This window comes from Phaseolus vulgaris, chromosome 9 (assembly GCF_051622355.1).
Source record: "Phaseolus vulgaris cultivar YP4 chromosome 9, ASM5162235v1, whole genome shotgun sequence".
NCBI classification, from domain to species: domain Eukaryota; kingdom Viridiplantae; phylum Streptophyta; class Magnoliopsida; order Fabales; family Fabaceae; genus Phaseolus; species Phaseolus vulgaris.
This window is the reverse complement of record NC_143506.1, coordinates 33,243,655-33,315,743: the sequence shown is the minus strand read 5'-3', so window position 1 is coordinate 33,315,743 and position 72,089 is coordinate 33,243,655. Positions and strand designations below refer to the sequence as shown.

The 72,089-nt window shown below is 32.9% G+C and overlaps 5 protein-coding genes across 6 annotated transcripts; 3 read left to right on the top strand and 2 right to left on the bottom strand.

The window, feature by feature from the left end:
• Window positions 1-9,903: 9,903 nt before the first annotated feature.
• LOC137820426 (uncharacterized) lies at window positions 9,904-15,340 on the bottom strand. Its single transcript, XM_068624513.1, has 9 exons — window positions 13,541-15,340; window positions 13,404-13,463; window positions 13,214-13,316; window positions 13,032-13,106; window positions 12,802-12,946; window positions 12,633-12,702; window positions 12,444-12,509; window positions 10,481-10,603; window positions 9,904-10,359 (listed from the first exon to the last, which is right to left on the bottom strand). Exons 1-9 carry the CDS (start codon window positions 14,727-14,729, stop codon window positions 10,184-10,186), a joined length of 2,007 nt encoding a protein of 668 aa, XP_068480614.1. The 5' UTR covers window positions 14,730-15,340; the 3' UTR covers window positions 9,904-10,183.
• A 17,704-nt stretch (window positions 15,341-33,044) lies between these two features.
• Window positions 33,045-36,813, top strand: SCY1 (SECY homolog 1). 2 transcript variants are annotated; one of them, XM_068625180.1, is made up of 8 exons: window positions 33,045-33,333; window positions 33,858-34,015; window positions 34,115-34,500; window positions 34,728-35,027; window positions 35,108-35,197; window positions 35,339-35,462; window positions 35,926-36,089; window positions 36,343-36,813. In XM_068625180.1, exons 1-8 carry the CDS (start codon window positions 33,167-33,169, stop codon window positions 36,565-36,567), a joined length of 1,614 nt encoding a protein of 537 aa, XP_068481281.1. In that variant the 5' UTR covers window positions 33,045-33,166; the 3' UTR covers window positions 36,568-36,813. The 2 variants fall into 2 exon arrangements, with proteins under 2 accessions (XP_068481281.1, XP_068481282.1); XM_068625181.1 differs by having other exon boundaries at window positions 33,115-33,333; window positions 33,861-34,015.
• A 2,678-nt stretch (window positions 36,814-39,491) lies between these two features.
• On the bottom strand, window positions 39,492-48,703 carry LOC137820294 (cyclic nucleotide-gated ion channel 17). The gene is made up of 7 exons (XM_068624284.2): window positions 48,336-48,703; window positions 47,577-48,102; window positions 46,751-46,963; window positions 46,277-46,578; window positions 41,405-41,516; window positions 40,848-41,084; window positions 39,492-40,466 (listed from the first exon to the last, which is right to left on the bottom strand). The coding sequence occupies exons 1-7, from the start codon at window positions 48,362-48,364 to the stop codon at window positions 39,750-39,752; spliced, it is 2,136 nt and encodes a 711-aa protein (XP_068480385.1). The 5' UTR covers window positions 48,365-48,703; the 3' UTR covers window positions 39,492-39,749.
• A 3,966-nt stretch (window positions 48,704-52,669) lies between these two features.
• On the top strand, window positions 52,670-57,133 carry LOC137821661 (AP2-like ethylene-responsive transcription factor At1g16060). Its single transcript, XM_068626361.2, has 8 exons — window positions 52,670-52,854; window positions 52,997-53,079; window positions 53,243-53,251; window positions 53,363-53,451; window positions 54,035-54,108; window positions 54,191-54,241; window positions 55,470-55,546; window positions 56,300-57,133. The coding sequence occupies exons 1-8, from the start codon at window positions 52,700-52,702 to the stop codon at window positions 56,809-56,811; spliced, it is 1,050 nt and encodes a 349-aa protein (XP_068482462.1). The 5' UTR covers window positions 52,670-52,699; the 3' UTR covers window positions 56,812-57,133.
• Window positions 57,134-61,993: 4,860 nt separating this feature from the next.
• Window positions 61,994-64,140, top strand: LOC137822391 (uncharacterized). Its single transcript, XM_068627278.2, has one exon. It carries the CDS (start codon window positions 62,110-62,112, stop codon window positions 64,012-64,014), a length of 1,905 nt encoding a protein of 634 aa, XP_068483379.1. The 5' UTR covers window positions 61,994-62,109; the 3' UTR covers window positions 64,015-64,140.
• Window positions 64,141-72,089: the final 7,949 nt, after the last annotated feature.

Sequence of the window (72,089 nt, the reverse complement as noted above, 5' to 3'; positions counted from 1 at the left end):
AGAAAAAATAAAAAAAATAATGTAAAAAGTTAAAGAAAAATTTACAAAAATTACTTATGGAATAAGTTAGTGAGTATTACCTACGAATCCTAGTGGGTAGGTAATATCTACACATTGAAATTGGTGGTATTACTACGGACTAGAGTTAGTGGATATTATCTACAAATTAAAGTTGATGAATATTATCTACGAACTAAAGTTGGTAGGTATGCATACTATTAGCATTATAAAATTAATATTATGAATAATATTATTATAATAATTAATAATGTTATTAGTTTGAATAATAATATTAATAAAATTAATAATATGAATGATATTAAATATATGAATAATGTTTATATTATTAATAATATTAATATTTATAATTATACTAATAAGTGTAATTATAATCATACCATGACAACAAAACTTGTCTGATATAGTGGTTAAAGCTTATTTGATCATTTAACTTGATTTTGAGTCTCAGTTACTACAATTTATTTCTAACATTAATAATAATTATAATAACATATGTAATGATTGTAGATAATAAACATAAAAATAGATATAAATGATATTTGTAAATAATAAAAATAAAATATGTTGAATTATCTATAACTTTCACCCAACTACATGTCTACTTACCTCTTTCTATATTCTTAAAATCAAAACCAAAATAATTGTTTGTTATGATAACTCTTATCAAGATTATTGTTGGAGATCCCATTTATGGGGTTGAGTTAGGCTTAAAGTCCACTTCGTAATATGGTATCAGAGCCATTTCGAGTCTATCCTATCGTGTCACCCGCTATCGGACCACCCAAAATATATAATCCCACGCACAAGTTGGCAGTCTCGGCGTGAGGGGGGTGTGTTGGAGATCTCACATCGACTAGAGATTAGAGCCTTTCATTTTTTTCATTGTATATAAGTGGGTGCAAACCTCAACCCTATGAGCCAGTTTTATGGGGTTGAGTTAGACTTAAAGTCCACTTCGTAATAATTGTAGTCATTAAAGCTTATATGAATATGATTCACCTGATAAACTTTTCAAGACTTTCTAAAATTAATTTTTATTTAATGATTTATATATATATTATTTCATTAACAAAATTATTTTTCGTTTAAAGACAAATATGATTATTTGAAGATGGATAGTAGTCATTAACTTTCAATTTGTTCTTTTTACTTCACTTATAACGGCAATTGTTTAAACAACAAACTTCAAAATTTTTATACATTTCATGGTTTAAGTAAATTATATTACTACACTATCATTAACACAAACTACTTTATTGCAATTTAATAATATGAACAATGAACATTTTATTATATTAATATACACTAACATTAACACAAACTACTTTATTGCAATTTAATTCTATGAAAAATGAACATTTTATTATATTAATATCTATTTTTTATTGAGTTTAAAGAATATAATGTAATTGAAAAGAAGTAGGATAACTAATATGTGAGAGTTAAATTATAGTAATTGCTTCATCGAGTAATTGGACTTCAGAATCACACCATCAATTTTGTTTATAATGCTCATAAGTCTTCTCTTAAATTGTCGAACGTCAATGATCTTAACTCTACCAAATGCTTATTTTCTATAATATTCTCTCATTGATATACCATGTTCTTCTCGAAACATATACTACCATTTCAACTATCTCCATCTTTATCATTTACACCTATCTTTTCAACATCATTCCTTGAGTCAATTTATCATATAATAATATCTTAAAAGTGAATTATTACAATTGAAAAATAAATGAGTTAAACAAAATACAAAATGACTCAACAAAATAAGACCAATTACAAATAATTATGTACCATGTTTGGGTTTAGGATATTGGTGAATTATTTTCATTGTATTTTCTTCATCTTCTTTTTATCAGTTTTTTTTTTTGAGAAATTTGTTCTTATATAATAAATTTTATATTTTTAAAATAGGAGATTTTTTTTAAGTCTTTATATTCTCTTGTGTGAAACTTGATCACATACTTTTTAGAATTAAAGGACTTTTATTAATTTAAAAATAAAAATATTTCTAAAGCTTTTTTTTATTGAGAGTATTCTCAAGTGGATTTTAAATTTAATTAAATCTTATATTCCGGTTTATAATGTGAGGTTCACACTCCACTTATATCTAGTGTGCGAGACTATATATTTATGGATGATCCAATAACAGATCCGATAACGAGTGACCTGATAAACCCAACAAATTCTTATTAAAATAAGTTATACATAGTTATATTTTGATACATAATATTATTAAGAAGTGAACATTAACTCAAACTTATAAAAATACATATTAAGAAGTGAACATTAACTCTAACTCAACCTTATAAATCAGTTTACAAAATGAAATTTAGTTTACATTTATATCAAATATCAAATATTTTTATTTTTAATGGATAAAAATTTTGGATCATAAAAGTGTTGAGAAGTGGGAACGAAGGATGAGAGGAAGTTGAGTGATAGTGTACCTTCGTGGAGGGTGCAGCTGAATAATATTTGGGCAGCTCACAGTTCACATCACAGACTCGCTTTCACTCTCTTTCTATCTTCATTCATTCAAAACGATGAGTTGTCTTAAACATAACGGCTCCTAAGAAAACAGGTGTCACATGTGCCAGGTGTCTCCGTTCTACCCGTTACGCTTTCAAACATTCTCGTCATCACGTTTTATGAGAGCGAGGGTGCAATCAATATAACCAAAGTTACGTGGAGAAACATTTTTGGAGTAACAACTATACTTACATTTTATATTATGTCCACACCACAAACTACACCTTATCTCACTCTTTCAAATAAGCTATCGAATTTGGGCCACTCAAATTCAGCTCTTTCTGTTCACAACTTATTCATGCTAATATCACTCCTAATAACCTCTACAACATATATAAACCCGCTTGTACTTATTTTATTATAAATAAAAACCCTCAAAGCCAACTACTCATTATTTCTTACATTCAAATACTTTTTTAAATAAATAATTCATTAAGTATAATAAGTATTCATATATTTTATTTTAAGAATAATAATTGAGAATTAGTAAAATAATAACGTTGAATTACACATCATGATTCATCAAGTACTAATGTAGATTATAATAATAATAAAAATAGTTAATTTTAGAAACCGTTTTCGAAAGGGGTTGGAACCAAAAAAATGATTCGAGTTGCTCTTCTACCTCCTCGGTCGGTCGATCTGTACTTCTATTCCTCTCCAAGCAAGTTCCTTACTCTACTCCTCTCTCAATCTGCCTCTCGATCTCCGCAAAGTCCAGACTCTGATGGTACCTACAAAAGGCACTCCGATGCTCAAGTCATAATTGAGTGTTTGACACTCAGTACTCTGAGCGTATAATGACGTACATGATTCTTGGATTTTGTGCCTATTTATATGGTTATTATGAGCCTTTTTTTGATTGGGCCAGATTATGAAGTTGGGTCATGTTTAAAAATATATTACCTAGTTCTTGATTGCTTACTAGTTTCATTGATTCTGCTTAAGTGTAATGATCTTTGTGGTGTCGGTCGCATAATGACCGGATACCGAGTAATAGTCTCGGTCGTGCGGACCCGACTAGTACAAAAATTAATTTAAATATCAATAATTTTTTTAATTTTTAAAATAATATCTAATTTAGTTAATATATCAACTAATTATTTTTAGTGTCTAAGATTGATTTCTATTTAATAATTTTTCTGTAGTGTTACTTTGAATCAGGTTTCATTTAGTGTAAACTTAGACTTAAAAAATAAAATTAATGTTTTTCATAGTTTATTTTTGTTCATAATCTCTTCATTTTTTTTTAATTTGATCGATTTTGGAATTCCAAATAGAACTAATTATTTTCAAACTCTTTAAATTTTGAAAGTTAATTTTTCTAAACTTTACGAGCATTTGAGCAATTATTGAAAACCAATTGCTAAAATCATTAAAAAAGAATAATTTTCTTACATGTTAAAAAATATCAGTAAAATCATATTCTTTTCAAATTATGATTGTTATAAATAAATTATCACTTTGTATTTTTTTATAATCAGTACATATTTACTTATCTAAATTAATTTTTTTAAGATGATTAATCTAATTAAAAATAGCTTATTATGATTATTTATTTTAAAGTTGGAACAAATTCACATATTTATTTTCACTAAAAACACTCATTAGTTATTATCAATATCAAATTATTATATTCATTAAATAATTAACAAAGAATACTGAATTTGATTTCAGATGCCGTGGGTCCTCACAGAATTCTCATAAGGTGTGAAGAAGATTCCTGCAAGACATTTTTTTTTTTTCTGTGTTTAAGGCACTAAGTGTTTTTGTTTTTTAAGGAATCAAAACATGACACCATTACATCCTTTTTATGCGACGTGACCTACCACGAGGTGGAAACCTATGGCTGCTTACTTAAGAATTGATTGTCACTCGGACCAAACAACAAGTCTTTGGTCACAACTAAAATAGATAGGTATTTCGAGCAATCGACAGCAAAACTATTGTGACAAAAATAAAACCATGAAAAAGGTTTAGGTTAGTGATGTCTACATGACAACTTATATAGCATAATCAGTGCAAGGTCTTTGTCAAATGGCAAAGAGTGCATTTCTTAAAACTGCGAAAAAATAATAATAGATATTCCCTCTGTCTAACCTCTTATTAACTTCACATAATTACACTTACAATGACAAAACGTTCGTACTTATTGAGTTTCATCAATATAGCATAGACAGAGGGAAAACGAAAACGCATTCCAGAGAAAAAAAAACGAGAAAACGTAAAAATATAATAGTTTTTACTTATTTTATTTTTACGTCGCACATGTGCAAATATATATATATATATATATATATATATATATATATATATACACATGCAAGAGGATTAACGTAACGAAAATAAAAGCCCATGAAGGTACATGGCCCAGAAGGCCCATATGAATATAATAATAAAACTTATGACCCTGATATATGCTTAATAATCCAATCTTGAAAATAGGTGCACACGAAATCTCATGATAAAGAGCTTTTGTGAAGACTTTTGGTTGCTATTATGCAAATTGAACGGACAAGAGGTGAAACAGCTCATGTTGAAGTTTTTCCTCAACTGCGTGATAGTTATGTAAGTTAGAATTGAAAGGTCTATGGCTTGCAACTTGATTAATGTAAAAGAGACTCATCGTGGAGCAAGGAATGATGAGAAAATCATTAAGGAGGTATGTGAGTCATTATAGTACATATTATGATGACACCTAACATGGGAGTAGAAGTTTGTTTGGTACAAAGAATATCTAAGGTGTATTTCTCTAAGCCTATCAAGTTTAAGGTATCTAAGGTCCTTGATTTTGAAGGTAACATCGAGAGAAGAGTTTTCAACTTTGATATCATTTAGACATTCTCCTGTTAATATAATGTCATTCATGTATAGAAGCAAAACTATAAGAATTAATTTTATTAGTGAACAAAGAATTATTGATTAATAGTATGTAAGAAAGTGGTGAGTTTTTATATCATTGTTGGCTACCTTGTTTTAAATCGTATAAGAATTTAGTTAAACAATACACATGATTGTGTTTGTTAGAATTAATATCTTGTGACATAGTTATGTAGATTTTTTCACTCGAGTTACTATATAAGATCATCTAATTGTTTAATATACTAATTAACCTTTTTTTTTCTTGTATCTTTTTTATCTCTCTATCTATTAGCTTTTTACTTTATCTTATATACTCAATGAGAGTTTTTTTTTAAGGTAGACTAGTTTTATGACATGTATTATTCTTTTTAGGGTTGAATTCAGTTTTCATGGCTTGATCATTTAAAAAAAATATGACTTTTTGGTAGTTTTTTTTTTTATCAGCAATATGACTTCTTAGTAGATATGTAATTCAATTTGTGATGAGATGGAAAACGTGTATTGAAGCTACTTAATAGACAAGTTTTATATAATAATACAAAATTAAGTGAATAATGTACTTGTTAGATCTTTGTGTTTCAGTAGCATTGTATAGTATAGTTTTATGGATTTCATTATGTTTGATCATAAAAGTGATTGAAAACATTTTCATAATCCACATCAGTTTGTTTAGATGAATGAGTTGTTTAGCAAAAGAACATGTTAATGAAATATTACATTTCCGGATAGGAAAATTTCTTTGATTTGTGTATCTATTACAACATAACCCTTAGTCCCTATTTTAAAACCAGGAAATATACATGTTTTAGCACCAAGATCAAGTTTGTTCCCATTGGTTTATAAAGTAGAGGCAAAAGAAAGACATTCGAAAACTTTGGTTAAAACTGTGACTCAACCCTGTTACCATTAACTTTTTTTTTATCTGCTATTACCATTGACGTTGATATTGGAGAGAATAAATTGGATTTCAAGGTATAAACTTCCTGATAAAATGGCACCCAAAGTAAAATCAAACAAAGTCTAATTTTAATCTTCCCTAAAGAAAGGATAAGAAAGCATGTGAAAGTCACTTTCAGTTACTAGATTGGAATCTGTCATATTGATGTGTTTTGCTTCATTCTTCCACATGTATGGGGAAATAATGTTCATTCATGTTTGGGTGTTATCCATGAAAATATAATTGATGAGGTTTAAAGGATGTGAATGAACATCAATTTTGAAATAGTATGAAAATAAAGGCTAATAATCAAAGGTTAATTAATACATCGAAGAAGTTTTTGAAAAAAAGAAGTTAAAAAGTTATTTTTGTAAAGAATTCTAGCACTGAGAATAGGATAAAAAAACCCAGTTGTTCAATAAAATTATAAATATTTTTAAAGAAGGGATTATCGCAATATAAATATGGATAGTTTTGAAGGGTATTTAAATAGAAATTATAAAAAATGTGACTAATTGATTCGAAGAGCAATCGTTTAGTAAACATATTTACTAAGAATAAGGGAACAATTATAAGGTAATAGAGGTGTGATATATAACATTGTTTTACGTGAAAAATAAATGTCTTAATTTACTTAAAATTTAACTAAATAGTTATTGTCAAATATTTTTATTTATACCAGTAATCTATAAATTTTTAATTTAAATAAATGAAATTATAAAAAAAGAATCTCAGGAAAAATAGTAAACTCTGTTTGATAATCAATTTTATAAGAAAACAATTTTACACTTCTTAAAATATATAGCTTTCAAATTAAACATAGAAAAGTTAAAAATAGTACATTTTCATGATTTTTAGAGTTTTTTTTTTTAAATTCATATGTTAGATATTGTTATGAATTTTTGCATTAAATTGAGACTAACATCCTAAAGTTCAACTATCATATATAATCACATATAAAGTTTTACAAAAGAAAAGAGTAAAACAACTACAAAAACATGAAGGATTAAATCAATCCATGCTAAAATACATACACCCAAATTCCCACAAACGAAACTTATAAATAACGAAAATAAGGGAGTTGATACTTATTATGAAAGAAACCTAGACAAATAAAATAAGGAAAAACATTAAATAACGTAAAGTCCAATCTATTATCAATCCCAAAGTTAGCAAGACTACCCACATAACATTTGTCTTTACGAAAAATGCGAGACACTTAAGGTTTAAAGCTCTTCAACTTTATATGCATTTTATCCATCTTCCTCTAAGAGCCCAAGGAACAGACTCGAACAAGAGAAAACTTGACAAACAATAATAGAATTGTATTTTAGCCACATTTGTTTATAATCATAACATTTTATATAGTCAAGGTTCCACATAAAAAGATTTGTTGAAACCAAGATAAGTAGAGAAACTTCCCATGTACTCCCCATTACTCCCTTTGACAATACCATTACAAGCAACATGCCTAGATCAACCTTTAGCAACACCATAAATGCTGATTTTTAACTCATCCAACAATAAGCATCCTCCAAATGACTTAGATAGACCTAATGTCTTTTTGAGATTTCGTTTTGAAAATAAAATAAACTTCAAAATAGTATAGTCACTAATATCATTATTAATGTTTTTCTTAGAAGAGTTAACTAACATTTTTATGTGGCAATGAATCGTATTTAAAGTTGTATCAAAGTTCAGACTATGTTGAAACCTTGCATGATTTATCACTTTTCATGAAGTCTAAATAATATATGTGATAACTGATATACGAATGTCTTTTCTAAGAGGACTACCTACAACATTAAAAAATGCATAATATCATCAGTGAATACCTTGTGTGAAGACTCAACAATAATATCTTCATCTTTTTTAATGTTGTTCCCCTTCAAACAAATATCATTTGTGACTTCAATGCTAGATGTTGACATCTACGTGAGCATTAGTTGTACCCGTAAACTTGATGGCTCCTTAAACTTTATAAATGACTCCTTAAACTTTTTAACTCTTTATCCCCCCTTAAGGACCATAAAAGAGAAATGTGTTCTCTGGAGCTTTCTTCTTCCGAAGGATTTGAGGAACTTTGATATTTTTCTCCCACTTTGAAGGTTGCTAGTTGTACTTGAAGATATGTGAGAATTATAAGGTGCACATACTTAACACAACAATTAGTACTATCTATGATGATTCTCCTTCCTCTTGTAGGTAGATCTTCAACTACCTAGATCCTTTTGTTTAAGCATCCACTTATACCTTCTTGTCATCCTAGATACTTTCTCATTAGTTGAGTTGTCAAACTCATCTTTGAAAGTATTGTCTTCTTATTCTTAGTCCTTTTGAACTCTAACTCCCTTTTATCTTAGTTGAATCTGCTTTGACGTAGGATTTCCATGAAGACCTTAGTGAGACAATGTAGAGGCTTCCATGTGCTCACAATCTTGGAGATGCACCTCATGCACTCCCAAGATTTCTAGAACATGAGCTTCTTTAGATCACAAACCTCTATAATTATTGTTGTTTTAGGCTGCCACACCTTTTGGTGAGCTATCCAACAACTTTAGGTTGATCTAAGCCTTAGAGAAGGTTCTTTATGAGAGCTTCTAGTTCATTTAAAAGAACTTGCTTTCTTCCAAACATATCATCCATGGTCTCAAAATCCATCATGGTGAACACTCATATTGGTGCATGAGGGTTGCAACTTTTCTCAGTTGAACATCTTCGTTCCCTTCATAGTTGATCATCAAGGACTCTCTAATCTCCTTGGCTGACTTTAACATGAAACATCCTTTATAGTTGGAAGTTCTTATCTCCGTAGTTGAATAACCTTTTATACCAAAACATGATAAAAGTACACATCATACTAGGCAGATGGTTGGACCTGAGTTGACATATGCTTATGTTAGGATCGTTGACGAATACTACAGCTTTAGCTCGATTCCCAAGAGATCTTTAGTGACAAATGGTGAAGACATTTCCTCTAACATAGAATTAAGCTCATAGAATATTCGAGAAGAACATTAGTTTAAAGACCATGTTCGTATCGTTTGATTAAACATTTTGCTTATTAGACAAAATAAAGATAATGAGATGTTATATCGCCTGACAGATGAAACACTTGCGTCTTACATGATTTAATGCTTAACAAGAAACTTGTCTATAATAGACCAAGTATTATCATGTTTTGAATTTTCTTGTTTAAGCACATAATCAAAACATTAAAGGCTGTTAATTTTTATTCTAACAAAAGTATGTGCGACTCTTCTAAATTATTAGAAATAGGTAAACCTAGAGAGTCCTAGTAGACGCACTTGTGCAATAAATCTTATTGTTATCTTTTGTAAGCGAACTCATGAAGTGGTGTCCTTCAAAGACATTGATGATCGTTGGAATGGTTGTAGCAGACATAAGCTTCTTGGGGAAGCAATGGAGGGGATCTTTTTGTGGGTTGAAGTTAAGTGGCAGTAAGCATTAGGTGATACAGTGAGGGTACCACCAAAAGGTTGCTCTATTGCTTATAAACATTGATGGAGGATAATACAACACCATGACGAAGATAAATTATTATAACTGAATGCTAATTACAGAACATAAACACCCTTGCCATTATTCCCTTTCCCTATCGAACCCTGATGGATTTGTTTACTAAATTAAGCTTTATATTGACATAACAAAAATTTACAGCATATTTTTATATATAAGGAATTTCTACTTGAAACTTTTAAACGAAAATATAAAAGAAAATTTAAAGGGAAAATGGGACTATACTAACAACTGAACAAGCCTGTTTAAGATGGTACCACTAGTTGCCACCATCAACACGTTCTTTCAGAACACTTTCTTCACTTTATTGGTATCACTAAAGTTACTTGCAGGTCCTTGTTTGTGTCTAACTCCAACACCTTCTTCCCATGTTTCATCACACCCTCCTTCTTCTTCCCCCCATTCATCTCTCACCAAATAATGCTGTTGATAATATCTAAAAGCCACAAATAGCACGAACACTGCAAAAATAACACAACTTCATCCATTATTATGTCTACATACATTGCAAATCAAACAAAAGAATCGAAATTCAAACCTAAACTTTAAATTAAAAGATGTGATGTGACCAAACATAAGTACCTGCCCAAATGCGAGCAACAACTGAGGATAAATTCCACACGAGCCCAAAGATCCCAAGAGCCACTGCTTTCTTGTGTGAGCATGAATCCCAAGCATCCCGAAATCGTCGTATCCAAAAATTTCCTTCACCACAATAGAAAAAGTGTAATGATATATTGATCCTCACTATTTTCTCCTTTACATTTTTTTTATTCTCTATAATTATAAAAAAATATTTTTTTAATTACCACATTCCCTTTAAAACAGGTTCTCAAGTTATTCTTTGGTGGTGAAACAATTGTTTTCCTTAAAAGAACAAGAAGACCAATTTAAAATAACAAAAGATACTTTTTAGCATGGAGCAATTTTTCTCCTTATTACCAAGATGAGGTTGCTTTTTAAAATATTACCATGTTGGAAAAAAATCATACCAACATAGCAAGATTTTTTCATAAAATCGTGTAAAAGTGACACGATTTTGATCATGTAAGAATAAAGTAATATCAAGATAACATAATTTTAACCATATCAAGTCGTATCAAAATCATATCAAGTCGTATAAAAAATGATACGATTTTAGTATATTTTTTTTTCATAATAAAATTGTATTACCTGGTCACAATTTTCAAACCTCATAAATGCAATCACATTTTAGTAAAAGAAGAAAAATTGTCCCATATTGATAAAAAAGAAGAAGAAAAAAATGAGTTTCTTGGAGAGAAGGCTTGGTTTTTAGTCTTCTTGGAGACTAACACGTGAAGAGAGACTATATTTTTAGGTTTGGTGTTTGGGATTGGGGACCACTGACACCATTATGTTAATACCCTACACTGTGGTTGCGTTCCCTTCATTTCAAACTTGAATCTAATTGTCAGACACAAAGGAGACCCAATGAGCCCAAAAAAGTCAAGAATACAAAATTAAATAAAACCAGAGATGCTTCATCCATGTGATGCACAAAATTATGCTTCCATGATCACATCAAGTACTAAATCTTCAAAGTAATAAAATTAATTATCTTGAAGCAGATTTAGATTTGGAGTTTTTAACTTTATTTACATGGTTGAGATGGTATAATTGCACTATATTAAACTATTACTAGTGTTTGTTTGTTTATGCCCCACCGGATCCACATTATGATGCAGTTAAGACACCACCCATTATATAAGGAAACAAAATAAAATCATAGTTAGCAAACCGATTCTAACCTCTAACTTTTTTTATCATTTACTTTATATGTGTGCAATTATTATTTCGTAATTTATTAAATTATATTTTTTTAATATTAAAGAAAAAAGTTGTGTATTTTTTTTAATCATTGGATTTTTAATATTATATGAAAAACAAGACACAAATTTCACATATACAAATTTTTATATACAAAATAGATATACATAAGGGTTAGATTACAGTGAACACACACTGAAGAGAGTAGAGAGACAATTCAAACATTATAATCTCACTTTAGCATCAAGCTCTTCCCGTTACTCTAACTCTAATATGTTGTTTAAAGCTTATCGAACACAAACATTGACAGAATATATATATATATATATATATATATATATATATATATATATAAAATTTCTAAAATATAGGATACGTGACACAAATCTATATATTATATAATTATAATTATATAAATTAATTATATAAATTTAAGTATGTTTTTCTTAAAAGATATTTCATGACTGATTCAAAAAGATTTATTATTTTTTATAATCATAATAAAAATTTATATAATAAATTTAAATTTTTAAAAAATTAATATATTTATTTTTTGAAAAATTGTCAAAAATTTAATAAATATTTTTTAAATTAGATACTTTATCCATACTTATTCTACTGGTATCACTTGTGTACGACACAAACACTTAACTAAAAGGATGAACTTCTTAATTTACCGTAACTAAAACAAGGTATAGGGTCATAATTGAGGCATTAAATAATGTTAGAAAAAGCAACATCAATTTCAGGAAATTACCATATGCAGTCAACTGTGCAGAATAGGAAGTGCATATCTTTGGTACAGTAAAAACTCCGAAGAAGCCTGAGGCAGCAAAACATAAATTTAGCATTTTCACAGTGTTCAGAGAGTTCTACTAAGGAATGGAAACCCCTTTTAAAGAGAATGTGAAGAGTTAAATTTTTGTATGAACCCTTAAAAACGTACCCAATTTGATCATCTTCCAAATGGTTATGTAGCTGCCACATCTGGCTAAAACAAAGAGCAAAATAGCCAACTGCAATTGATTCCCAATTGCCAAATTAAATTTTGGAGTTCAATCTTCTAGGCTACTATAATTTGTAATTTTGATGAGAAAAGGAAACTATTAAATTACCTTAATGGTGGTACCCGGATCTCCAGAAAACAGGCCTTTGAGTTTTGACAGAAACTCGTTCAAGTAAGGAAGAATCAGTTTTAGCATCCAAATTGCATCTTCTTCTCCCACTACATAATTTGACTCCTCAACTTCTATGAAACCTCTGATTAGTTTGAAACGAAAGAGAATCAGAAAAGATAGTTTCCTTGTAAATTGTAATTGTAATATATTAGTGCTTGGGTTATCACCTGAAAATTAGGGATCTATATAGGAAGATAACAGCCAGATAAACAAGACTTATGTAGGACGTCACTGAAATAAGACTGTAGAAACAGTGAAAGGAAAGCTTCATTTCAGGATTCTGTTCTGAAACAGCAAATTATATACTGATAGTATACAAAAAAAGAACTCTGTATAGCTGATTTCTAACCTCAGTTTGATATCCTTTGCATAAGAAGATGAGACTATGATGAATGTCCCAAGTCCAAAGACAAATGCTGATCTTGAAACGTCTCTCCACATGATTAAATCCACTGAGGAGGAGAGTTATGTAGATAAAGAATCAATGCCATTATGTGAATAAAATTTTGACAATAAATTTCACATGTTGGATGAATCACCTATACTCTGCAATTTGCTTTGGGTTTGTGGAAAGCTACGGTGTTCTTCCGCCTTTGGAACTGGACCATAACAATCAATCATAATAAACATAAAGCCAATTGGAACAAATTGAAAGAACAAACTAAGAAGTCCTTACTTGAATTAGCTTGGGCGAAATTTCGGTGAATTGTGGAATTCCTTCTAATTGTAGGAGATTGCTTCAGAGTAAGAGGAACAGAAACTGGCTTTCTTTCATTTTTGTGATGAAATCGCATGTGGGCACTCACAATCCTCTTAGGTTCTGGTTCATTTGGAATCTTCTTAGGTTCTGGTTCCTTCATAATCTTCTTTGGTTCTGGTTCTGGTTCTGGTTCATTCAGAATCACCTTCTTTTCTGGTTCATTATTCGCAATAACCTTCTTGTCCTGTTCTTTCCCAGCAGCCTCATCTTTTTCTGGCTCCCTGACAACCATTGTTTCTGCAATACTAATTTCCTTCACATCAATTCTCTCCTCCATCTCAATCTCAATTTCTTCCCCCACATCATCTCCTTCATCTGCTTCATCAACTGCAACTTCATCTGAATCACCACCAACCTGAACCGACAATTCGGTTGAACATTGGACCACATTTGCCGAGCTGCTAGATATAACCTTCTCTTGGCACACATCATCCAAATCCATGCAATTCTTTTCGTCAGCGTCATTCTTCTCATTCTCAACCTCAATCTTTTCATCCGTTGGTTCATCAGGAACTAAATCCAACTCGGATTTCGTGTTCCTTAATTGAATTGAGCTAACACCGGGAGAAGCAATCTTCTTTATTGGATCTGACTTGCTCTTTCTCAATTGTGCTGAACTCCTCTCATGCCCCTCATCTGATTCACCACTCTTCTGTGTCTCAGATCTCATCTTTCTGGTGTAAATTGGGCTTCTCTCAAGTTTATTTGCAAAAGCAGCAATCTTTCTGGTTTGTATTGGGCTCTTCTTCATTCCATCAGGGGAAGAAATGCTCAGCTCCTCGGAACTTTTCAGGGTCTCTGTCTTCCCTTTTGCCACCTGAATTGAGATCTTATTATCTGACCCCTCAGAGCTCTCAGATTTCCAAGTTTTCCTCTTTCCACATCCAATTGGGCTTTTTTTCAATCTGGCACCGCCACCATTTTCTTCAGGATTTTCTTCTGCGTTAAACACCTTGATCCCCCCTCTCACTTCATCACTCTTCATCCTGCTCTCCCACACTGACCCTGCAACCACACTCCCTCTGGCCCCTACCCTCCTTTTGCCCACTTCCATCCCCAATTTATCTCCTTTTTCTACCTGGCTATCAGTACTCCAATGGGTCATAGGTGGTTAGTGGATAAGAGGCTTCTAACTCAAGCAATGGCGGTTGGTGGGGTGCAACATTGGGATCCTTTTGCAAAACAATTGAGGGTGAGAGAGAGATCAAAAGTAGGGAGAAAGTAGAGAGTAGTTGGTCACTTTTCTTTTTCCTCTTTATTTTATCTCTTTCTGGATGATAACTGTGTCATCCCATGGTAAGAAAAAGCAAAGGTAAATTAGGGGGGTTGAATGATTAGGGTGTTAGGGAAGAGAAGAACCCTTCTTTTTTTAGCACTGATTTGATTCCCTATGATCTCTTCTCACTCTTACCAAGGTACTCTAAAAGTCATTAATAGTCTCACTCTCACATCACATGAGACTCTATTCCTAAGCTTGCTGCATGTAATATATATTTTGTCCTTCCTCTCAGAGTTCGAAGTGCGTGTGAATTCTGCAGTGTACTTATGGAATTGAGTGTAGCGGTTTTGTCCATAGCCTGCTTACGTGTAATAGTGGAGGCATAAGGAATTGCGATTTGTCATGGTAGCTACAAGTACCGTGGCAGAACACCAGACAAACGCACCCCAAATTTTGGTCACTCATCGTCTTTAATGTTGCCGTGCTTCAAAAATATGAATACCGAATACCAAATGCTGCTCGTGTACATTTATGATATTCAAGAATATATATTATACTTTTCTTTACCAATTAAGAGACTGATTAGAAGAAATAATTTATTTTTTTCAATTAGTTGAAGTTGAACATGTGATTGGATGAATGGGGTATCAATAATCTGATATTGGGTCCACTGGTATGATGATCTTCAAGGTCTTGTTTTTGCTTAGTGGGCGTTTTTACATTTAGACCAATACTGTTTACTTGAATCAATTGATCATTGTGTTTGTGTGCAGATGGATTTCTATTACTGTTATAGCAGAAATTGTAGACAATGAGAATCACAGAAGACCATGGCAAAACCAATGTGACAGAAACGACGAATTGGTTTCATTTACTCCAGTTTTCTGCTATTGCTAAACGAGTTTTGTTACTTTGAAATGTCAAATAGATTTAATTTTGCTAACAAGTTCACAGTAGATGAAGATCAGTTACTTTTAAATTACCATTTATTTTGATGCACTGATCATGGTCCCCTCACAAACTAAGTGCCAAGACTTCAAAAGTTTTGGCGTTATTGAAATGGCGCATTAAGAATCATTTAACAAAATACAAACGAAGGAGGTGAATATGTTATGTTCTTGCGTGTGAGAAAATTATTTACTGCATGTGGGAATGTTTGGTGTGGTAGAATCCAACGAGCCAGGCACAAAAGAAAAGCTTTTAGAGGTACCCCACAGAGCCATTTTTTTCCCTTTCTTCTTTTTCTGTTGAAATGGGGTCTGGTCATGTGAGGCAAAATCATGCAGAGGAATCCATTTTACATGGAACGTTGTCGCATACGACCAACACTCACCGACACTAGTAGTCACTGTATTTTGGTTGTATTGCCTTTTATCCCCTTCCCCTTCTTCAGGATCATGTTGCTATGCTAACATTTAACACTTTGTCGCATTATTCCTTCGTCACCATTTCTTAATCTTTAGGCTTTTCTTTACTTTTAGTTAATATTAGTGGCGCGTGTCCATGCATGTCAAATTAATCATATGCATATAATTAATTAACTTAACTTGTAATTAATGTTTTCAGTATGATAGGTGTTGCGAGTTGAAGTAGATCACCTTAAGACCGAGTTTCAAGTATTGACAATGATCCTTCGATCATTGAGAAGTTTATTTATACTTTTAAAAAAGTTTTTTTTTAATAGAATAAATAAACTTTAATTTTTTTTATAAGTTTGTTTATTTTACAAGTAGTTTTATTTTTTTATGAATAAATAATATATTTTTTGATAAGTGGTTATTTAAAAATTGTTTATTTCATAAAATATGTATTTTAAGTTTAATCGTTCTCATTCATATGAGATGAGAGGTTGATTATCTTAAGAGATAAATATTTTTTTTTATGGAGAAGTCCACTTATAGACGGAGTCTAATAATCCTATCAAAATATCTTTAAGAAAGAATAAGTAAATATGAAATGAGTTTCTTTAATTTATATTTCTCATTTTATAAGCTTGGTTAATAGCAAATAATAATATATGTTAAGAAATTGGAGACATAATGTCAAGTTGTTGAGTCTTATCTCTTACAAGAAAGTAACTAAATTTTAATTACACAAGAATTATCATATCAAATAAGAGGTAGATACTTAATTCCTTTAAGCTCACAAACTAAAGAGAACAACAAGTGGATAATTAGCTAATCGAAGTATGAGGAGGACAAAAAATGATGGGGACTTAAAAAGGACATACAAAGAATGTCAAGGAAAGTCAATTTCAAGCTTCAAGATGCAACAAGATGATCAAACAAGTTAAGCTTCCATGATTGGTGTTCTTGGTTCTTTTTTCTAGGGTTAAGTCTTGACCATGCTATGTGAGGTAGATGTATGTGTATATGCTAACTAAGGAAGGTTCTTAAAAGGATTTGGGTGGTTCCAGCAGCATACACACAAATATCAGATTTGAAAAACAGTGGAACACAAAACATCAAGCTTCAATTTCAAGCAAATGATTAAGGTTCAATTGATATCATGCTAATTAATTGAGTGACCTTTGCAAACAAGCTGTTCCAGTGGCTTTTAACAGACTATGAGTGTTCTTCTTGATGTCAAGAAATTTTCCAGAAATTAAGAGCAATGAATCACAAAACAGCAAGCTTCAACTTTAAGCAATTGTTTAAGGTTCAATTAATAGCATTTACAGTTTCTTGAGCAGCCTATCACAGTCAATCTGTTCCAATGGTTTTTAGCAGATTATATATGTTCTTATCAGATTCAAACACCTTTTTTCAGAAATCAAGAACAGTATGCACAGTGCCCAGAAAGAACAGATTTATTTTCAATTGAACAGATTTATTTCTTTGTTGTTTTATCAATTATGCAGAAACGAAATTGCAGAGAGAGAGAGAATGAACACAAGCAATTATACTGGTTCACTCAACCTGAGCTACATCCAGTCTTCACCAACAACAGGTGGAATTCACTAACACACAGTACAACCAAATACAATTCCCACTGTTCTTGAAACCTACAAGAACTTAGGTACTCTTGCTGAAAAAACCTATTTCAGCATACACACACACCCACTCTTCAAGAACACCTATCAAGAAGAGTGTTCAACCAAACTATTACAAGAAAGAGATGTGAAACGACTACACCTGATTGAGGATACACAGATTTGCCTTAAACCAGTAGGCAAGATTGCTAGAACAGTAGCTGCACCTCACACCAAGCTTTTGGAACCAAACCAAGAACAAGCACTTTGTGATTTTTTGAAATCTTTGAAGAACAAATGCTAATCCTTGAAAACACTTAACTCTCTGCTTTCAAAACTTGTTTTTTGCAAATGTATGAACTGTTTGAATCGTTATTAAACTCAGAAACAAGTTTGCATTTTATAGAAAGCCAGCTTATAACAGAATTTTGAAAAACAGTTAAAGCTGTTATAAAATGAACAGATTGAAAATAAAATGAACTGATTTATTTTCAAAAAGTAGTTAGAGAATCTGTTAAGTGAGGAGACTTAGTCAACCATTCTGGTGCTGAGATAAAACTGAAAAACGTTTAAGTATGATATGGCACCAGAGGCAAAAAAGAATCTATTCATTTACAGATGAATAGATTTATTTTTCAAAACGAAAACAGAGGAAGTTTAACTATTTGAAACTCAGCCGTTTTGAAAAGAAGAAGACTTAGTCAAAATACCTGATGCACAAAATCAAATTTTTGCAAGACTTTAGCCAAGGCATCAGTGAAGAAAATGAATCTGTTTATTTAGAAAAGAACAGATTTATTTTTATGCAGTAAAATGTGTTTTTGTGTAAAACATGTGAAAAACAGTTTTAGAAAACTTATGCTTGTTCTTGACACATGGCCAGTGGTTATGAGGTGAGTTACTCAGCAAAAAGCTACTCTTAGACAACCTCTAAGCACTAACTAAGACACACTTAAAGCAAAGCAAAATACAAGTGAAATGTACATATAAGACTTCATCAAACACTACATATAAGTCTTCATCAAACACAATCTTGAAGGGACAACAACCATCTTCAACAATCTCCCCCTGTTTGATGGAGACAAATCCCCATAGCTAACCTCATAGCTTTGTTGCTTTAAGTACCTGCACTAGATTTTAAACCAGAAAAAAAAACAGCAGCATTGCATAGCATAAGACATGGTTTTTAAAGTGCAGAATTAACTCCCTGTTTCAGCTAGCTTCACCTAGCATGGTGAGCTATTTTTCTCCCCCTTTGGATTCATCAAACAGCATATAAGCATAGGGAATAAAGGGATATAAAGCAGAAATTATAACCATAATAGTTCAGAACCAGAAAACCAAATTGTTCAACATTACATAAACTTGAAAACTGATAAGGAAAGCATTAAAAGCAGAAAAAAAACTACTGATCCTTGTAGTAAAGCTCTGCAAGCTGTGCCTGAACTCCTTCAATATGATGATCAAGGTGTTGGAACCTTGCATGAGTAGTCTCAAAGTGTGCCCTTTGTTCTGCAGACATGACATCAAAACGGTACCGCACTTGCCTCTCAAACATAGACATTGGTTCTCCACGGTATTCTGGACTTTGATAGGAAACTATGGCATTTGTAGCAACTTCCTCATGTTCAGATTGGGTAGCAGGTGAGTCATCATCCATAGGAATAGCTTCATCCTCATCCTCATGTTCTGCTTGAGTGTCCTTCTCCTTGAGAACCACCCACTTGTTTTCAATTTTGTGAAAACCCATTTTGGTGAGAGTTGAAGTGTCAATCTCACTTACAGCTTTGATAGGGTCATTTCTCTCATTTGTAACATCAACACCAAAGTAATCAATTAATTTGGAAACAAGAATAGCATAGGGAAATCTGTAATCAGCCAACCTTTTTGACTTGAGCATGTGCTCATTGACAATGAACACCCAGTTTACCTTAATCTGGTTCATGATGCAATATAGGAGAATGAGATCCTCTTCATGTAGGACAACATGGTTTACCTTAATCTTTAGGGTCACGATGCATACACTCAAATTCTTATTGAGCACCCAAACCATCAAATCGGTTACATAACCATGACCAAAACCGTCAAAGGTACAGAGGTTAATGCCCACTAAGTCAGTCAAGCAGTCAAAGATCAGAATTTCTCTTTCCTAGTCATCAATGCATATCAGTGCAGAAAATAAACACATTTAATTGCGTATAAACAGATTTAATTTTTCACTGCTAGGTACAATTGACATTTATAATACCCAATTCATTAAGCAGAAAATTAAACCTATCTTTGGCTAATGGTTTTGTGAACAAATAAGCAAGTTGTAAATCAGTACCAATGAACTTAATATCACATGTTCCATTAGATATGTGTTCCCTTAGAAAATGATGCCTTATTTCAATGTGTTTGGTTCTTGAATGCATGACAGGATTTTTGGTTAAGTTGATTGCACTTGTATTATCACATAGCAGAGGTATATGGTTAAGTAAGATACCAAAATCATTCAATTGTTGTCTTAGCCATATAGTTTGAGCACAGCAACTCCCTGCTGCAATGTATTCTGCTTCAGCAGTGGAAAGAGCTACACAAGCCTGCTTTTTGCATTGCCATGAGATCAAGCTTGATCCAAGCAAATGACAGGTTCCACTTGTGCTCTTCCTATCAATTTTGCAACCTGCAAAATCTGAATCAGAATAACCAGTTAAGCTTAATGAAATATTACCTGGATACCACAAGCCAACTTCTTTAGTTCCTTGCAAATACTTCAAAATCCTTTTGACAGCATTGTAGTGTGATTCTTTAGGAGCAGATTGAAACCTTGCACACATGCACACTGCAAGCATTATATCTGGCCTGCTAGCAGTAAGATACAACAGTGATCCTATGAGTCCTCTGTATTTGGTTTCATCAACAGAAATTCCAGCTTCATCATGATCCAAATGACAGCTTGTTGAGAAGGGTGTGCTGATTGGTTTACATTTGTCCATTTCAAATTTCTTCAGCAAATCCTTGCAATACTTTGCTTGACTCAAGAAAATGCCATCCTTGAGTTGTTTGACCTGCAAGCCTAGAAAATAGTTCAACTCACCCATCATTGACATTTCAAACTCACTCTTCATGACTTTCACGAAAGCTTCACACAATTCTCCATTGTTTGATCCAAAAATGATGTCATCCACATATACTTGGACTAGAATTGAGTCATCTCCTTTCTTCTTAATGAACAAGGTCTTATCTGATGTGCCTCTGTCATAGCCTTGAGAGGTGAGAAAATCACTTAGCCTCTCATACCATTGCCTAGGAGCTTGCTTGAGTCCATAGAGAGCCTTTTGGAGTTTGAACACATATTCTGGATGTTGATGGTCTTCAAAACCTGGTGGTTGTGAGACAAATACCTCTTCATTTATATAGCCATTTAGAAAGGCACTCTTCACGTCCATTTGAAATAGCTTGAACCCTTTGATGCATGAGAAAGCAAGCAGCAGTCTAACAGCTTCTAACTGAGCCACTGGTGCATATGTCTCATCATAGTCTATTCCTTCTTCTTGATTGTACCCTTTAGCTACAAGCCTAGCCTTGTTTCTGGTGATCACTCCATGCTCATCCATTTTGTTTCTAAATACCCATTTTGTTCCAATAACATTCATCTCAGGTATTCTAGGAACAAGAGTCCAGACCTCATTAAGAGCAAACTGATTCAGTTCCTCTTGCATAGCTAAAATCCAGTTGCTGTCCTTGAGAGCTTCCTTCAAATTCTTGGGTTCAACTTGAGATACAAAGGCCATTGCTTCACAGAAATTGTTCAAGGCTTTTCTAGTTGACACTCCTTTCTCAATGTTCCCAATGACATTATCAAGGGTTAGGTCTCTTGGGGTTTTCCACTCTTTTGGCAAACCTGCAGCTGCAGTAGATTCTTGCATATCATGTGTATCAACAGTATCAAAATGAATCGATTCATTTTGATTTAAAACAGATTTAAATTCATTACTGTCAGGTTCATCAGCAGTTTTAGATATACTATGATTAGTTTCATCAAAAACAACATGCATTGATTCTTCTACTATGAGCAACCTTTTATTGAAGACTCTATATGCATGACCATTCAAAGCATAACCAATGTGCACACCTTCATCAGATTTAGCATCAAACTTACCAAGATTTTCTTTGCCATTATTCAATACAAAGCATTTACACCCAAATACTCTAAGGTGACTCATACTAGGTTTTCTGCCCTTATACAATTCATATGGGGTTTTCTTAAGAATTGGTCTTATTAAGGTCCTATTTAAGACATAACCTGCAGTATAAACAGCATCAGCCCAAAAATACTTAGGAAGCTTAGATTCATTTAACATCGTTTTAGCAAGTTCCTCTAGTGATCTATTTTTCCTTTCAACTACACCATTTTGTTGGGGTGTCCTAGGGGCTGAAAAGGTATGAGCTATCCCATGCTTCTCACAGAACCTCTCAAACTTAGCATTTTGAAACTCTCCCCCATGATCACTTCGAATTGATTTAATGCAGCAACCATTTTCATTTTGCAGAATTTTTGCTAATTTCTTAAAGGCAGTGTAAGCATCATGTTTATGTGCAAGAAATAAAGTCCATGTAAATCTAGAGTAATCATCCACAACAACTAAAGCATACAAATTTCCAGCCAAGCTAGCAACTCTAGATGGACCAAATAAGTCCATATGCAACACATCCAATGGATTTTTTGTAGAGACAATATCCTTTAACTTGAAAGAGGATTTGATTTGTTTACCTTTCACACAAGCATCACAAAGCTTGTTATCCTGAAATTTAATGTTAGGTAAACCAGAAACTAAATCTTTAGATTTCAATTTATTCAAGTGATTTGTGTGTATGTGAGCTAACCTCCTGTGCCACAACCAAGACTCATCACTTCTGGACAGCAAACACTCATTTGAAGAGTTAGTTTCCATGATATTCAATAAGTAAATGTTATTCACTCTCTTACCAGTAAACAGTGCCTTACTAGATGAATTACTTGAGATTGTGCAGCCACTTGACTCAAAATTCACTTTGTATCCTTTGTCACAAAGCTGACTTATGCTGAGAAGACTATGCTTGAGTCCTTCTACATACAGCACATTCTAAATGGTTGTTGAATTCCCTGTTCCAACAGTTCCTCTGCCCAAAATTCTCCCTCGGTTATTATCACCATAGGTCACATGTCCTTCTGCTTTGAGCTTTAAGCTGGTGAACTTTGTAAGATCTCCAGTCATATGCTTGGAACAGCCACTGTCCAAGTACCACTGGTTTTTCTTGCTTCCAATTGATTCAGAGCTTGACTCCTCATCCTTCATCATGAAGCACAAATTATTCTCCTCATCTTCTGTTGAAGAGCTGCTAGTTGAGGATACTTCATTTTCCTCCCATGAGATGTAGGCTCTTCTTCCTTTGTTCCTTTCAAATTTCTTGCTGGCAGATTTGTCCCTTGTTTGATTGTCTGGACAATCTGTTTTGATATGCCCTGTTTTGCCACATCCAAAGCAAGTATATTTAGAGGAATTTGAATCATTGGGTTTAGGATACCTTCTTTTCTGCTGGTTCCTGTTTTTGCTTTTCTTCCTCAGGAATTTGCTGAATCTTTTTGTAAGAAGGTTGATTGTATCATCATCTTCAGCATCTTCTTTTTCTTCCTTGATCTCATCCAATTCAGTTGCTTTCAGTGCAAGCCCTTTGGGTTTTCTCTCTGTTGTTTCCTGCTCTTTAAGTCTTTTAAGCTCTAGCTCATGCTCCATCAGCTTTCCAAACAGTGCAGCAGTTTCCAATTTTGACAGATCACGGCTTTCAGAGATAGCTGTCACCTTTGGTTGCCAGCTTCTGTCGAGGCACTTCAATATCTTTGTGTTGAGCTCCTCTCTGTCAAATTCTTTTCCCAAGCCAGTGAGGTGATTCACAGTGTGGATGAATCTCTTCTGCACATCAGCAATGCTCTCCTCGGGTTGCATTCTGAACAGCTCATATTCTTGGATGAGTGCATGTTTCCTTGACCTTTTCACATCTTCAGTACCTTCATGAGTCACTTCTAAGACTTCCCACATCTCCTTAGCTGACTTACATTGAGATATCCTGAAGAACTCATCCATTGTCAATGCAGAGGTTATGATGTTCTTGGCCACAAGATCATGTTGAGCCTTCCTCCTTTCGGTTTCATTCCATTCTGATCTTGGCTTTTCCACTTGTTCATCCTTGACAACCTGCATTGGCACATAAGGTCCATTGACCACAGCTTCCCAAATTAATGCATCAATGGATTCCATGAAAATTCTCATTCTAACTTTCCAAAATGCATAATTCATTCCATTAAACATAGGTGGTCTATTTACAGCAGAACCTTCAGCAAAAAGCACATTGAACTCAGACATTATTACAAACAAACTTGATTAAAATACAAGTCCTAGCTCTTGATACCAATTGTTGGGTTTAATAGTGTCAAAGTTCAAGAGGGGGGGTGAATTGACCTTTTCAAACTTTCTCGCAGAAACAGTGTTTAACACAGTTTTACAGAAAATAAATCGATTTATGTAAAAATGAACAGATTTATTTCAGCACTGTTTTTGTTTGAAACGCTTTTAATTCAGCAAGGTTAATCACAAGATTATGCAGTGAGAATTTCCAGCAGCATACACACAAATATCAGATTTGAAAAACAGTGGAACACAAAACAGCAAGCTTCAATTTCAAGCAAATGATTAAGGTTCAATTGATATCATGCTAATTAATTGAGTGACCTTTGCAAACAAGCTGTTCCAGTGGCTTTTAACAGACTATGAGTGTTCTTCTTGATGTCAAGAAATTTTCCAGAAATTAAGAGCAATGAATCACAAAACAGCAAGCTTCAACTTTAAGCAATTGTTTAAGGTTCAATTAATAGCATTTACAGTTTCTTGAGCAGCCTATCACAGTCAATCTGTTCCAATGGTTTTTAGCAGATTATATATGTTCTTATCAGATTCAAACACCTTTTTTCAGAAATCAAGAACAGTATGCACAGTGCCCAGAAAGAACAGATTTATTTTCAATTGAACAGATTTATTTCTTTGTTGTTTTATCAATTATGCAGAAACGAAATTGCAGAGAGAGAGAGAGAATGAACACAAGCAATTATACTGGTTCACTCAACCTGAGCTACATCCAGTCTTCACCAACAACAGGTGGAATTCACTAACACACAGTACAACCAAATACAATTCCCACTGTTCTTGAAACCTATAAGAACTTAGGTACTCTTGCTGAAAAAACCTATTTCAGCATACACACACACCCACTCTTCAAGAACACCTATCAAGAAGAGTGTTCAACCAAACTATTACAAGAAAGAGATGTGAAACGACTACACCTGATTGAGGATACACAGATTTGCCTTAAACCAGTAGGCAAGATTGCTAGAACAGTAGCTGCACCTCACACCAAGCTTTTGGAACCAAACCAAGAACAAGCACTTTGTGATTTTTTGAAATCTTTGAAGAACAAATGCTAATCCTTGAAAACACTTAACTCTCTGCTTTCAAAACTTGTTTTTTTGCAAATGTATGAACTGTTTGAATCGTTATTAAACTCAGAAACAAGTTTGCATTTTATAGAAAGCCAGCTTATAACAGAATTTTGAAAAACAGTTAAAGCTGTTATAAAATGAACAGATTGAAAATAAAATGAACTGATTTATTTTCAAAAAGCAGTTAGAGAATCTGTTAAGTGAGGAGACTTAGTCAACCATTCTGGTGCTGAGATAAAACTGAAAAACGTTTAAGTATGATATGGCACCAGAGGCAAAAAAGAATCTATTCATTTACAGATGAATAGATTTATTTTTCAAAACGAAAACAGAGGAAGTTTAACTATTTGAAACTCAGCCGTTTTGAAAAGAAGAAGACTTAGTCAAAATACCTGATGCACAAAATCAAATTTTTGCAAGACTTTAGCCAAGGCATCAGTGAAGAAAATGAATCTGTTTATTTAGAAAAGAACAGATTTATTTTTATGCAGTAAAATGTGTTTTTGTGTAAAACATGTGAAAAACAGTTTTAGAAAACTTATGCTTGTTCTTGACACATGGCCAGTGGTTATGAGGTGAGTTACTCAGCAAAAAGCTACTCTTAGACAACCTCTAAGCACTAACTAAGACACACTTAAAGCAAAGCAAAATACAAGTGAAATGTACATATAAGACTTCATCAAACACTACATATAAGTCTTCATCAAACACAATCTTGAAGGGACAGCAACCATCTTCAACAAAAAACACGATACTTCAAAAGTTTAGTCAGAAAACTCAACTGATGAGGAAATACCTCTATGTTCAGGAAGCTTAAACAAATGCTTAAATAGGAGGTTTCCAAGAAAGAGGAAGGAAAGATTTATTAAGAAGAATGAGGATGAAAGCAATCCTAAGGTCATCTCTTATGAATGAAGAGGACTAAGTCACATAAAGGCAGACTACCATAATCTTAAAGAAAAGTCAAAATTCAAGAAGAAGAGTCTAATGATTACATGGAAGGTTCAGACTCCAAGTTAGACGCGAAACATGAAATCTATATCTAATGGCAAGCATATAGGATGAGGTAATCTCTAACCTTAACTATTCTTTTGAAACTGCATCACTGTTCATATTCATTATTTGATGAAGATTATGAGAATGATCTTTTGGTGAGGATCTTCTCACTTGTTGTAACAAGATCAGTGAGCAATGATAAAAGATTTAAAGTCTTAGTTTTATAAAATGAAAAACTCAAATAAGATCAAGTGAAAAATATGTCATGCTTAGAACAGATCCATGCATTTAGTGTTATAGAAATAAATAAATAAAATAAAATACATAGAAAAAAATCACATGTTACAAGCATGATTTAAAAAAATTTATCAAGAGTTTAAAAGCTCTAAACCTTCTATTTTCCAATGCAAGACTTGCATTCAATAAGTTTGGTCTTGGTTATGATTCAAAAAGTAAAAAGAAGGTTAAGAAAAATGTTAAGGTTGCTTGATATCATTATAATAAGTTTAGACAATCCAGTTTGGATAAGAGACAACCATCAAATACTAATAAAAGAGTACTAAAAAAATATGGGTACCAAAGAATCCTATAATTCCTGTTGCATATATGGTTTATGGGAAAAGGCTAGGGACTAATATCTTTGATGTTTGTGTCACAAAAGAGAGAAAGATCTACGTTTCTAGACCTAAAGCAACATGACAAAGGCAAGGTGTATATAAGCAAAAAATTTATTCTATGGTAAATTTTGTGATGATGATTTTGTGACACACAAAAAGGTCATTGATTGTTGTCCTTCTATTATGTGATGACTTTTGTGGAAATTTAATAGTGATGGAGTGTTGCAATCACATGTTTCCATCACTAACACACTTGAATTCATCCCATAATGACTCCTATATTTGAATTATTACAAATGATTTAATTTTAACATAAAATTCGTCACAACCTTTTATTAATCAAAATTTGTTACAAACTTCATAATTTTATTACAAAATCTATCACATTCATAATAAATTTAATGGTTGTCAAATTTTTTTTTCCACAAAATATACATTGATTAGACAACTTGATGAGTCCTAAAATAACAATTATTAACTTTTTCGATGCATTTGGTTGAAAATACCTATGTTGTAAACTCCTTACATCTCTTGCACCCACTTTTTACTTTTCCCCCTTAATATGTTATAGCAATGTCAATAATGTGAGTTGTTTCTCTTATAATAATTCCTTCTCTTTTAATACAATGTAAAAATTAAAAGAAAGAAGCTAACAATAAAAAAACCCAAAACAATGACTAGTTTTTACAAGTTTTAATTTACAAATAAAATATGATTTGTATTAAACTAACCTCTAAAGTTCTCAATTAAAATGACAATTAAAAATTAATATTTTTATTAAAATAAATAATTTTACTATGTCATGCGTTATTTAGAGGATTAAACTTAACTTTTATAACTGTTAATATATTTTTTCAATAACAAAATGTACAGAATTTAAACTTTATCATTTCTATGGACTTTCAATTATATATTCATAAAAATTACCATTTGACAATATTAAATAAACTTTGAAAAGGAACAAATAATTAATGAAAAAGACTATTTAAAGTACAAGTTTAGGATTACTTATTTAGAGAATGTGTCACTATTCTAGATCATTTATTATATATGTAAGAACGTGGTTTTAAGAGGAGATTTGTGATTTTTTATAACCATATACATCTTCACTGTGTTTCGTAAAATTGTTTTCTCAATTTTCTTCTCTCGTTAATTATTTGATTTCTTTATATCCATTGCCTTAAAGTTTCATTTTCGTTGAATGTACATATTGTAGTACAACTTTTTTAGAACTCCGTAGTTAAACGTGCTTGAGTCAGAGTAGTACTAAGATGAGTGACCTTCTGAAAAGTTCTCATGTTGTTTGGGATGTCAAGTTGCATAATAATGCCTAACGGTGAAAGTTTTGATAAAAAAAAATTATTTGATTTCTTCTTTTTCTACCAAGCTCCCAAGTATAATTTTCTTTTAATTTAGTAAATTTTGTCTAATACCTCCATAAAATATTCTTCATCATTTCTTTCAAAAGACATTATTGACCAACCTTATTTTATATCACCTTAATCACTTTTCCTCTTTCAAATAATCAACCATCATTAATTACTCCTTCTTTCTCAATTATTTCTTGATCTTAACAATTCGTTTCGGACTTTTTTTCTTTTATTCAATCCATTTTCATTTGATAGAAATGTTGATTTTTTAACTTTAACATTATTCAAATGGAAATCCAAACTTATAATTATCCGAACTTATTTAAGAAAATAAAATTTGAATCATGCATGATTTTATCGTAATTTGGATAATGACTACTAAAAAGTACATTAAAAAGATACAATTAGGAAACAATTAAAGTAAGAGAACAAATTTAAGGTAAAAATTAAATTGATGAGATGTGACATCTTTTAAAATCTTCTAAAACTTTGAGTACACAGTGAAAATGTATTAAAAAAATTTAATGATTTTTATTATGATATATTGTTGTGCTAAAATGTTTTAACATATGTGAAAGATGTAATTATATACACAAAAATTGCCATATAATAGAATGTGTTGTCAATATGAACATCACTCTTTTTTTTTTTCTTTTGGTGAATGTAATCGTGAAACATCAAATATTTTTTTATTACTTAAATTGATGGAGAGTGATATATGATACTCAAGAATTAAAATTAACATACATTATAAAAGTGGAAGAATATATGTTGCGGAAATCAAATATGGGAAAAATTTTCAAAGAAAATTATCTTTAAGAACCAATAAAATTGTATATAACTCTTAATGTGATGTGTTTAGAAATAAATATATATACTAAAAATTATATTTATAACTAAATAATATGAAAAAATATTAAAATATTAATATGGTTGCTTGTAAAATGAATGTAGAAAGAAATTGATTGTGAATGTATCAAGATTCTTTTGTCAAAAGTTCTTGAACTATTATATTTGATTCCTCTTGAGTTGTAATAGAAGTAAAACTATAAATATGAAGAAATTTATAACAAAATTCTTATACTATTTAATTAGAGGGCATGTTTTAATATAAAAATATTCATTGTTGTGGTTGGATACAAAGTCAAAGGAGAAACATACGAGAAACCGAACATGTGGTGGTGACAAACATTTTTTTAAGATAAAATCCTAACAATTTATATGCGGAAGAAGGAGCTTCCTCAATCACCATATTGGTTATGCTTTCCTTAGAAGATTCAGAGGTATGAGACGAACAAGGTACATGGTTTATGTCTATCTCATCACATTCTTTTTAATGTCCCAATGCTACCCAACTTCAGCTGATGTGGGGGCTTTCAATACAAAAACAAAAAGATATGTTAGCTGTCAAAATTTTCCACTCATAGAAAATGAGGTATTGGAAGATCATGGCCATTTCCATCACCATAGAAAGCTTGGAGATTCAGACTCAAAGGAGAAGAAAAAAAAGAAAAAGAAAAAGAAAAAGAAAAAGAAATCTTCAGCAAATCAAAGTAGAATATCCATATCCCAAGCCATCTCAGTTTTTTGTACTTCCATTTTATTAGTCAGTTTTCTTCTCATCTAATTAGTACACATGTTATTCTTTTCAATTTAAATTGTTTGTTGACAATTTTCTAGGATTCATATATGTTCATTCTTCTCTTTCAAATCTACATAGCACAGACACACACTCATACGACACAGACACGGATACGGATATAGAGATACGTAAAATTTCTAAAATGTAGAACACGAAGACACAAATTTATATATATTATATAATTATGAATTATATAAATTGACAATAAATATTTATGTGCACAAGTATGTTCCAGATTATTTTTTGGAGTAGAAAGATGTTTTTCATGACTAGTTCACAAATATTTATTTCTTATTTTTATAATCATAATAACAATTTATACAATAAAGTTTGAATTTTGAGAAAATTAATGTATTTTTTCTTTTTAAAATTGTGTTAGAACTGTAGTAGAATTGTCAGAAATCTAACAAATACTTTTTGAATTGGACACTTCACGGATACGTGTCCTACAAGTGTCATACGAGTGTCAGTGTCCGAAACTCGTATCGAACACCGACACGCCATTTAAGAGGAGTGTCCGAGCTTCATAGCTTCCAATCCTTAAAAGTTCAAAACATGTAATGCTCCAAGAATAAAAATCAAACAGAAATATTTGTATATATATTTTGATATTTTATGTTTGTGTACATGGTTGAAGTGAAACAAACATTCTCCTAGAAGATTTATTCGAAATTTGATTCATACGAGTCCTATAAAACCTACAAAATGTTCTTTGAATTTAGTACGAGTCCAACAAGATGTTCTTATGGAAGCGATTAGAAACCTACAAAACCGCTAAATAAAAATAAGTTAATATCTTTATCTTCCTATTTACTACTTCAATCTAATATAATACATACATTTCGTAATTTTTACATTGTGCTTCATTTTCTATTTATTTAATTAATTAACTGTATGTGTTATAAATTCTTATTGAGTATTTTGTGAATCTATGGTGGAGTCTTTCATTGTTGTAAAAAACTTCTTTTTTTTTTTACAAATTCTACAAAATATAGAAAATATTAAAAATTTTAGTAGTGGATGATGATTTAAGATAATTTTTTTTATCAGCAATAAAAAATAAATAAATGGAAACCACTTCAGGGGTGGTCCAACCCTTTTATAAGAACACATAGAATCCAACTCCTAACTTGGCACGCAAAAACTTCGGACAATGATTTAAGATAGTGGACTTTGTCCATTAATTTTGTTTACAATTTCAAATTATAAATATGTAATATTTCTATTTTGAAATTAAATTAAATATTAATATTTAGTGTTTAATTTATAAATAATTGTATATTGTTATTATTATTATCTAAATGACTTTTTTCACTACAATATTCTATTTACTTTCCTAAATTTATTACAAAATATTCATGACAATTAATGCAATTAAGATATTTTCTTTAAAGAGAGAGATGAGAATGAAAGGAACAACAATTTTATATGCAAAAATTATCTCAATAGGAATCAAATTCACAAATTTGGTTTGTTTTCTACTATTTAAAAAACTATAATTAATAATCAAACTATAACTTTTTTTTTTTAACAACATAACACAAATATCTCGATTTGATTATGAATTATGTGACATAAAAAATTGGTGCCCTACAACACTAGATAAATAACAAATTTATAACATATGAAGTTAAGATCGATTCATGGTGCCAATCACACTCCATGCAGATAGGTCAATGTTACAAAAGAAAACTTCTTCAAGTTGTTTCATTATGAAGTGACATGTTGTCTAACTAGTGAATCAACTTGGATGCGGTTTGAGCTTAAGCTATATCATTTTCTCATCAAAACAAGGTTGATTATTTTCAAACTCAAAATTTGGATTCAAATCAATATTATCTCATTGATCTTTAACATCATTTTGTTCTTCCACTATTATAGAATTGTACTTCTATTATTTCTCTAATGTTTGACAACTTTTTCCCCCTTATAGTTGGGATGATAGTAAGTTCTATCATACTTTCTTAAGATTTGACCTTGTTATTTGCTACTATGATTGTTTTCAAAATACATAGTGACACTTTTAGACTTCGAGCATAACATTTTTTGGTTTCTTTTTGGATTTGAGAGAAGATTGTGGTATTTATTGTCAATTGTGAAAATCATGGCCATGTTTGTAGTGATAATAGTCCCAAGTTGATTTAGTATTTGTCATCCTATTAAACATTGTATAAAATGTCAACTTTAAAGTATAAATATTTCACCATAACACATTACTTATCTTCTTCTTTCCAACATTGTTTGCTTATCTAGTTAATTAATTTTACTTTGTTTTTAATGTTTATTTGGATGAACTAACAAAATCATGATTTATAACTTTATTTGTAGTTGGAAAACCTTTTCATAAATCTTCCTAAAAAGTGCGATACTACCTACAAATAGAAAAGCAGGTAGGAACTACCAAGTTAGTTGTATGTCATCATCTTTAATGTTGATTACTTGACATCGCTCACCGAAAAATCAAATGTGTCCTTAAGTAATTTAGATTTTCCTCATCGAGAAATTGAGTTAAATAAATTCGATGGACTATTTAATTAACTAGATAATTGAACTTGTTGACCAGAAAATTACAAGAGAAGTGATACAATGACAAAAATGTTACAATAGAAAATGTTATAGATATTCTGTTAAATTAAAAAAATTATTATATTTTATAATTTCTCTATAACAACCACAAATAACATTTTAAAAAGATACAGAAAAAAATATATCTAATGGACAGACTTATATTTCCCATGATGAGAAATATGGGGTTCCCATCGTAACCTTCACCATTAAAGTAATTGCTTATTAAAACAAAAGTATATTTTTGTTTTTTTAAAGATAAATAATCAATTTAATTCTTGAATGTCTGAAAAATGTTAAGTTAATTATTAACAAAAAAATTAATTTAATCCCTAAATTTGTAAACAATACAAAATTAATCCCTAAATATTATAGCTTAATAGTAAAATAGTTCCTGATTTAGTATCCAACGAATTTTTAAAATTATTTTTAATAACAAACAAGTCCTACCAAATTTAAGAATAAGACATTAAAGACTTTTTAAATATTGAGGGATAAATAAGGTTTTTCATTTTTTGGAGGGGAAAATTGATAGAAGCAAATTCGTTATTCATTTTTATTTAATTTTTTTATAAGGGGGTTGATATTTATTTTTGTTACGAGATTCCGTCTACGTTGGAGAAGTGAAGAGAGTTTGTGGATAATAATGTTGATAACTGTTAGGGAAGCTTCATGTTCTTCTCCCCTCAATTTCTGGCTTAATCGTTTCAAACCAAAACCTTCTAAACCATTCAAAACATCCATTTGCCAAGCCAGTTTCTCTGTCCAAAGAAGACCCACCCATTCATTGAATACTGGGTATCTCTCAACCAGGTATGCAACTTCCTCTACCCACTTTCATTGTTCTTTGTTTTTATGCTCAAGCACTCATTATGTTTGAATCCCTTCACCCAATTTTCATTCCAATTATTTCTACTTCAATGGGAACTCTTCAAAACACGTACTTGAACAATATGTGCTCCTTAATTTGTTTCCTTTTGGATAGGATTCAGTCATTATCTGTGTTTGGTTCAGAAGTACTAATTGCTTTTACCATTAACAACATGCATAAACTTATCCCTTGATCTGTAATGCTTCTTCGTTACTGTAACTTTTGGAGTGGAGAAAGCCAGTGGTGTGGGGGGTCACTAGCATATGTGAACTTTCCACTCCACTCAATGAATTAGACATTTGCTGTTTCTTGGACCAAATACTGTAGTGATTGTGAATGTGATTATTGGTCAGTTCAATTGTGTCTTCTACTCAATTTTAGAGAAATCTACAATCTTTTAATTTTCTTCCGCCTTGTTGTTGGTTGTAATTATTTTGTCACACACACGCTGTTTCAAACTCTGCAGCAGTGATGAAGCACACTTTGATCCCTTGGGTATTAACTCAGATTTACCTTCTACTCTGAATTCTACCTGGGAAAATCTGTTGTGCCTGTTTACACAAACATTTGAGAGTACTTCAAGTACAGAAAAGGGGAAACCTAACTCTTCACAAGGGGTGGCAGGTGACATTTTTCTCTGTATCTTATTGAACCTGAATTATGTGTTTTTTTATCTCCTAGCAATAGAGCATTGTTCATTTGATTATTATTTTGACATTGCAGCTGCAATAGAGGACAGTTCAATAGATTTTGGTGACTTTTTTAAAGGTCCACTTCCAGGGAAGTTTCTCAAACTTTTAGGGTTTCTTGCCTTGTCACGGCTCGGAGTTTACATACCCCTAGGTGGAGTTAATAGGGAGGCTTTTGTTGGAAATTTAGATCAGAACAGTTTATTAAGCACTTTGGACTCGTTCTCTGGTGGTGGTATTGGTAGACTCGGAGTATGTTCCCTTGGTATTGTTCCCTTCATCAATGCACAGATTGTTTTCCAGCTTCTTGCACAAATATATCCCAAATTGCAAGATCTTCAAAAGAAAGAGGGTGAGGCTGGAAGAAAGAAAATTCTACAGTACACTCGATATGCTTCAGTTGGATTTGCCATTGTGCAGGTCAGCAATTTGTGAAGTTTGTTTGGGAAAATTCTACAGTAGACAAAAAATAATATATATGTTGTGCACTAACTTTTTGCAAAAAATTAAAAAGGAATGTAACTATATGTTGGAAGGAGATTGTTTCCCGAAAATCCATGCTGTTTAATAACTTTTCCCTTATCCTAAGCCGTGCATATTACTAATTAGTTTTCTCTGAATTTTTGTGTATGTTCCTTTCACTACAGGCAATTGGCCAAGTTCTTTACCTACGTCCCTATGTCAATGACTTTTCTGTAGAGTGGGTTCTTTCTTCTGTAATCTTATTGACTCTTGGCTCTGTGTTTACAACATACATTGGGGAACGAATTACAGACCTAAAACTTGGGAATGGCACCTCTCTTTTGATATTCACAAACATTATATCCTACTTGCCAGCTTCTTTTGGTAGGACAATTGCACAAGCATTTAATGATGCTAACTACGTTGGACTTGCTACCATTATTGTGTCCTTCGTTTCTTTGGTAGTTGGTATTGTTTATGTTCAGGTAAATCTCATTCTCATTGTTATAATAAAATATCTATTTGAGCCAGCAAAGAGAAGTTGATCTCAAACAATGGCTTTCAGGAAGCAGAGAGAAAAATCCCTATTAACTATGCTTCTAGATACACCAGCAGAAGCACTGGAGTTGAAAAGTCTGCTTACCTACCATTTAAGGTCCTCTCTCCACTTCACCAATTTCTAGTTTTATCTTTTGTTAAAGTTGTCTCTTCCATCTATTTATTTTCATGTATTAACTATTCATGTAATTTATTAAATCAAACTTCAAATTTGAGCATGTAAATCTTCTACTGTCAGGTTAATAGTTCTGGAGTAATGCCTATCATCTTTTCTACGTCGTCATTAGCTCTTCCTGGTACTTTAGCACGCTTCACTGGTTTAACTGCTTTAAAGAAGGCTGCAGTGGCATTAAATCCAGGAGGTAATTCGCCGTTTCTGCATGATAGTTTTCAACAGATAGAATGGAAAGATTTAGAAGAAAAAATAAGGCAATGAGCCTTTGTTAAAGTGTCTATTGCTCAGTGTAACCATGAAATAAATGAGGTATTCGAGAGACCTCTCCTCTCCTAACACCCCTTTTAACTGTCTAAGTACCACCCCTTTTACTCCTACTTACAGCTGTATTTCCCCTCTATAAGCCACCACATATACTCTCTTAATCACTGTTCTCCTGTCACTGCACTAGATTTATATTAAGACTGTTGCCTGAAATGCCTTGCCCTGACATTCCGTGTTGATCTTGTGTATTTGACAAATATATAATGCAAACACTGGCATTGTTGTTGCCATACATTGTTGAAATGAATTTCAATTATGCTTTTTTGTCCTTAAAAGTTGTTTCTTTATAAATTGATGTTTTTTACTTAACTGGATATTTGTTGTAGGTTCCTTCTACCTTCCATTTAACATACTTTTGATAGCCTTCTTCAACTATTATTACACTTTCCTACAACTGGACCCTGATGATGTGAGTGAACAACTGAAACGACAAGGTGCTTCAATTCCACTTGTCAGACCAGGCAGAAGTACAGCTACATTTATCAAAACTGTAATTTCTTCCTTTTCTAGTTTTGCATTCCATGATTTCCTTCTGATTATAACCTGTCTTTGTTCTCTTAAAAATATATTATATACCAATATACGCTAGTATGCCTTTAGGTTTCAAGTTTTGCTGATTTGATGAAAGTTCAAAACTGTCAGGATTGTGATATCTTGTTGTGAATTGAGGTTTTGAAAATTCAATCAACATTCTAGCTTGAACTCAAAATAAGTGACTTCATTGGTTTTCTCCCTTGGTGCAGGTTCTTGGTAGAATTTCAGTTCTGGGTTCAACATTTTTGGCTATCTTGGCTGCTGGTCCAGCAGTTGTAGAACAGATCACTCACTTGACTGCATTTCGGGGATTTGCAGGAACATCTGTTCTTATTCTTGTTGGTTGTGCAACAGACACGGCAAGAAAAGTTCAAGCTGAGATTATATCCCAAAAGTACAAGAACATAGAGTTCTATGATGTTGATAAATATTGACCGTCAAAAAGATTATTTACAAAACTAGACAAATGCTGCTACATAATTCTCCCGAGGAAATGCTGCTAAAAGCCTCCCGCTGTACTGCAGTGTAACTTCACATTTTGTATCGGCCTGTAAATAATGTAGAGCGGCGATTTGCTTTATTTGTAGTTGAAATGATTGCTCGAAAAATCAATCCGCTTTGGTGGTTTTGTGTAGCATGTAACAACTGGTTATAGCAATTAATTAACGTTATTCTTGGCATTCTATTAGCACTTATTCTTGGCATTCTATTAGCACGCAATCAGGTTGTCGTCAAATTAAGGTCTACGAGTAGCATTCAAAATGCAATAAAACAACGTTTTCACCCTGCCCCTTTTTCACCCTTTTAACTATTAGAACCATCAAACAGGGTTTGATCATTACTTTGCACAATCTATATATATAACAATTGAGGGAGCACAAATATGTTTAGACAAGTGTCACAACCTTAAATTTTTGGAAAAAAAAAATTCAAAAACATTTTTTACCACTAAGGGAATTGTTTTCGGGTGTCACTCTCAGGGTACATCATCATGATTCTCTAAATGCACGACACGTGGCGCATAAAAAATTAACCACGTCTCCCATCCCATATTCACCTTTTCACTCTGACCCTCTACATTCCTTCTCTCTCCGACTCTCTGCACACCACTTCTCTCACTCTCTTCATTCCCTCCCCACACTAAACCCTTACTTTCTCTATTCCCTCCAAAACTCTAAGCTTTCTCTCTTCTACTTTCCCCTTCTCTTTCACCGATTTAGCAATTGCACACCTTTTGCTCATTGCCTTACCACCACTACAAATCTCTTCTTTAAGGTATTTTTCACTTGGCGTGATTTTTGAATTTTAAAATTTTGAAATGGTTATCAAGATTGGTTTTTGAGAATATATAGGTGCAAAGACCCATTCATATCTCATTTCCTCTTTTCATTTGTCGAAGAACAGGTGATTCTTTAATCATTTCTTTTCATTTTTGTTGGGTTTTGATGTATTTTTTATTCGCAAATGATGATTTTTATTCTATGTTTCTTATGCTTTTCGTTGTTTTTGGGGTTTCTCATTAAAGTTTCAAACTTTGATCTGCTCCGAACATAAAATGTGAGACTTTTATCATTTCTTTCAATTTTTTGGTGCATTTTCTGCCGTTTTATTTATGTTTCTTATGTTCTTCGCTATTCTTAGGGTTTCTCATTAAAGTTTCGAACTTTGATTTGCTCCGAACACAAAATGTGAGACTTTTATCATTTCTTTCAATTTTTTTGGGCATTTTCTGTCATTTTATTTATGTTCGTGATTCTATGTTTCTTATGCTTTTCGTTGTTCTTGGGGTTTTTCATTAAAGTTTTGAACTTTGAACTGCTCCGAACATAAAAGGTGAGACTTTTATCATTTTCAATTTTTTGGTGCATTTTTTGTCGTTTTATTTATGTTTGTCGTTTTATGTTTCTTATGTTTTTCGCTGTTCTTGGAGTTTCTCATTAAAGTTTCAAACTTTGATATGCTCCGAACATAAAAGGTGATTCTTTTATCATTAATTTTCATTTTGTGGTGCATTTTCTATCGTTTTATTTATGTTTATGGTTCTATGTTTCTTACGTTTTGAGTTGTTCTTAGTTGCTTGCTTTTTTGGGTTTTCTGATCAAAGTTACTTGTTTTTTTTCTTTTCTGATCAATGTTTCTTGTGTTTATTGTTTTTGTCCATTGTTCTTTTCATTTTTTGCATTTTTTTCTATTTTGTTCAGTGTTTCTTGCATTTAGCTTTTTTGTCCATTTTGTTCATCTCATTCTTTTCATTTTTTGCAGTTTGTTTTCTTTTTAGTGTTTCTTGCATTTACCTTTTCTGCCCATTTTGTTCATTTCATTCTTTTCGTTTTCTGCAGTTTGTTTTCTTATCTGTTTAATGTTTCTTACATTTATCTTTTCTGTTCATTAAGTTCATCTCATTAACGGTTTGTTTTTTGCAATCTAATGTTCCTTTTATCTTCATCTAATTTGTTCATTTGATCCAAATTTGAAAGTTTATTTTGTTGGAATCTGTTTATGTTTCCATAACTAATTACGTGTAATAATGGTTTATTGTTTGTCACTCCCTATGTATTCATTATTACATTCATTAAGTCTTACTACTAAGTGTCATTTCACAACATTTTTTCAAAGTTGGATCTTATAATATCACTTCATTTTTCTGACCTTAGTAATTAATAATATATTATATAACTTAGTAAAATATTCTATTTGTAAATAAGCAGAAGTAAACGTGCATGTGTATTTCTTCGATGAAAAAGACAAATTATTAAAATTATTAAAGTGTTGCTTATAGAAATAGGATTAATTACATGTCTTTTAGCAATTTATTATTTAATAAGAAATTTATTATTTAATAGTGTACAATTTAAATTTAATGTAATTTCTATGTAATTTGTATTTGTTTTCTTTGTTATTTTAACTTTAAAATGTGGTGTATCTTATATTTTACAATGTTTACCTTCTTCATTTCTTTGTAAAACTTTTTGAAACTAATTCATAGTATTTTTTTAAATCATAAATTAAATCAAAAAAAAAAATAACAAATTTATTGGCTTTGATTTTCATTCCATATGATTTTATGAACAAAATATAAATTATAGTATTGACAAATTAATGAATAAAATGAAATAATATTGATAATTAAATGGAAACTTAACATGAATTATACAATAAATTATTAATTTGAAAAAGGTATTTATATATTTTTATTAATGTCAATTGAATTATTAAAAACTTTGTCTTTCTTAGACAAAATCTAAAATTATTAAATAAAATTATTTAATAAAAGTACAACTTTGATAATCAACATAAATAATAAAAATAAAGAACTTTGTTAAAAAAAACCCAAAAAATACCATAAAAAAACAGTACAAAAAACAGTACAAAAAATTATTAATATAATAATAATACTTCATAAATAATTATACATGTATAGTAGTAATACATTACAGCCATTCGCTGAGCATAACCTTGTATCCCCCTTTGTATCTTACTCGTTAAAATACATCATCTACCAGCAAGGGTCTTTATGCAGAGAGGGATATGCCGGATTTGTGACCTACAGATTCATTATCCACACGGAAATATGTAGGTTGCCACTGAATCTGAAAACATATGCCACTAAGTGTAACTAATCCTCATCGGCTTCAGTGGAAAAGTCGGGTTCTTCGGGCTTGGGTAACTTAGGCATGTCATCTTTAATCTTCAAGGCTCCTCTTCGTGTATTAGCAGCAAATCTGGAAGCAAGAATTGTTGCCCCAAGGTTCAATTTAGCCTGAGCTGTCTTTGAACTGGCAGAATAGTCCTCATGTTCTCTCTCGCTAGCTACTGTCTCATCTAAAGGAATGGATTCCCTCAAACCGATGTCTTTCATAGATATCCTTTTCTTGTATCGCCGCCAAGCAGCCTGTATAAAGCAGGCTGCCCAAGTCCTCCAATGGTGGGAATAAAATCGAAAAGTGTGCTGCAGTTTCTTACTGTGAAGCCGCCTAAATTGATTGGCAACAAACTTGAGGTCTTCAGCCCGAAGAGCAAAAGCCTCAACCTCACTAAGGGCTTTAACTGTTCTGGTTGAAGAAGGCAAATTAATGGTTGATTTTGGGAGTAATGCCCAAGAAAGTAGTTCCTCGCCACAAAAATCTCCAGGTCTCAATATGATTGAGTTGAAGAAACCAGTCCGGCCACCATTTGTAGTACAACTATCCAGTCTACCTCTAATGATAAAAAGCATTTCACTGACGGGGTCACCCTCACGAACAATGTAGGTGCCTTGAGTGCTCAGAGACGATACCAGCCGCTCACATATTGCATCCAGAAGCTGATCATCCATCTGTGAGAAGAAGGGAACCTGAAAACAAAGGAATTTGTTTAAATGCTTTATAATAGAGTAAATGTTTATACTTATTAACATTTTGCGTTCATTGGCATCGATGAGAATCAATCTCTCAATCCAACTTCTATTCTATTCTATAATAAGAAGCCTACTTGCTAATGACAAACTCTGACACAAGATAATTCGAACTAACGATGTACCTAATGCAAATCTTCAAGACAGTAAAGCCTTTTGTGAAAAATTTACGCATCACAGCTTCTACTAAAGGTAATCATAAAATACGATCTTGTGATAGAACTAGAAGAAACAATCAACAATGGTCTATAATATGCTTCAAACTGTGGACATGAGCACAGAAAGATTTGTAGAAACTAAAACAGTCAGCAGAAATCATACTCTTCTAACAAGGTCTAAGCACAGGTGCCTTTGAATATCACGGCTAAGATCAGCAGGTAGTGCACGTAGAATGGTTTCCTCGTCAACTCCGCGAGTAGCAAGCCATTTATATTGAACAAATCTTCTAACACGACTTCTCAAATCTTCAGGGAGTTGCCGATGCCTCATCCACTCTTCTGTGTCTCTTCGCTTAAGCCTCCACTCCTCAAGTCGTATAGTAATAGATTGCAAATATGTCTAGCCAAAGAAACAACCTCAATGCGGAATCAAATTAAACAAACAAACAAAAACTAGACACTGCACATTATATTAGTCTATAGTAGATTGCAAATTATTCTAATAAAGTCTAACACAGATTATTTGGCCTTGTGTTTCGTAGCACAACATATCCCTCTTTGTTAAAAAAAACAATGTTTGCAAAAATCCTAACAAATCAAGAAAATTTTAATTCTTTTCCACTCTATACCTGAAATAGGTGACAGGTGAAATTTGTTTTAAATTCTTGATAATTTAGACATTAATTGTTTGTACACGGAAAACAAATTATATGCAAATACCTGCATGTTCCCAATCAAATGGGAAAATAATACAAGACCTAAGATGGCAATGACAATAGCGAATGATGTTTCTCCAATAAACGTGCTAGTATCTAGGTTCTGTCCATAAGAACTGCAACAAAGCCAAAAGAATTAAGAAATTAGCATAAAAAACAATATCATTTATCTCTAAAATATTAAAATTAAGACATAACAAACTCCCTCCCAGTGCTACATACAATTATAGTTATTTTATTCGTATACATTACATATAAGAGCATTTTTCATCCCTTTACTAACTTAAATGTTAGACCTAGACATCTGAGAAGATCTTAGACATCTTATCAAGAAAGTTTAGGCTTATAAAGAAATAGTGTCTTATAAGAGCTTAAAAGCTTAGGCTTCTATCATCTTATATGCCAAATTTGTAAGGATGGGTAAGGCCTCAATCATAAGATAGGATGGGTAAGGCCTTAATATGGTATAGAGTCATTTAGAGTCTATCCTAGTGAGAGTTTGTTGGACTTATCAGGTCACCCACTATTAAGCCGTTATCGACCACCCATAATATATAGTCACATGCATGCATTGGCGAGTCTCGATGTGAAGGGGGTGTAGGAGATCTTACATCAACTAGAGATAAGGAAATTTCATAGTATATAAGTGGATGCAAACCTCACCTTATAAGCCGGTTTTATAAGGTTGAGTTAAGCTTAGCAATCCTATCTTCCATGTTGAGAGATAGAGAAATCACACTAGTTGAGGAAGGGCAAGGGAAAATATTATATGTGGAGTACTTATTTTATACTTTTGAAAATAGTTTGACTTTACAACTTTTAAATAATATCAAAGTTTTTTTTAAAAAGGTAGCCTTTAGCTTTAAAGGAGCTTTTAAGCTAAAAAAATGAAAACTTCCAAACAGCTTCTACTTTATTTTTTTAAGTTTAAAGTGGATTTTAAGAGAGAAAAAAGTTGAACTAAAAATACATCCTATAAAGCTTGACTTCTACTTGTAGTGTGCAGTGTTGTTAAAATATTACGTGTGGATTACTTATTTTATAAATTTTAAAACAGTTTGACTTTACTAGTTTTAAATAAAATCAAAGTTAAAAAAATAAATAGTAGGCATTAGATTTAAAGCTTTTAAGCTAAAAAAATGAAAACTGTCATACAGCTACTTTATTCTTAAGGCTCTTATTTCAAGCTTTTAAGTTTAAAGTGCCTTTTAAGTGGAAAAAAAAACAAAGGTTGGGCTAAAAATAACCTATAAAGCTTGACTTGCACTTGTGGTGTGTAGTGTAACTAAAATCAACTCGCAAACTCACACAACCCTACAAGTACGGAGAATGCCACAAGCTGGTGTGGATGGTGAATCGGGTGAGGCTTGGATCACTACTAGATTGCACTGATACTCATTGAGTCAAGGGATTGTGCGCTGCGTTGATCCTTCCTCTTGTGAAGCTATGGTTCAACAGCCTATTGTGGGCAAAAAAAAAGACCTGACCCGACTGAAAAAATAAAGTCCAACACATGTCCCTTATGTTCTGCTAGGGTTCCCATTGCAATTCCGAAATGAAGGAGACCCACAAGTCGACGACAAACTCACCTCTTGACGTTGACATTATTTTTGTTTATGAAAGTTGCCATCACTGACAACCATTGAAGCATTCACACAAAACTTCATTGTTCTCGGCATCGCAACAATCACGAGTCACGACCATTGTTGTTGGTGTTGCCTTCAAAGTCACTGGCATTGCCTTCACAATCGCTATTTTGGTTGCTCTCTCTTCTACTCGCTATTTGTTTTCATCATTTTTTTTGTTAGTCCGCTTGCTTCTTTTGTTGTTCTACTCGCTTCTTCCATTCTTGTTGGAGTTCTCTATTCTGTTTAGAATCTGAAGGGGAAAAATGGCATTAGCTGAAGGTGGTTCAAGTCTTGCTCCTAAAAGAGGAAATGGATTTGGAGCAAGGAATACATGGAGTCATTGTGTTTCAATTGGTGGGAAAGCAAGAAATGTGAAATGTAAATATTGTGAGAAAGTATTAACATGTGGAATTTATTGATTGAAGCGTCATCTAATAGGAACTTAAAAAGATGTAGGAGGATGTATAACAGTTCCTAAAGATGTTAAAAACTTAATGTTGGATGTGGTTTATCAGCTGCACCAAAATTTTATTGAAAAATCAAGATGCAAAGAATTTGAATGGGGGAGTCGTAGTATGGGTGATTCTGAAAAATGCTGGAGAAAGACTAAGGCAAGAAGAAGAGAGTAATGACTCATCAAGTATTTTCGAGAAAATGGGTAGTCAAACTCCTATCAATGTTATTTTCAAGAGAAGCGAGAGAGGGGATGCATGCCAAGAAATTGCTCTATTTTTCTACAACAATGGTATTCCATTTAATGTAGCAAAGAGTGTAGAGTTTAAGAGGATCCTTGAGTTGGTCGCCAAACATGGTGTCAGATTTAAGCCACTAACATACCATGAAATTAGGGTGAAATATTTAAAGCAACAGGTTGAAAAGACCAATTAGATTTTGGAAGAACATAAATGGTTTTGGAAAAATATGGATGCACAATAATGACAGATTCATGAACTGGTAGAAGGAGAAGGACAATACTTAATTTCCTGGCAAATGGTCCAGGGATGGTCTTTTTGAAATTTATTGATGCTTCTGAGATATGTAAGACAACTAACAAAATTTGCAAGAGAATGTAAACCAAATTCTAACTGATAATGCAACAAACTACAAGGAAACTAGAGACTTGATAATGCAAAAGAGACAAAATTGGATGTCTTGCGCTTCCCGTTATATTGATTGAATGTTGGAATATTTTGGGAAGAAAATACCACTCCACCATGAGACAATAGCGAATGGCAAGAAAATCACAACCAACCTACTACATCTATTCAAGAACTGATCTAATTTCCTCGTTGCACAAATTTAACAAAGGGCAACTTTGATAAGACTAGTCAATGCTCATTTTGTCAGTTCTTATTTGACTTTGGGATGCTTGAATGAAAATAAATGATCGCTTATTAGGATGTTCACATCCAACGTGTGACAATCTAGACAATTTGTAAAGACTAGAGATGGAAGGCTTTTGGAAAATTTGATATTAGATAAGGGAGTTTGGAAAAAATATTTTTTATTCCATGAGGGATGCTCTTCCCTTGCGCATGGTGGATTCACATGAGAAACCAACCATGTGATTTATTTATGAAGAAATGGATATTACTAAAGAGAAGATACAAAATCAAATGTGAGACAATCAATTGCATAGGCCATTGCATGTTGGAGGATATTATCCCATGTTGCACCATAATGTTGAGTTTAAAGCTAATTATGAAGTGAAGCAAGGAATGTATGACGGTTTAGACATGTTGGTGGGAGACATTGATGAGATCGGTAAGATTGATGCTCAGATTGGGAGTTTCAAGAGCATATTTTGATATTTTGGTAGTCTAATTGCTCAAAATGCACTCAAAATCAAAACTCCAGCAGAATGGTGGGCTTGTAGTTCATCTGATTGTGAGCATAATTGGAGTGCTTTTCAGAGGATATGAATTTAAATTTATGGAATTGATTTTATAATTATTTACCTATACCATCTAGTAGGCTAGTATGATGTGTTACTTAATTTTATAATTATTTTGGTTCACACCAAGAAGAGAAATTGTTTACGGAAAAAGTCCATGAATGATGTGGCGTTTGTGATGACTAAATCAAGATTGAACAAGAAGGATGTTAGCAAAACAAATTACTATAAATTTGATGATCTTGCTTATGATGATCAATGGACTATGGAGGAGAAGATGCAGATGTTGGTGGTGGCGATGTTGCACCTATGGATAATTTGGAGGTTCCTCCAATTGCTAATAATGATGAAGGTCATGGAGATGACACTAATGAAAATGAAGATAATGTGGAGCAGGATGACTATTCTGTGTTTTAATATGAATGATTTCCTTGGATAGTTTGTTTTTATTTAACATCTGTCAATTTATTATCCGATTTATTTGAGTACTTTTATCAATTTTTAATCTATTTTGAGTTGTTTTATGTATTGGATATTACTACTTAGGACTTGTTATAAGTTATTTTTGTCATCTATATTATTTTTAGTGCATGCCCAAGTCTACGAATATAATTCTTCGTATACTCATAACTCTTACAAGTCGAGTTATGATTTGTTATCTCCCTTTCCAATCCTCTTACGATCCTCAAGTTTGACAACATTGGTGGTGTGACAGAAATTGACAATAGAATTCAGTTTCATAGAGTTTATTAGACTAAAAGGAGAGCTCAATGAGCTTTTATAGTGATGAAAGAAAGATCAAAGCCTAAGCAACTCCAAAAAAATATTCTCTACCCAGCTATATGCCTGCCAAACAAACCACAATGTTCATTTCCCCCACTCCTAAATACTCATTTGCTATCACGTGCCATTTACCTGCAACCTCATCTAACTAACTCATTCCAGGGCCATTCGTATTCCTTCACAGAATGGACATTCCATATTGTGAGCACTTTTAGTTACTGGTCCAGTATATGGACCTATTCATTCAGTATATCCTTTACCAGTTGGCCTAGAACCATATCATGGAGCTACATCAATACCTAAACTAGATTATTACTATAAAAGTTATTTAGAGATTTGGATTATAAAACACGTCTAATATGAATATGAAATAATTTAACATTTTTTAGAGCATTGACAACCTCTTTTCTCTCCTCCATCTTAAACCTTATAATTTTTACATCAGCATTGCAGTCAGCATCATCTTGAGATGAGGTAAATCTCAAGGTGAACTATTTCAACAAAACATTAATTAATCATATGCACCAATTATAAAATCAATTTTCAGTACTCATGGAAATACAAGTCATACCTTAATTGCTGCAATCCCCACCATAAACAATAAAGGTATTTTGGAATGAAGACTGAAGAAACAACATGTTTCTTTACTGCATTTTCAAATATTCCAAACTTGAAATTAATATCATTATTACTGGGATCACAGCTGCTAAACACATTTGTACTATTCGCCCATATCTTGCGCAGCTCAGCATTTAAAGAACTGCAGTCCAGGTAGCCAAAGCAATTTTCAGGATTTTGTTCCTTTTTGCAAAAGGATTTCAAACAAGTAGTGTATCGGTCCACAGATAGAAGATACCAAGATGCCCCTAAAACCTGCAATAACAAAAATAGAAGCATATACTGTTAATTTCTTTTAACAGAAAACTAGACTTGAGTCAATAAGATTCAGACTTCAAAGAGTTCATATGTGTAGGTGGGTGGATATGTGTGTTTGAGAGAGAGAGAATTTAAAAATAGAATCATAAAACCAATCAAAACGTCATACATGGCTAGCTAACATATACAGTAGCAAGTTATATGCAGCTCCTGCCCAAGCAGTCTTTGTAACCACTCCTGTTGCTTTGATTATTTGAGAACTTAATGGAAAAATCAAATATAATCTTGGAACATACTGGAGCAAAACAATCAATGCAAGCGCATTATTCTTGTGATCAGTTTGAGGGCTTCTTGTTGCTGGGATAATAAACCAGATGACCATCTGAAAGAGAAAAAAGTTTAATCAGCTATCTACATACCTCACCTGCAAAATACTTCAAAAATGTAAACCAACTAAACTGCTATGTTTGCATAACTTAAGTATTTGCAATATCACGGACTGCCCTCAAATTGGACATATTAGTATACCATGTTTTAGACTCTTTCCATTAAATTTCATTTTGGCGGTGTATATGCATCACTTAAAGCAATAATATAAGAATCTAGATCTTACATTACAAAAAATGGGCCACCTAAAGTGGTCAAGTGGTGGAAGATAAGAAAGAACCCTTTTAGTGACAAACCTGCTTAATTGATTCATGACCTTAGTTCTGTATGTTGGCCCAGAATGGAAAAGGGAGAATCTCCAATACAGTTAGCTTTATTTATTACATTATTATAATATAGTGGTTATCGTACCATGCCCAAAATTAGAAATTTACAATGAACTCAAAATCTCGTACATTTACCGTAAAGATAATTTTTCCGACTAAATATTTTTCTAGATTATCTTTATCACTATTTTTATGGCACAAATCAAAATCAACAACCAGAGAAGTTTGCAGTAAAGTTATATGATGTAAAAGATCAAGTAGTGCCACACTAGAAAAACACACCTGAGGTAGAGGGAGTGTGGCAATAAAATCAATGAAGAAATCAGATCTGATATATCTTCTTGCAATCTTCTTTGGGTCCATGACAAGCTCCCCCCTGCCAAATACCCGTGAGCTTGGTGCCACATATGCTGTCCTGAACTTAATTATCAGGTGCAACAGGTAGAAGAGGTCAGCAATAGTGCGCAGAAAGGTCACAACAATGCGCAATGTTAAGTCTGTCCTTACACATGAAGACCCTGTATTTTCTATCACACTAGGCAAATAAAAGTACAACGGATCAACAAAAAGAGCCACCAAGCATGAAACTATGAAGACCCGGTTCCATTTCAACACAATCTCACTACCAGGGTCAAGTATTCTTTTGCGCCACGGCTCGTGGTCCTCCGGGAATACCTTGGATCCGCTAATTCTAAATGTTTCACCAATTCTATTCTTGCCCAATGGCAGCAAATTGCTAGGCTTAAGCCCTGGAGACTCAGTTGCTCCCCACAGTGGTTTTTTCTGCTTTTTGCCATCCGAGTAGAACCTAAAACGTAAAATTCTTAGATCATACATCACAATGTTCTCAAATGAAAAGAAATTCAGAAAATTAAAATTGTTTAAGAAACAAAATTTTATTCATTTAAAGTGAAGGAACGAGTTTGAATAGTACAGAGCAAGGCCCAAATAAAAAAAATAAATTTTTTTTAGTTAAAATTCACGCATTGAAAGCTTGAAGCTCTAGCAACCAATCGAAGGAGTCGTAACAAATTAAGATACCTGACAAGCTTTCCCTTTTTCAATTCCATGGGAATGAGGAAGCTGGAACTGTGTCCTTTAAAACCCTAACATGGAATCAGAATCGGAATCAGAGGTCCAACAGACTGGGATCTTACACTGAAACCGCAAACTCAGACTTCAATTCACAATTAGTCAACAATTGTTGACTAGAGATTGAACGTTGGTAAAGGAACGTGTTAATAATACTGAGACCAAACGTCGTCGTCGTGACCCCATTCTACTGAATTTTGTCGAAATACCACAGCCGCTAAACTAGGCTTTGTCTAAGGTGAAGTCCCCTTTTGAGGGGTTTCTTTGAACAGAGTGGTGCAATTTTGGTTCATAATTATTAAAATGGATAATTTTATAGCTGAAATAAGTATAAGGTGATTAATATATATGAATAACTTTTATTTCAAGTATTAAGTTATAAATTGAACTTATTTTTCTAATTATTTTTTGTTAGTGTTTACATGTTAGTCAAATTGAAATATGATCCTGTTAAAAAGTATGTGTTATTTTTATTATTTGTATTCATAGCGTATCTCATCATACCATAAAAATATATTGGTTGTCACTATATAAAAAAAACTTCAGAGATAAAATATTTTAAAGATAAATTAAAAGATAAGAGATAAAATATAAGCAAATACTTTTTTCAGATATTTAAATCAAAATTTTCTAATTCATTAATCACTTAATTCAAAAAATAATTTATTGAGTATTCAAAATAAAAAATTAATAATGTATTTAGAACTTAAAACTAATTTAAGCTTAATTTTAAAATAATAAGGATTTAGATAAATCGTTATTGGAATGACAAGTTCACTATGAAAAAGTTAACTACATTGATGACTTTAAATTATTTTTTATAATAAAGTAATTGCTTAAGTGTCAACTTTGATTTTTTTTTAAATCCAAAACTTTTAATTTTTTATATATATTTTTAATAATGGTTTACTTAATATTTTAAAACACATTTTAATTGAAATTAATTTATAAAGTAATTATTAATATATAAATAAAACTTATTTAGGTAATCAATTAAAATGTATTGATATTGTACGTATTGGTTTAAAATTAATTGAGATATGTATATATTTATTGTTTTTTCATTCAAATTAAAAGAGAAAATCAAAATTCAAAAAAATTATGGTAAATTTAAATTATGCTTACACGCTAAAGAAGCAAAATATCATGTGAAGAAACTAGATGAATTATAAGCCTAAATAAAGATTAGATGTGATATGAAAATAAAATAGTCTATAAGATGTAAATTTTGATAGAGTTTGCATGTGTAATCACGACACATTTTTTAATTGTTTTATCATTAACATATTATTAATATTAATTTATATATTTGATCTTTTTCGAATTCTATGTTCACTTTGTTAATGTTAGTAATATAAAGGAATTTGGAGAAGATAAAGTTGTCTTACACGTGTATATAGAGTACTATAGAAAAGTGGTGTTAGTCAAAAAGTAATCATACTACACACTTGATACAAAAGACAAAGATCAACAATCGAGCTCCAAATGTCATATTTTAGACAAAAGATTATAAGTGTTTTTGCATGAATTTATGGTTGTGCATGCAATAATTTTCATAAAGCTTTTACATGTTAGATTATAAGATTATTTACTAGACGACTTAGGGTGTGTTTGGATTAGAGGGTGTGGGGGAGTGGAAAGTTGAGGGTGAGTGAGAGTGGAAGTGTGAAGAAAGTGTGAAGAAAGTTGAGGTTGTTTGGATTGGGGTATGTTAGAGTGGATGTGTGAGGAAAGTTTATTAAAATTTGTGAGTGATGTGATAGTTGTAAGAATATTATAAATTATTTTGAATAGTAAAGTTTGTAAGATTACAATTTTACCCTTGTATATAAAAAAGAATAAATAATGATTAATCCTATTTTATATTTTAGTTAATTATAATTTAAAATTAAAGTATAATTTTATTAATTAAAATTTATTTTTTATTTAAGTTAATTTATTTAAATAATTTTAATATTATATGTGAATTTTTAAATTATGTTATGTTATATATATAGAAATATATAAAAAATTAATTAAGTATTTTAGATGATTAATATTATTTATTATTATATAAATTTATTTTTTATAAATAATTATATATATATATTATTAATAAAATTATTAATATTTAATATAAATAAAATAAAATAAAATAAAAATAATTAATATTATTATTGTTATTATTCTTTATTAAAATTATTTGATTTGCATTTATTATTATTATTTTATAAATTAATTTTAATATTTATATTATTAGTATTAGTAAGATTTTACATTATTATTATTATTTATTTGGCTATGTACAGTTTATTTAAAAATATTAGAAAAGTTAAATGATTTTAATTATTTTTTATTATATATATTAAGGGTAAAAACGTAATTTAGATAAATCTATTTAACTTTCTCCTCTTCCCTTCAACTTTCTCTTCATGAGTGAGAAGAACCAAAAACCCTTCAACTTTCCATTTCCACTTCTCCTCTCCTTCATGCATCACTGGAAACAAACAAGAAGATGCTTCTCATTTCCGTCTTCGTGAATAGTACTCATGTGGAAGCAAACAGGCCCTTAGAGAGAATGAACTTTATTTGTAAAACATTTACCAATGACATTTTTCTCTTATATAAATAAGCATTTATAAGTTATATTCTCTCTAAAGATGTAAACAATGTGTTTCTACCTAGGGAACTAAATGAGGAAGTTTACATGTTACCTCCATGTGGCATCAAGGTCAAAATTGGACAAGTTTGCAAGCTAGTTAAATCTTTATATGGCTTGAAACAGGCAAGCCGACAATGATTTGCTAAACTTACTTCTTCTCTTAACAAAATTGGTTTCACTCGATCTGTTTATGATCATTCTTTATTCATAAAAAATTATGAAAACAGTTTTACTATGTTGCTAGTTGACATTATTCTTGCAAGAAAATCTATATCTGACATTGAACAAGTGACACAACACCTAAACAAAGTTTTTAAAGTAAAAGACTTGGGCGATTTAAAGTTCGTCCTAGGTCTCGAGATAGACAGATCTAATGAGGGCATTCATGTTTCGCAAAGAAAATATGCTCTAGACATCGTCAATGACGCTGGTCTCCTTGCTGCTAAGCCTTGTGTCACGCCTATGATGAAGGATACAAAAAACACGTTTTAAGAAGGAATTATCTTAAAGGATGTTACTGCTTATCGAAGACTCATTGGGAGGCTAATATATCTTACAAACACCAGACCCGACATATGTTATTGCGTTCAGTTTTTAGGTCAATTCTTGCGGGCACCTACTTCATAACATCACAATGTTGCACATCAAGTTCTACCTTACATTAAGGGAACTCCTGAACAAGGGATTTTCTTTCCTGCAAATTATGATATCCAACTCAAAGATTTTTGCGATTTAGATTGGGCAAGCTGTCCACAAACTAGGCGATCAACAACTAGTTTTTATGTTTTCTTGGGCTCCTCCTTGATCAGCTGGAAATCCAAGAAGCAATCTACTGTATCATGATCATCATCTGAAGCTGAATATTGTGCACTCGCTACTCTAACTTGTGAGATTCAATGGCTAAAATATTTGATCGATGAATTCAAAATAAAAATTCAGAACTCAATTATTGTCTACTGTGATAATCAATCAGCAAGGTATATAGCTCACAATCCAAGTTTCCATAAAAGAACAAAACATATAAAAATAGATTATCATGTTGTACGTGAAAAACTACAATCCAAACTCTTTCAACTATTGTCAATCTCCTCCAATCATCAAATTGCTGATGTTCTCACAAAACCATCCAATAAAATCATCCTAGTGGTACACAACTTATCCATCTTTGTAGAAATTTGTTTTTTTACCCAAAACTGTAGCATACGGAAAAAATTACACTACATCCATGCAAAAACCTTCAAATGGCACTCATAGAACTCCTAGAATTTAAAAAACTAATAATCCAACCAAGTTGTCATCATCACAGTCTCTCAACTCCTTTCCCTCCCGTGTCATCTATGAGGGTGGATGAAACTATTTTACTATATCTTAAAGAATAGAAAACAATGAATAACAGAGAATAATTGTTTATGTGGGAAGAAAACAAATGAAAAAACTTAATGAATGTAAATAATGTGAGAATGAAAGTTGAAGTAAAGACAAGGAAGAAAGAATTTAGCAGTGGAGCCGGTTGGGGAGACGGCCAGAAACAACGATCCATAGCCGGCTATCCCCTGTAATTGCCAGCACAATTTTTCCCTTTTCCTTCACTTTAAAATCCTCTTCATTTCACGACTAAGTCATATTTCTCTTCCATCAAAAATATCCTTCTCTCTGCTCTCACTTTCTTTCCATGGGGAAGCACCAAAGACACAACAAAACCAATGCAAGCACTAACACTAACCTTAACGCAACCAACACTGTCCCCACCAAGGTCAAACGAACAAGAAGAAGTGTCCCTAGAGATTCCCCTCCTCAACGCAGCTCAATATACAGAGGAGTCACTAGGTTAGGTCTCCCTTTCTTATCATTTCAATTCGTAATTTTGTTGCTATTACCTTAAATCTATAACTTACAAATACATTTTTTTATTTTCTTGTTATTGGGACATCGATAACATGTGTTCCCTTGATTTCTTACAATTTCATAGGCACCGATGGACAGGCCGATATGAAGCTCATTTGTGGGACAAGAATTGCTGGAATGAGTCACAGAACAAGAAAGGACGACAAGGTTTCATGATCCTGTCTAGCCATGTCCTTTTTTGTGTTTTTTCTTCTTCTTTTACTAATTAGATAGCTAGAATATACTCAGATTTTTATGCAGTAGTTATCATGATGAAGTCACTAACGTTTTTCCTTTGGATTTGGCAATGGTTCTTCGCATCCTACGTTAGTCTACCTCGGTATGTCTCCATAATATTGCATAGTGATCCTAAGATATTACATGATTTGGTGTTTATGAACAGAAAAAGTAATGGAATAATTAATGGAGCATATATAATGTGTTGTTGAAGGTGCTTATGACGATGAAGAGGCTGCAGCACACGCTTATGATCTAGCAGCATTGAAGTACTGGGGTCAAGATACCATCCTTAATTTTCCAGTACTCTCTTTCTCTTTTCAAACAACACTTTTCTCTAGTCATTTTCAACTTTTTCTCAAATAATATTATTTTTTTAAGAATGTAAGGTCCATTTTATTTATCAAAATAGATTCTTTATTTTTGGGGAATCATAAATTCTTTGAGGAGAAAAACTAGAAAGGAAATCAGAAATCCGAATTAGATGGTTTTTTTTCTCCAAAATGATATAATTTAATTTGATATTTTCTGAATTGGAAAATAAATTATTTTAGAATTGGACAAATTGTACATGGAATTTGATATAATTAAAGTTCTACAAATACAACTTCAATTTAATATGAAATTAAAATTTTACCTGACAAATACCACTTGTCCAATTTTATTTTATTACACTATTTGTGAAAGAAAAACCAAATTAAATACTTTCTTAATCGAATTGCGACAACACTAGTGAATGATCAGTTTAATGAATAAAATGGGGGAAATTTTCTTTTTATGTTTAAAGAAAAAGTATACTTCAGAAAAATAATTATTTTTTCGTAACAAAAATGTGTTAATGTTGAGAAAGAAAAAAAAAATAACATATTTTTGTTCCCATTTGTAGTTATCAACCTACCAGAATGAAGTGAAAGAAATGGAGTGTCAATCACGGGAAGAGTACATTGGATCATTAAGAAGGTAAATTTTCTTCCACCTTCTTTTATGCTTCAACAAAACCTTATTTTCGCCTTCTTTATAAAAAAATTAAAATAAATTGCAGGAAAAGCAGCGGTTTTTCTCGTGGAGTGTCTAAATACAGAGGTGTTGCAAGGTATTATTCCCTACATTTAAAAAAAAATGCAATTTAAAAAAAAAGCATATTGTTCTATTTATTCGTTATTTATAGAGTTGAATATCGCAAATTTTTAAATATATTTATTGTGATAGATACAGTTTACTGCTTCACTTCTTTGTTAGAATTAAAAAAAGTTTATTCCTTAATTTTTACAAAACTAATAGATGAAAATGAAGAGAAGAAATTATTTTATGATTAAATATTATTTCTGCCCTCTAAATTATCAAACTTTATTTTTTATCTCTAAATTTTTTATTTTATAATTCTTTTAAAACATAATATAAACCGCTTCTAATTAAAAAATTATGAAAAAAAGGGTAAAAGTACATTCTACTTCCTCCTCTCTCTTTTAGGTGTTCAATTTTTTTAAAAATATTTTATTTAATTGTAATTTTTTATATTTAAAACAAAGCTAATTGCTTTTCTGTCATTTTATTTTCATTTTACCTAATTTTTAATTAGTATATATATATATTGTGATAGAGAAATGAGTAGAATAAAATATAATATCTTATGAATATTTATTAAAATTTTAAAAAATATTATAATTCTTAATTGAAAATAGATAGGGAGGGAATACAATACTCCCTAGGTTCCTATATAATAGTCTTTTATAGTTTTTATTAAAAATTTAATATTAATAGACGTTCGGCACATTTTTTTAATATTTCTAATAGTTACTGTTGACTTTGAAGTTTTTTTATTTTAATTTGTTTGATAAAAAGTTAAACTTTCCTCTTCTTTTAATCTTTCTAAGAGAAGTTGTTGGCCTTAAAGTTTTTTATTTATTTATTAGATAACAATTAAATTGTCCTCACAGATTTTTATCTGAAAAATTTTTGAGACTTGATATTTATTTAACAAAAGTTAGCATTTAGTCTGAAAATTTTAACCACAGAAAATTTTCATTTGGAAATTTACATAAAAATGTGTTTTACAATAACGTTACGGGATTTCTCTTGTTTTTATTTATTTATTTTCATTTTTATTCTTTTCTCATGTCATTTGGATGTTTTCTCTTTTAAATTTAGATTCAAGTAAATATGATTATAAAGTTTCATTGTTGGAAATATATCACTTGTTGGAAATAAATTAAATTAAAAAATATTATAGTGTTTTTTTTTTTACGTAAAATGCATTATCATATAAAAAATGATTTCTTATTTCTATTTTTCTTTCAAATTTGTTGATTGATAATGTTCAGACACCATCATAACGGAAGATGGGAGGCTCGGATTGGCAGGGTTTTTGGCAACAAGTATCTTTACCTCGGAACTTACGGTACCACTTCTTTTTTATTTTTTTAAATAAAATTTTTAATAATATTATTTTTATTTGAGTTAGGATTTGAACCAATAAATAATTAAAACTATCGTAAGTAAATTAAGTAAATGTTACACTTCACCCTCAATTCTTCTTTTACGATAATAATAGTAGCTTAAGATTGTTTCTTTTCCCTACAATAGTCTTTTTCTTAAGAAAAATATTTGTCATTTTAAGAATATTCTTTTAATTATACTTTATTTTTATTTTATTAAAAACTCTTTGAACATTAAATAATGTTTTAGTATATACAAAGTATTCATATTAACCTAATTTCAATAAAGAAAATTTACGATAATTTTCATCTGAGTTTAAATTTAAAGGAAACAAATTTAGATGACATTACAAAGAAATATAAATGAAACAATATAAAGAAAAGTTTAAGAAAAACTATAACATTGTACACTCTAACACACATTTTAAATGTAAATTTTAGAACGAATTTTTTGTGGTTAAATTTTTCAAATTAAAAGTTATGGAAGGAAGGTTAAATAAATGTTAATGTAGAAAAAGAAAAAGAAAATCAAAATCAACAAATTTTAAAGATAAACTAAAGTAGTACAATTTTATTTATATTGAGAAAGGAAAAAAAAAGAGAGAAATTAGTTATGTATATCAACAATTTTGGTTATTTAATTTTTAGCTAGAACAAATAATTGTTGTGATTTATGAAAAATTAGTTTAAATGGATCATGTTTTCGATATTTACAGCAACACAAGAAGAAGCTGCCACAGCATATGACATGGCAGCTATTGAATATCGAGGACTCAACGCCGTGACCAATTTCGACCTTAGCCGCTACATCAAGTGGCTTAAGCCCAACAACAACGATAACACTGTGAACTCTAACATTCTTCACGCTAACCCTAACCCTAATTCTGAGACCAACTCTACCCCAAGCTCTAATGAACAACAAGGGTTCAATTTTTTCCAGAGTCAAGAATCGACAATGGCTCAGCCTCGACCATCTGGCGCCACGTCAGCCCTAGGACTTTTGCTTCAGTCGTCCAAGTTCAAGGAGATGATGGAGATGACTTCCGCCGCGGATTTGTCGACGGAAAGGTCGGAGTCTGAGTTGCTGCCGTGCACATTTCCCGATGACATTCAGACCTATTTCGAGTGTGAAGATTCCAATATATATGGAGAAGGAGCTGAAAACATGTTCAGCGAGCTCAACAGCTTTGTGCCCCATATGTTCCATTGTGATGAGTTTGAGACTTGAAAATGCACGCCAGAAGTAGAAGATTGTTTGGAGTTGCTTCTGATTTATTTTTTCATCAGGCTTATTATATTTCTCAGTTTGTGAATATGGAACAGTAATTTGTTGATAGTGAGACTCTGATCAGAAAAGAACAAACTGATCTTGGATGCATGGCAAGTTCTTTATTTGTTGTAGTTGGAAACAAAATAAGCATCTCAAGAAAGAGCACAACAAAAGATGCAAAATAACCATATTTTATCACTTTTTTTTCCTTGACAGACTCATGATGTTCTTTTTGTAATTTTGCATCATTCCCTTAATAGTGTAAATCAAATTATTTAGCTTCCTACAGTCTTAAGTTTTCTTTGCGTGAAAATTATTATTTGATTATGGACTGTTTAGTGTTATTTTTATGGAAGTTAGTTTTATATTGGAGAATCATCTTTGTATATCCTTATTAAGTTCAAATGCTGATTATATTGATGGTTGAACATATCTAATCTAATATGACCATGGACTTAGAGAAACTAATTTAAAAGGATGATGAAACTAGAAGGTTTTTTTTTTCAAAAATCTCATGTAATTTTTTTATGTAAAAAGAGGATTTGGTCTTTAACATTGATAATACCATATATAAATATAAATATTTAAAATGAAAAAAACATTTACATAACATAAATAATATTCATACATGATGATAATAGTAGGTAACCAATTTTTTTCTTAAATGTATATTCACCCTCTAATGATGAAAAAACTAAATTAAAATTGGAAGAAATTTGCAAACACCAGTGTCTAGTGGGAGATTTTAATGCTGTTAGGAAGTATAGTGAAAAAAATGGGATAAATTTGGGGGAGTAATAAAAGAGAACTGAGGGGATTTTAATGAATTCATAAGTTTGCTGAGTTATTTGATGTGTCATTAGTGAGGGGAAATATATTTAGTTTAGACCCAATGACACAACTAAAAGTAGGATATGTAGAATTATAGTCACCCTCTAATTGGATGGAGAAGTGGCCTAACTCTAAGTAATATATTATGCCTTGACAAGTCTTGGATCACTATGCACTTGTTTTAAAGACTAAATCCGTTAATTGGGGACCCAAACCTTTCAGGACGCTTAATGCATGTAGTATTATTCCTAGGTTTAATGTAAAGATAAAAACACTTTGGAACTCATACATTGTACAAGGGAATGAAATGGTAATATTAAAAGAGAAACTGAAGAGATTGAAAGCTAACCTAAGAACATGGAATAAGGAGGTCTTTGGATGCATGTAACACTAAGAAACAATAAATTGTTAAGTAGTTAGAAGATTTATGTACAATGAAAGTAGCTTAGATGAGGAAACAAGGGTTGAACGCATAAACCTGCTCAGTCGGTTAAAAGAAGTAAGGAATAAGGAAGTCTCAACCCTAAAACAAAAGGCTAAGACTAAATGACTATAGCAGAGTGATCCTATTTCTAAATATTTTCATTCTAGAATTAGGAGGAGAAGAATGAAAAATGAAGTGAAAAGAGTGAACAACCAATGAACCTGGTGTGAGGAACCTCCTAAGGTTAAGCAAGCGATAAAAGATTTCTTTGAAAATAGGTTTTGTGCTATAGATGGAATTGGTATTAGGATAGATAATAATATAGAATTAGAAGTAGGATTATAAGTTGTATTGAGGAGGCATAAATAGGGAAGCAATCTTTTAGTGTGGGAGTACTAAGAGTCTAGGGCTTGATGGTTTCAAACTTTCTTATAATTAAGGATAATTAGGAAACCTTAAAACAAGATATAGTCGAAGTTGTTGACCACTTCCAAAATACTGGTAACATACTGAGGGGATGTAATGCATCATTCATAACAATGGTTCCCAATAAAGATAACCCACTAGTAGTAGTGGAAAAGAGTAGAAAGAGGAAGAAAAGAGTAGTCATAGTCAAAGTGGATTATGAGAAATCTTACAAATTAATCAATTGAGAATTCATGTACTATATGATGAGGAGATTGAACTTCTGTAGCAAGTGGATAGGCTGGATAAAGACATGTATGAAGTCCTCAATAATACCAATCTTAGTGAATGGAAGCCCAACACAGAAAATAAATCCCTTTAGAGGGCTTATACAAGGGGACCATATGACCCCCTTTTCTTTTCCTTATAGCCGCAGAAGACTTAGCATGGTTAGTTAGACAGGTGGTCCAAAAGAAATTATACCAATGGGTTAGGATTGAGTGTAAGGAGGTAAAAGTAAACTTATTGCAATTTGTTGATGGCACTCTATTTTCATGTGAGCTCAGTCTACAAAATATTATGATTATAAAAGTGTACTGAGATGTTTTGAGTTACTGTCAGGACTACGGGTTAACTTCCATAAGGGTAAGATAGGTGGTATGTGGATAGACCAAATACAATGGGAAAATTCTCTAAGATTCTGAATTATGGTTATATGATGTCCCATTTAAGTATTTAGGCATGTCTGTAGGTGGGAATCTTAAGAGAATGTAGTTCTGGCATGTAAAATAAAAAAACAGTTTTGTAAATGGAAGGGAAAAATACTATTGTTTGTTGGGCGAGTTTGCCTAATAAATTTGGTCATCTTTGCTATCCCATTATTTTACTTGTCATTTTTCAAAGCACCCAAAAATATATGCAAAGCTATCATAAAAATTCAAAGGAACTTCCTTTGGGGATGAGGAGTGCAAGTGAGGAAGATAACATGGATTAAATGGGAAAAAAAATATGTAAACCAAAGGAGGAAGGGTTGGGAATAAGGGATATCAAAAAATTCAACTTGACTTTCTTAGCAAAATTGAAATGGAGACTAGGCACCGAAAATCATAGGCTTTGGAAGGAGGTTCCAGAATCTAAGTATGGATCGTGGAAGAATCTTAGTTTGAATAGAAGAATTAATGATGAATCAAAGTGGTGGAGAAGCATGTGAGGAAGGGCAACAAGTAAACTAATTTGATAATTATATCGAGTGGAAAGTCGAATCTGGTGAAAATATTCTCTTTTGGGATGACTGCTTGGTGGGTACATTACCATTAGCCATTATATTCCCTAGATTGTATACATTGTCATACCATAAGGACAAAACTATATATAAGGTGAAAATCTTCTTCATACATAACAAAAAGAATGAAAAATAAAAGTTATAGATAAAAAACTACCAACTCTCAATTATGCTCTGAAACATTTGAATAGAATATCAACACGCAAAAAACAATGATCTTACTCATGAATCCTAAAGATCATCGCCAAGCAGAACAACTATCACTTACATAAAATCATATGATATAACCTTTATATATATATATATATATTATTAAGCTTACTTGTTAAGGGTTAAAACTTTAAATCATTTGATACTAAAGTAATAAAGAGTAAACCATATTTGTAAAATTTTCACCAAGTTCTCTCATTCTAGGAGTACTTAGGCTTCATATGTTATCTTAAAGAGCTTTTCTTATACTTCAAAGCAACATTTTTTTCTTTGTTGTATCTAATACGACAAAGCGACTTGGTGAGAAAAAGAAAAACTTTTATTTTTATCTCACAATAAAATAAAGAATCTATATATTTAGTTAGAAGTGATTTTGTATAAAATAAAGAATCTAAGCTTGTATATTTAGTTAGAAGTGATTTTGTATATTTGTGTTAGTTAGAAGCAATAGAAAAAAAAATACTTACACAATATTCTTATTATAGTAGAGCCTTTTAAAAAATTTAGTTTTTTTTAAAAAAAAAAAACAAGACGTAATTCATTTGGCTGAAACTAGAATAAAAAACAATTTTTCATTACTTCAATTATCACAAGTTTACGTGCACTTTGTTGAGCTTACTCAAAAAAATTTAAATATTTCAAATTAGTTCTTCATCAAGTAGATAATCTTAGGAGAGTTTTACATTTTTGCAAACGGCTAAATTAATTGATATAAAAGGTTAATTTTTTAATTCACTTTTCTTTAGTTAATTTTTTTCCATAAAAATAGACGCAAGCAAATATAAAAATCTACAATTTTAAAACAACAAATAAAATAAAATCAAAATCAAAATAATGAACGAAATAAAACGAATTCATAAACTAAACACAATACGATGCCACATATCCTTAAAAAAATATTTTCAAAAAATAAACACGCCGCATATGTACAATAATAAAAATCTATCTTTGAAGAACAATTAGTTTTATACCATAAAATTATGAAGATAAGTGGGACAAATAGAAAAAATATAAAAAATACATAGTAAATATATATACCTGCAGTAAAATTTCTGCAAATTGGCTTATTATAAATAAATATATAAAAAAGTTTGAGTTTTTAAATTTTTTTTTCTCCTATAAATGTTTTGGAAAAAATTGATTCAACTAGATATAACATTATTTCTAAACGAAGTTGAAACAAATACATTTATGGATGTGTCTTAATTGTTACACGCATATAGCATTAATATATATGTATATATCAATATTGGTAATTATTATAATATATTTTTACAATAATTATATATACATATACTTATATAAAACTTTTAAAATGATTAAAAAGTATATAAAAAAGTTAATTGTAAACTCAATGTGGAGAATATAGGTTAAATTTAATTTAGAGATTAAATTAAAAAATATACAATATACAAATAAATATAAAGAATAATAATAATTTAATATGGCTAAGATGGAGAATTTTTCTGTAATTGCTGAAACTGAGTGAATTGCACACAAAGCAGAGAGTTTAATCTCTACTCCTCATGACTGGTGAGGCAAACACAACCTCAAGAATCACTTGCTTTAATGCCATGCTCACGTGACTCCAGTGGCTGCAGTTTTATAACTCGTTTCTATCAATAAAAGATTAAAAGCAGACGTGCCTTATGCAACAGGCAAACAATTTTCAGCTTTATGGTTTTTCTTAATCTGTTTCTTAATTGTCATTGCTGCTATCCCTGTTATCATTAAGCAACATAATGAGAAAATGTTTGTATTATAGAACCTTCACTACAAGAATACCTTACTTTTGTTTTGTTCTACAGTACTCGTTGAGTAACACAATCCATCAATTTTTCCCTTTAAAAAAGTGCTCAGCTTCTCATGATCCGTGTGAAATGTAGAGTAAGAAAATAGTTCAACTAGAATAATGCAAATCCAGAATGATTGGTAATGCGCTATTAGCTTATAACTAAGGCAAGCATCCACAAGTGCAGCACATGAACGAGCAGAAACATGGCAAGTTAAGGATCCTCAAGGTTCTATGTGGTAGGTGTTTTATGAAAAGGTGTTTTATGCAAGTATCTACACACACAAACATAATCTTACAATTTAAGAAAACATGCACGTAAGTTTCATTCCAGAAGAAGTACAGGATCTATGGGATAATTGGGGCCTGGAAATGCTTATGCTATTGAGTTTCACCATCCAAGTGATCCTCACAGTGTATGGAAGCCGCAGAAAGGACATTCCAGGTATGAGGATAAGGTTCACAGTTTGGTTCACCTACTTGCTGTCTGCTTCCCTTCAAAAAATCATCATAGGAAAGCTTACAGTAATACCTGAAAGTGATCCAAACGAACGCAACATAAGACGTGAACTGAAGGCACTTTTTGCACCATTGCTTCTGGTGCAAATTGGAAATCCAGATGCCATAACTGCATACTCAATTGAAGATAACAGACTGGGGCTGAGGCAGTTGCTCACACTTGTTCTCCAAGTGGCTGTGGTGATTTGGATCATCATAAAGAGTTGGACACATTCAGAACTCTCTTTTCTCTACTTGCCATTACTTGTATCTGGACTAATCAAGCATGGAGAAGTTGTTTGGGCTCTAAAGTCAGCACTTAGTAAAGGATCGGGCATAATCACCATTCAAGAGATTGACCAAGAAGCCAACATGCCTGCATTATTCAGATTCCTTCCTGAGGATATTCCAAACATAGAGTTGATTTTAAAGGCGTATTACCGCTTTATCTCATTGAAGCCTCATCGTGAGCACTGGCTCTACCAGCCTCTGTATGAATCACTACCCCAAATGTCTATAGATGAGTATGCTCCAGAAGACATCTTCCACATCACAGATGCAGAGCTGAGCTTCATGTACGATGTGTTGTACACCAAGGCACCTATAATCTATACCAAACCAGGTTGTATTCTTCGTGTCATAAGCTTTTTCAATTTAGTGCTAACACTGTGTGGATTTTCAGTCATATTTAGGCAAGACTTTTCACGCCATTGGAAAGCATGTTTTATAGTTGGGGTGTTAGGAGGAGCAGTTCTCATGGAGGCATACCAGATTGCACAATTACCTTTCTCAGATTGGGCCATAATTCAAATGATCAAGCACCAAGATCTTCCATTCATGATTCCATGCCTCAGAATTCTTGGACCCAGAGCCAGGAGTTGGAAAAGGTGCTCAAACTCATTGCCACAGTTCAACTTGCTAAGCTTTTGCATTCATGACAAGCCAATAAGGTGTGGAAAAATTCTAAAATTCCGGGACTTTGATGTGGGGTTGAGAAAGAACAGGTGCAGGACACGCATAAAATTTCCCCAAGAGCTGAAAGCTCTGATAGTCCAAGAAATGAAAGACATTGATGGAGTCAGAAGACTAAAGCACTTCAACCAACGAGGGGAGTGGTCACTCAGCAGGTATGACTCGCTCAACGACATCAAATGGAGTGTTAAACGAGACTTCGACAAAAGCATCACAATATGGCACATTGCAACAGATATATGCTACTATTCAGATGCTCACGGCAATGCTTCAAGCCCCAAAATCAAAATGGCCAGATTATTGTCCAACTACATGATGTACCTCCTTGCTATGCGCCCTCATATGCTATCCACCACCACTGCCAAGATAGTATTTCAACACGCCTGTGATAAACTAAAGGGTTTGATGGAAAAGAAAGAACAATGTGTGAAAGATGAAAAAGAAGCATGTAGGATTTTGAGAATGGAAGGAGTTCCCCAGTATTTAAATTCAGAGAGGAAATCAGAAACTGTTGTGACATCAAAATGGAACATGCTTTGGGATGCTCAGAGACTGGCTAGGAATTTGATGCTAAGGGAGAACAGATGGCAGATCATATGCAGTGTGTGGGTGGAGATGTTGTGTTATGCTGCAGCTAATTGCTCAACAGATTATCATTCTGAACAAATAAGGAGAGGTGGAGGTTTGGTAACACATGTTTGGATTCTGTTAGCTCACAAGACTGATAAATATCACATCAGTGACTAGTAATGCATTTACCTGCTTTGGTTTCTTATGAAAGTGGATCTACATTTTGTGACCAGTAGCTTTGATAACAACATTCTTCTCTTTGCTTCAGGTTTACTGTTTGTAACATTATTTGTACGCTTTCTGATTTTTCAGCCACCATTTTAGAAATCAATACTCACAGATACAGAGTATATCATGTGAAAACAATGCAATTACAGAATAATTGGTAATAGATGCATTCCTGTGAAAGGATTCAGTATTCATCTCTATGAGCACTACTGAACCTTTCTTATGAGGGTGAAAACACCTTCTAGAAAACTATTGAGATTATTCGAGTAAATTTGCTTAATGGATGATAAATTTGTAAAAGTAGAATACATAGATCACTTTTCTGATTGTTAGAAAATGAATCATATGATTATCGGTTCCCTATAAATAACACATAACCCTCTTAAGGGATTTCCAATGACCCAAATTTGTGTTCGTCAAGTAAGCTCCCTAAGGCATTCACAACAAAGGCAATGTTAGGATTGAATATAGAATATAGTAATATTCATAAAACAAGAGAAAATAAATTATCCAATTTATATTTAAATTATGTAAAATAAAGGAATAACTGAAAATAGATATGGAGATGTATTTCTTGATGAACTTTTGAAGCATAAAAATTAAAAGAAGATTTTAAGTGTGTCCAAATGAAGACTAGTATTTGTTATCAACTACTTTAATGTAGAAAAAAAAAAATAGAGAAAATCTCTTAAAAGATATTTTTGACATAATTGAGAAATGTACTTTTCACATACAACATACAACTTGATATTGTTATGAGCAACATATGAGATTAAGATGAAGATTTCTCAATTTTTGCAACTGGTGCATAAGTTTGTATAGTTTATGTGTAACATTTTGTTATTAGTCTAGCATTGTCCTTATGATGTTACCTTGTTTGTCGAGTGTGTTACAAAAGATCCATTTTGTTCCAACAACTAACTTGTCATTTGGAAACTCAACAAAATATAAAACAAGTTGTTCTTTTGTATTTCTATTATACCTATATATTGTCTAGGGGTGGCAAAGCGGGTCAGTCCGTCCCGCATTGGCTCGCCCCGCAAAGTTATTGCGGGTTAGAATTCCCGACCCGCCCCGCATAAGAGTTGGCCCGCGGGTTTGCGGGCCAGCCCGCGTTTTTTTTTTAAATTAAATATTTTTTTTTTACATTTTGTTCTTAAAAAATTGTCAAATTAAACCTATATATTTGTTATTATCAAATCCAATTTTTTTTTCTTCCTTTTCAAACATAGTCAAACATAAAAAAATTAAACATTAAGATAAATATCAAATATCACTATTCTTCCGCTTGCAAAACATTAAACATACCTAATTCCAAAACATTAAACATAAACATAAGCATTAATTAAAAAACATTAAACATAAACATTATTGTCATTCTTCTATTTCAATAACATTGGATGTCGCCTTAGAAGAACTTTCATTCATTTTTTCATAATTATCATCTTCTCCGTCATCTGCACACATTAAAACAATGACATTTTTTTTTCTTGCGGGTTAGCGGGTCAGCCCGCCCCGCCCCGCTGCTGGCCCGCGGGCTAATGCGGGTTAGCGGGTTGAAAAGGTTAGCCCGCTCCGCATTTTTTACCTGCGGGCCGTGGGCCAGCCCGCATGGCCCGCCCCGCTTTGCCATCCCTAATATTGTCTATCTTGACAAACCTTTAAACTCATATTTTGGAAAATTAGTTATGTTAAAAAGTCTTTTTAAAAGTGTAGTCGTGATAATATGTTAGAACGTCTACTTATTGATATTTGTTTTTCAAAAATATTTGCAAAAAAAATGTTAACTTTATTAAACCTCTTTTCTAAAGTTATTATGTTATTTTAGAATTTCACTGATTAAAAATTTCTACCCAAGAATTTCAAAATCTTTGATTCAGTGAGTCTATAAATGTCTGTTTATAGACTATACTAAGAAGAGTGTAGAAGAAGAGCCACTTAGCTAAACGTTAGTTTAGACGACTAACTATGAGTTATGAAAATTGTGTAGAAAATACAATAAAAGTTTATTAGGGGTTAAAAAGTTTAAAAATTGAAGAACTCTAGTTCGTGATGACCAAACATCTCAGGTTCGTTATTATACTTAACCAGATTAAGAACTCTAGTTCGTGACGATCGAACATCTCAAGTTCGTTATTATACTTAACCAGATTAAGAACTTTGGTTCGTGACGACTGAACATCTCAGGTTCATTATTATACTTAACATATTAAAAACTAGCAGCTTTATTTGGTTAAAAAGGCGATCTCATTAAAAATCCTTGAGAAAATTTTTCTAAAAACTCAAGGGAAAAGAGTGTCGTACTGCTATTACATGAGCAATTTTAAAGAAGCTAACTAAAATAAAACTTTAGATTGGAGGCGTTCCATGTTCACGGGATAGTACCTCTGTCCAGGGTTTCTAGCTGATAGGCTCCATTGCCCACGACTTCTTGTATTCTGTATGGTCCGGACCACTTGGGCGATAGTTTGTTCTCCATTTGGTAGGAGTGAGACTTTCGGAGCACCAAGTTTGAGACTTTGAATTGCTTAGGGAACAACTTGGTCTTGTGTTGCCTCTCTACCCTCCTTTTGAGTGAATGTATTCGGGCGCCTTCACGAAGTTCATCAATTGTATCCAGATCGGCACGTCGACCTTCATTAGAGCTTCTTTCGCTGTAGTTCTGGACTCGTTGGGAAGACTCCTGGATTTCTACGGGAATCATGGCATCCGTTTCATATACCAGACTAAAAGGGGTTTCCCACGTTGCGGACTGCGGGGTGGTGTGGTAGGCCCATAGGATTCTGGGAACTTCATCCGATCAAGCACCCTTTGCTTTTTCCAACCTCCTTCTTATGCCTCTTAGTAACACCCTGTTTGTTGCCTCGACTTGGCCATTTGTTTAAGTGTGTTCAACCGAAGGAAAAACCTGCCGAATGCCGAGTTGGTTGCAGATCTCTTCCACCTGTTTGCTGGCATGTTATCTGATATTATTTGCCTTGGTATCCCGAAACAACATACTATGTTCCTCCATATGAAACTTCGCACCTTTTGCACTGTGATCATCGCCACAGGTCCCGCCTCTATCCACTTCTTGAAATATTCAACGGCTACGATCAGATACTTTAGTTGTCGTGCCGCCTGAGGAAAAGATCCAAGGATGTTTATCCCCCATGTGTGGAAAGGCCATGGTCGAGATATGCAGTGCAGCTCCTCTGCGGGTACATAGTGCCACTCCGCATGTTTCTGACATTGTTCACACCTTTTTACATAAAGGTTGCTATCGGCCTTCATGGTAGGCCAGTAATATCCTGCTAGCACAATCTTGAGGGAAAGACCTCTCTCGCCAATGTGACTCCCACATGAGTCGTTATGTACCTCGGACAAAATCCGATTAGCCTGTTGTTCATCTACACAAGTCAAAAGTGGGTGAATATAGTCAGTCCTTAAGAGATGGCCGTTGACCAAGGTGTATTGTCTCGCGTTCCACCTTATCGTCTTTGCTGCTTCGGCGTCTGTCGACAGAATGGCGTCCGACAAGTACAATGCGTAGGGCGTCATCCAGGTGTCCTTCATCCTTATGTATGCCATAATAGTGCTTTCTTCAGTTGCGTCTCCTATCGTTACTCTTGGCGTCCTCAAGGTTTCCTGGATGACGGTCTGGTGGGCCTTCCCTTTTCCTAAGGTGGCCAACTTTGACAGCAAGTCAGCCCTGGAATTCTGTTCCCGAGGTACATGGCAAGATAAAAAAACACGAAGTTGTTTACCAGCATCTTGATGTACTTCAAGTATAGGGACAAGTGAGGGTCATTTTCCTGGAAGTCACCAACTATTTGACCGACTATGAGTTGCGAATCGCTTTTTGCGATCAAACGTCGAGCTCCCACCTCTTGGGCTAACAACATTCCTCCTATTAAGGCTTCGAATTCTACTTAGTTGTTGCTCGCTTTGAAGTTAAAACGGAGTGTTTGTTCTAGCATAACTCCTTGCAGCCCTTCTAGGATGATGTCGGCTCCACTACCCTTTGTGTTGGATGCTCCATCGATCGACAAGTTCCACATGAAATCTTCGCTAGGTGGTGACCGATCGAGCATCATTTCGACGAGGAAGTCAACCAAAAATTGCCCCTTCAGCTATCCACGCGATTCGAAATGGATGTCGAATTCGGTTAATTCTACCGCTCACTTGACCATTCTTCTAGCCATGTCTGGCTCTCCTAGGACTTGTCAGAGGGGGTGAACCCCTGGAAATAGTGACGCAATCTCCTCGCCGTAAAGATGACTGCCAATGTTGTCTTTTCAATGGACTGGTACTGCATCTCGGTTCCCTGTAATACCTTGCTCACATAATAGATGGGTTTTTATCCTCTTTCGTGAAGCTGAACAAGAGCCGAGCTGATGGCTCGATCGGTTACGCATCGGTAGAGTCTGATCGTCTATCTAGGTACGGGTCGACCAGGAACTAACGGGTTGGAAATGTACTCTTTCAGTTAGAGGAAAGCTTTTTCACATTATGTCGACCATTGAAAACGGTCATTTTTTCGCAGGCACAAAAATAGGGTTACCTTTTGTCTCCGTTGGCTGATAGGAAACGCAACAATGCCGCCATCCTTCTTATGAGGCGTTGGACATCCTTAGTGCTAGTTGGGCTTGTCATATTGATGATGGTTGCGCATTTGTCTAGGTTTGTTTCTATAACTCTTTCCGTAAATAGGAATCCTAAAAACTTCCTTGCGTGAACCTTGAATATGCATTTCTCAGGGTTTAATTTTAAATCGTGCTCGACAATGGTGCGAAAAAGTTCCTCGAGATCAGCCACGTGTGTTGTTTCTTGGGTCGAGGTCACCACCATATCGTCTACATAAGCGTGAATATTCCTCCCGATCATAGGTTGCAAAATTTTATACATTAAATGCTGATAGGTCGCACCTGCATTTTTCTAACCGAAAGGCATTACCTTGTAGCAGTAGTTGGCAGACTCGGCCATGAAGGAGGTATTTTCTTCGTCCAACAGATGCATTTGGATTTGGTTGTACCTTGAGAAGGCGTCCATAAAGCTGAGGAAACCATGACCTGAAGCATTGTCTACCAGGATGTCGATGTTTGGCAAAGGGTAAGAGTCCTTCGGGCATGCACTGTTAAGGTCGGTAAAGTCTACACACATCCTCCACCTTCCACTGGACTTCATCACCATTACCACATTCGACAACCAACTAGGATATTGAACCTCCCGAATGTGGTTCACTTCTACCAACTTTCAGACCTCCTCCCTTATAGCCTGTCTTTTTTCATCATTGAACTTTCTTCTTCGCTGTGCTACCGGCTTTACCTGCGGGTTAATGGACAACTTTTGACAAAGGAAATCAGGATTAATACCTGGTATATCGGCAACCGACCGTGCAAAAGAACTTATGTGTCATAGCAACACTTCTTTCAAAGCAGCTTCAAAGCTTTCCTCGACCGATTCGCCAAGCTTAAACTTCTTTCCATTCACCTGCACCTCTTTTACCTTTCCCACAAGTTCGGGTCGCCTCTTCTTCTAGTCATCCCTTCGGTCGACGTCTAGGTCAGGTTGGTGTTCGAAGACGGTGATCTCATACGTCCGTCGTTGGTTTCTCAGATTGTTCTTATAACATTTTCGAGCAGTTTTCTGATCTACCTTGAGCGTTATCACTCTTCCGGAGGGGGATGGTAGCTTCATTTTTAAGTGATGAGATGATACGACCGCTCCCAACAGATTCAAAGAAGGACACACCAGCAAAAAGGTATATGAGGATGGGATATTTACCACGATGTATCGAACGTCGATTGTGCTTTCCTCCTCCCCGTCGGTAAAGGTCGTGCGTAGATTTACATAGCCTCAAACCTCTATCTATCCTCCATTAAAAGCCACGAGCGTTCCTTCAAAAGGTTGCAATTGATCTCAAGGAATCTGTAACCCCTCAAAGGTGTTCCAGAACATAACATCGATCGAGCTCCCTTGGTCCACAAACACTTGGTGGACATTCCGCCCCATAGTGACGACAATGACTACCACTGGGTCGTTTTGATATACATCTTCGAGGTAGGCCATCGCAAAAACAAAATGCAGGGGCCACAGTCATCTTTAACTCTATTGTCTCAAAAATCAATTCGGTTCTAGAATATCGCTTCCGATTGGTTGAGGTTAGCCCTCCCCTCGAGAACCCTCCGACGATGGTATTAAAGTCTCCCAAAACGGGCGCCACATGATTGTCATCTTGTGGTTTCGTTTTATGAACAGCCTTGGCGCCTGCTTCGGAGCGCAGAAATCTTCTGAGGTGACCTTTCTCTAGCAAGCTCGTCAATTGATGTTGCAGTGTTTGGTATCTCTCTGTGTCATGCCTACGTGCTTGATGAAAAGCGCACCAAGCGAACTTCTTAGGGCCCAACACGTGATTAGTCTTCCTTGGAAATTCCAACTTGGATGACACCTCTCGTTCATCTAGCAGGCGAGCGAGCGATATAACGAAGTCCAAGGTGGGTTTAAGCACAAGTGAGGGCAGTCGCGACATGCGTCTTCCAGTGTCTTCCTTTTGAGCCACACAAGCCACATACCTCTTCTCCGATCACTTGACTTTGGGCTCGATTGTCCTTGGTGGGGCGTCCTGCGTGCACTCCTTATACTCGGCCTGGTAGCGCTCGTTTGACTTCTTTCTCTGGATAACTTCCTCAATTATAATGTGGATTGACACCCGTTCCCTTACTTTGGTCATCAACATCGGTCGTACTCTTAGTAGAGAGTCACTAAAAGGATTTCCTCGCAAACCCTTCACGAACGCGTCCACCACCATTTTGTCTCGTGGGTTTTGTGGGCACACTAAGACTTCGCAAAAAAGGTTCAGGTACTCTTTTAGGGGGTTCCTCCTACTTCTGCCTAATGTCAAAGAGGTCGACCATCCTTGGAGGTCTGACAATGTTGGCTGCAAACTATTCTTCAAATAGCTAGGAAAACTCCTTGAATTAATTTATTGCGCCATTCGGGGTCCTAGTGAACCATCACAGAGTCGTTCCAATAAAGATGGCTTGCAACATCTTACATCTGACCACGTTTGAGCCCCCAGAGATTAGCATCTGGGCCTGGAAAACCTTTAGGTGCGTTTTCGGGACCTCTACCCCTAAGAATGGGGGCATTTTGGACATTACGATGTTTAGTGGGATAGGTTCTTCCATGATGCCTTGGCTGAAAGTTCGGGGATCCGCCCTTCTTCTCCTTCCTGCCTGGTCGTTGGACTCCTACCTCGTTCCCAAAAGCGTTCTCCTTAGATCTTCATTCGCCCTTTGCAATTCTTTGTTCGCTCTGAGGGCTTCTTCCATCAGTCGCCTTGATGCCTCGGCATCATCCCTCAACCTTTGTTGTTCAAATAAGGATTATGCACGAAGGTGCTCTTGTTCGGCTTTGGATTCTATGCGAAGGCACTCCTGTTCGACTTGGAACTCCTGGGCTCACCTTCTGGACTCCTTGTTTTCGCGTTGCAGAGTCTGTATAGCCTTGACTGAAGAGGTCTTTGTTAGTTCTAGTTTGTTGCTTGATATTAGGAGCCTTTAGTTTTCTGTTTCGATAAGTCCTTATTAGTAGGAAAACTAGTTATCTTTAATTTGTTCTGTTTAGCTGTTTATCTTTAGCTATTTTCTTGTAATTTGTTATCTTGTAAAGGCTATATAATGCCAGTTTGAGATTGAATAAGATATTAAGATCAGTTTGGTAACAAATTTACTTGTAGCAACAATTCTAGTTTTACAAATTGATTCTACAATCTGGTATCAGAGCCCCACTGGCTTTGGTATTTCAAAAGTTGAGACAAACACTAAAAGATGAGTGAAAAGAAGATTTCTGCAAAGATTCCTTACTTTGATGGTCACCATTATGATCATTGGAGTGAATTAATGGAAAATTTGCTCAGAGCCAAAGGACTGTGGAAACTAATTGAATCTGGGGTTGAAGAGTCTAAGGGAACAGCCTTTACAAATATTGTAGAGCAGCAACAGATAGAGAATGAGAGGATGAAAGATCACAAGGTGAAACAC

Excerpts from the sequence above, each read along its gene's own strand:
- LOC137822391 (XM_068627278.2), top strand. The coding sequence starts at position 62,110 with ATGCACGTAAGTTTCATTCCAGAAGAAGTACAGGATCTATGGGATAAT.
- LOC137820294 (XM_068624284.2), bottom strand. The coding sequence starts at position 48,364 with ATGGAATTGAAAAAGGGAAAGCTTGTCAG. Across the intron at positions 46,964-47,576 it reads CCACACTCCCTCTACCTCAG|ATGGTCATCTGGTTTATTAT; the intron begins GTGTGTTTTTCT and ends TTTCTCTTTCAG. Across the intron at positions 41,085-41,404 it reads ATTTGATTGGGAACATGCAG|ACATATTTGCAATCTATTAC; the intron begins GTATTTGCATAT and ends TTCTTTGGCTAG.
- LOC137820426 (XM_068624513.1), bottom strand. The coding sequence starts at position 14,729 with ATGACCCATTGGAGTACTGATAGCCAGGTAGAAAAAGGAGATAAATTG. Across the intron at positions 13,464-13,540 it reads TTTCGCCCAAGCTAATTCAA|TTCCAAAGGCGGAAGAACAC; the intron begins GTAAGGACTTCT and ends GTTATGGTCCAG. Across the intron at positions 10,604-12,443 it reads TGCACAGTTGACTGCATATG|GAAATTTTTGGATACGACGA; the intron begins GTAATTTCCTGA and ends ATTGTGGTGAAG.
- SCY1 (XM_068625180.1), top strand. The coding sequence starts at position 33,167 with ATGTTGATAACTGTTAGGGAAGCTTCATGTTCTTCTCCCCTCAATTTC. Across the intron at positions 35,463-35,925 it reads AGTGGCATTAAATCCAGGAG|GTTCCTTCTACCTTCCATTT; the intron begins GTAATTCGCCGT and ends TATTTGTTGTAG. Across the intron at positions 36,090-36,342 it reads CAGCTACATTTATCAAAACT|GTTCTTGGTAGAATTTCAGT; the intron begins GTAATTTCTTCC and ends CCCTTGGTGCAG.
- LOC137821661 (XM_068626361.2), top strand. The coding sequence starts at position 52,700 with ATGGGGAAGCACCAAAGACACAACAAAACCAATGCAAGCACTAACACT. Across the intron at positions 54,109-54,190 it reads TACATTGGATCATTAAGAAG|GAAAAGCAGCGGTTTTTCTC; the intron begins GTAAATTTTCTT and ends AATAAATTGCAG. Across the intron at positions 55,547-56,299 it reads TCTTTACCTCGGAACTTACG|CAACACAAGAAGAAGCTGCC; the intron begins GTACCACTTCTT and ends CGATATTTACAG.